Below are 70992 nucleotides of genomic sequence, written 5' to 3'. Positions count from 1 at the left end.
GCACTGGCGGACGGAGCTCGCACTGTCTGGATAGCGGACGCGGATCGGCCGAGTAAGTTTTTTTTTTATTTTTTATTTTTTTTATTATTCTGTTTCACGGATCGCCAGAGGACGGCAGCGCAGGGCCGCGGTTTTGTAAAGTAAAAAAAAAAAAAAAAAAAAAAAAAACTTTTTTATTTGATTTGATTTTGTTGTAATAACGCCTCGTACTAGAATAATGAAACGAACGCACCGCAACTCGGTTTCTGAGCGTCCGCGTTCCGTTTTTTTAAATTTTTTTTAATTCGCAGCAGAGATTTTTAAAAATTCGCAAGGTGCAGCGACCCGGTTACTAAACCCGCAGCCCGATTCCACACGATGGGCAGGGGGGTCTGGGGGTTCGGGGCAGAAACGTCAATTTGGGTCCAAACCGGGAAATCAGAGCATGAGTGTGTGTGTGTGTGTGTGTGTTAGAGAGAGAGAGGGAGAGAGAGAGAGAAGGAATGCCACAAATAAAGTGCGTGCGTGTGGGACAAAACTAGCCACTGAGGAACACTGTGTGTGTCCTTAAGTGTGTGTGTGGTGTGTGTGTGTGTGTGAGACTGAGGAAAGAAGTACAAGTGTGTGTAAAAGAGACGGAGAGGAAGTGTTTGTTAGTTGGAGAGGGAGATAGAGGGAGGAAAGAAGTGTGTGTGTGTGATAAGGAGATTGAGAATGTGTGTGTGTGTTTGAGATGTAGTTTGTATGTGTGTGTGCATTAGATACTGATGTAGGAAAGATTGGTGTGTGTGTGTTTGAGATGTATTTTGTGTGTGTGTGCATTAGATACTGATGTAGGGAAGATTGGTGTGTGTGACAGTTTGAGATGTAGTTTGTATGTATTTGTGTGTTTGAGATGTATTTTGTGTGTGTGTGTGTATGTGAGATGTAGTTTGTGTGTGTGTGTGTATGTGAGATGTAGTTTGTGTGTGTGTGTGCATTAGATACTGATGTAGGGAAGATTGGTGTGTGTGACACTTTGAGATGTATTTTGTATGTATGTGTGTGTTTGAGATGTATTTTGTGTGTGTGTGTGTGTGTGTGTGTGTGTGTATGTGAGATGTAGTTTGTGTGTGTGTGCATTAGATACTGATGTAGGGAAGATTGGTGTGTGTGACAGTTTGAGATTTAGTTTGTATGTATGTGTGTGTTTGAGATGTATTTTGTGTGTGTGTGTGTGTGTGTGTGTGTGTGTGTGAGGTGTATTTTGTGTGTGTGTGCATTAGATACTGATGTAGGGAAGATTTGTGTGTGTGACAGTTTGAGATGTATTTTGTGTGTGTGTGTGTGTGTGTGTGTGTGTGAGAGAGGTGTAGTTTGTGTGTGTGTGCATTAGATACTGATGTAGGGAAGATTGGTGTGTGTGACAGTTTGAGATGTATTTTGTATGTGTATGTGTGTGTGTGTGTGTGTGTCTGCACAGGGAGCTCTTTGTGGCGCGGTGCGTGCTCGTAGCCCCGGGCCATTGGATCAGGTGAAGGGGGCTGAGGGTGTTGGGGGGGGGTAGCAGTGTGTAAACACCACAGATTTACAATCTCCCTCCACCCCCTACCACCTCAAACAGGCCACCCGTCTTTACCGCACCTACGTCCATTCTGTCCTGGAGACCAGGGACGGCGAGAGGGAGACGGAGCGGAGGGGCTCCGGCTTTTGTTTCCCTGGGACGTCTGCGGGGACATCAGCAGGTCCCACGCCGCGCTTTTGTCTCTGCCGGTCGTGCGAAGGCAGCTGTCAGCTGTGCTCATGTTACCTACAACTGCGTTAAGTCTGGCCGCTAACTCTGTTCAGGGGTCAGAGCAGCCGTCTGATCCTGAAAAGACAGCAAACAAATGACTCGCACCCCTTCGCCCTAATTGCTCCGTCACTTCTTTTTTCTGCGGCGGTCGTAACGTGACGTGCTGAATGCGCTCAGAAGCACTCGAGCCGGCACAGCCCTCGCCGCTCTTTCATGTGTTGGAAAATTTCTTTGCAAAAGAATGCAACACACACAGGTGTGTGTCTGCTGCTCACACCCCTAACACACACACACACACACACACTTCCCTCCAGACACTGTGGTTAAAGATGGAGCGTGCGGTTTACAATCCGAAACACTCGTCCTTCCTCGGTTTCCTGTAACTGCTTCATACTTTCTGGGATTCTCACCACTGTTCGTGTACATGAGTCACGCTACCTGGCAGCCATCTTGGCCACACCCTGAGCTGTTATTTTGGGACCATTCACCCTTGTAAATGAATGGAAAGGGTGATAGCCACAGTTTCAATGGCCACCGCAACAATAAAAACCTGCATCGATATAACATGTGGACTCACCAGTCAAACCAGACAAACCCACGAGTGATACTATTGGACACTTGGCTTCACCTGATGCCATTTTTTACTACATGATTACTGTATTGGCAGCAGTGGTGAGAATGTGAATATAAGACGCCTTGGAGCACCATCTAGCGATACTGTGATTCTTTTTCCAGACCCCAAATGTTATACTCAGGCCTTCACAGTACATTGATTCCGATTCAATACATTTGACTGCACTGGAGCCTTCACTGGACTCCCATCAGTTCAAAGGCAGAACACGGGAGTCGTGTCCCTTTTGGAGGGTCTCGCCACTACAGAGGGGGACCTTTTTGACCTTCAGCGTGACAGAAACAACCCTGCCCCCACCCCCTTTCATGCCCACCGATCCACATCTTCATTGAAGTGCTTCTCCCTCTCTGGGCTCAGAGAGGAAACGCCAGTCGGCTGTCTGCGCCGTGCATTGAGCTGACACGTGGTGTCACGCGTGACGAAGACAGATGGAGTTCAGTACTTTTCATCACGTCACTCAACTTTTTAAACTACATCAGATGCCTTTCAACCATTCAGCATGGGGAAAAAGACCCTTGTCAAAAGCATTTAGTCCCGTCGGTACACCAGTAGCGCCTTCCGGATCAATTAACGGCTTTGTACAATTTAGGGAACTGTTTTAGTGTGGGACTTTTCGGATGATTAGATTTACATTTACATTTACATTTACAGCATTTATCAGACGCCCTTATCCAGAGCGACTTACAATCAGTATTACAGGGACAGTCTCCCTGGAGCAATTTAGGGTTAAGTGTCTTGCTCAGGGACACAATGGTAGTAAGTGGGGTTCGAACCCGGATCTTCTGGTTCATAGGCGAGTGTGTTACCCACTAGGCTACTACCACCAGATCAATGATCAATGAAGACGCGAATCCTCTGATCCTCCCAGCTCCCAGCATGCCTCAGCTGTGGTAGCGTCCGTCTGCCTCGTGACTGCAGATGCAACTCAGATGTGAAGAGCGGTCTCCCCCCCCCTCCTCCTGCCAGATTCTTAATATTTCTGCTCTTTGATCCCCCACCGGCCACGATAAGCAAACTCCCGCTTGTGTCGGGTAGATTACGGTGAGCGGGCGGAGCCTGGGAAATGTTCCCCTGTAAGGAGCAAGAAGGGAAAACATTCCTGGGAGATGCACGAGGTCCTGGCCCGAGATGCTCGACCTCGGCATGTTGGAAATGTTTCGGATTACGCGTGTTGTTTCAGCAAATAAACGTTCTTGTGTGTGTGTGTGTGTGTGTGTTGTTGTTGTCATTCTGTATCCAGTTTTAGTGCTGTGGTGTTGTTGGACTCAAGAGTTTTCAAAATTAGTATTGGAACCTGTGATTAATAATAAATTAAGCAAAATAACCATAACCATCCCACCATAATTCCGTAATGTGAAATGCAAGTGAAAAGCATTGTGGGTTGGCGGCTGGTCCATTATCATTCAAACGTTTCATTCTGCTTGTTACGATCTTGGGATGTCATTATAATGGAATTTTGTATTTTTGGTGACAGGTCACCTTGACAGCAACACTCGAGAGCAAAAGCAAGATGAGTCTGAGTGTGAGTGACTTGAATGACCTCATGGACATCCTGGAGAACTTCAACCTCTCTGACCACGACGACAACATGTCTCACGTGGAGGCCCTGAAGTGCTCTCCCAGCTTCAACCTGAGCATCCTGCTCTCCATCCTCTACATCTTCATCTTCCTCATTGGCCTGGCTGCCAATGCCGTGGTGGTGTGGGTGAACGTCCAAGCTGAGAGGAACCGTTACGAGACCCACCTCTACATCCTGAACCTGGCTGTGGCCGACCTGTGTGTGGTGGCCACCTTGCCGGTATGGGTCAGCTCTCTCCTCCAGCACGACCACTGGCCATTTGGTGAGGCCATGTGCAAGATCACCCACCTAGTCTTTAGTGTCAACCTCTTTGGCAGCATCTTCTTCCTCACCTGCATGAGTGTGGACCGCTACCTGTCAGTCACACTGTTTGGTGACGCCAACAGCCGCAGGAAGAAGGTGGTGAGGAGGATGATCTGCATCCTGGTCTGGATCCTGGCCCTTGCCGCATCCATCCCTGATACCTACTTCCTTGAGACGGTGAAGTCCACCACCTCAGACCAGGTTGTCTGCAAGTCAGTGTACCCTGGAGACAACTCCCGGGAGTGGATGGTGGGAATTCAGCTGAGCTTCACCATCCTGGGTTTTGTTATCCCATTCCCGATAATTGCTATCTTCTACATGCTTCTGGCTGGAGCTATTTCCACCACCAACGACCCAGAACGTCGTCTCAGCCGGAAAATCATCTTCACCTACATTGTGGTATTTGTGGTCTGCTGGCTGCCCTATCACGGAGTTCTGCTTGTGGACACGCTGGCTCTGCTCAACTTCCTAAATTTCAGCTGTGGCCTGGACAACTTCCTGTACGTGGCCGTGCCCCTCACCCAGTGCCTCTCCCTGGTCCACTGCTGCATCAACCCCATCATCTACAACTTCATCAACAAGAACTACCGCTATGATCTCATGAAGGCCTTCATCTTCAAGTACTCCACCAAGACCGGGCTGGCTAGGCTCATCGATGCCTCGAAAGTGTCCGAGACGGAGTACTCCGCTGTGGACGGCCACGTAATACTGTGACGCCTCAAAACGGGACATTAGATTGAATACCCACAGGCACCATGATGCAATAGTCTTCTCAAGAAGCTTCTACGGAGCATCGCCAGGAACCAGGATACTGTGGCTTATAGTATTTTTTGTATTTCTCTGTATAGATTTATGAGTGTAGGAGCAGATGCATATTTCAGCTGTGACTGTTTTGAAGGAGAAAAACGAAGCACTTGTAGAGAACCGTACAGGAAGGGCAGCGTTTGGTTGCAGTTTCGGCAGAACACACGTGTAAATGTCCCACCGCCTCCCCTCCTGACCCGGTCACACCCAATCAGTGGAGCCGCCAAGAAGACATTTGGTGTCTTTGTTTATGCCCAGCACTCAGGAGTCGGGACGATCAGTCACCAGGGCTCCATAATCCAGTCCGATTTACCCGCTCCCAAACTCTAGCAGACTTTGCGGACGTTGCTATTACTCACATCCACCCTGTTTACAGAAATTAGACTAGAATTGAGAACGGAAAGGATTTATATAAATAGTAGTTTTTAAAAAATCGTTTTAGTGCCTAGTTTCTTATATATACGTGTGATGCTGGTTGATTCTGTGCTGATGTTTGATTCACAAGGGATTTGGAACGGTGTAGGACCGGGACGTCTGTAAATCAGCTTGGGCTCTGCCAAGACCACAACACATCTGGAAGAGCTGTCAAAAATTTCACGCCACGCTTGTCTTAGACGATTAGACACGTTCAGAGCCATAAACCCTGGTCCATTTTTGTGATGTGTGAAATAACATGTACATTTTGTAAATACTATATATTTATATATTCAACCTGAAACAGTATGTTAATGTTGTTTTTTTTATTTTTTGTACAAGTAAACCATGAAATACTGAAATAAAAAATAAATTGTATCCCACAATCAGTGTAAGTGTTTATTGTTTTGCAGCATCTGGAAGGATTTCCTCTAACAACTCCTTAATGTATACAGAACTAACAATGCAGGGAAATATGAGAGAACATAACAAAGCAATGCATTTGTCCTCGTGTATTTTCTAGAGTATAACCTTTTTAAGCTTTTTTTTAAGAATCTTTTTGCTTTTAATTTTCATCATGAACATCTGTCCAATCTACTTCATAAATTTCCAGAACAAACTCATTTCTCTAGTTTTACTTTATTTGTGTGCTGTCAATATCTACACCCAGAAAAGACTTATTTCATTTCAATATCTGTGTCCACACACATACATAAATTGTTACTAAAACAGTCACCGTTTTAGTGTGAAGTGTCTAGATATAGAAGCATCACCATGCATCATTCATGCTATGGCAAATAGAGCTTCTTTTATTCATAGCAACTCTGCTCCGCTTGCACTCAATGTAGCATTTGTTGACACTGAATACATCCATCAGCTATTAAATATAATTGTTTTATTATTCACTTTAAGTGTACTAAAAAAGGTTCAATAAATACTTTCATTCTTTTTTTAACACAAGTTTCGAAATGAATATTTGTACATTCGCCACATCTGGTGATTTGTAGAATCGTTGAGTGTAAAAATTTTATTCAAGCCCAGGAAATGGCCAGATGGACCAGATGTCCAGGGGGGTTACAGATATTTTCAGTTCAGTACAGCTGGAAGTTTGTGTTGTGTCCATTCTCTTGGGGAGTTATTTTGCGTCTTTAATATGCCGAGTACAGAGTGGCACCGACCATGCCTCCCTTTGTGGTTTTAGAGACAGGCCCCGTCCAGGTGTCTCCTACAGGCGCTCGGACTTATTTCTCCCCTTCTTCGAAGTCACTACCTTTTCACTGAGCTCCCTGTACACAACTGGTGGTCTATTCGAATTCATCAAGTGGCTATGAGGCAGGGAAATAAAAAAAAAAAAACATATTAAATTCTTGCTAGGCCTGTTACAACCCTGTTCTTTCCAAGGCTGTGAGATAATTCCAGATAATTCCAGACTCAAGAACAGCGTGTTTCTTACTGACTCTTGAGTTGCAGCGAGAGTTGCAGAGCGGATTCCCTCCGCGGTGCCCCAACCTGTCCATGGCCTCGGGCAGGTGAGTCCCGTCTCCGGGTCAACTACCAACGCTGACGGTGGGCCTTCCGCAGACGTCTGAACCTCCAGGACAACAGACGAGCCTTGTAGGCCATTTCGCTTTCCCAGAGAGTACGGACGAGGTCCAAGAGCGGTGACAATCGAGACCGAGCTCAATGGCGGGATCGTGGGAGCGCCGCGGAGGTGTGAATGGCCGAGGCAAAGCTGCGCGGCAGAACAAATGGCCTTTCACCGAGTCCCTGTACTGATGGCCACAGGGCGAGAGAAAGGCTGCTGCTGCCGGGTGAGTGCTTTTGTCTGTGTGTGTGTGTGTGTGTGTGCGCCTGCGTTCTCCATAAGTGTGTGTTTTATCATGCATATGTGAAAGTGTTTTTGTGCGTTTTCTATATGTGTATTCCGGTGTTTGTGTGCTTTTTTCATATTCATGTGAGTGTCCGGGGTGTGTGCTGTCGAGTGTGTTTAATATGAGTACGATACCGGACCCCGGAACCGCTTCGCTTTTTCAGCGGGTCGGATTGGGCCGTCAGATTAAACACTTAGCTGGGTTGACATCAGCTCATTATTCCCTTCCTCCCGCCACAGGAATCGCTTGACATTCCCTCCTCACAGACCTCCTGTCGAAGGACCTACTGCTTCCCAGCAAGTAAGAATTCGGGAGGAGCGCCTGCTCCTGCTTGTGGGTGGATTAGCACATTGTGCTGTGTTGAGTACACAACAAAACCTAAATTACACCGAATTAGGAGCTTGTAAAAAGTAGTAGACAGCAATACAAATGGGCAAAAATATCCTCTGTGCTGCGTCTAATGGGATCTGAGGGAAGAAATTGGTACGACAGCTATCAGTGGATTTGCACTGGGCTGAAATTCTTAAGAAAAGTCTTACGAAACCTTGACCAGAGAACAATCACACACACACAAAATTTGGTTTACCAATTCCTTCATGGTTCTTTTTCAGATTACTTTTTACATTGTGGAACAATGTATTCTTCAGCATTGCTTCTCTTCATAAGATACTTATTAACCTGAGGGAATGAAGGTATGGGAAGGTACGCAGGACTGTTGGAAAACCATCACAATTTTACAACTTAAGGTGGTTGAGAGAAGCCAAGAGTGTGAAATCACAGCAAAGGTTCACCGCTTTTAAAGACACTAAAATATGAACCTTTTTTGTTTAATACATAACTTCATGTATTATTTAATAGTTTCCAGCCAGTTTTGTTCCACAATGTAAAAATATTCTGAAAAAGACCCACAAAGGAATTGTGTTTGACTGGTAGTGTAATAAGGAGACAGAGCATGAAAATATGCATTAAAAATCATCACACACATTTAACACTTCAAATAGATAACATTTTAATGCACTGCCAGTGGACAGTTACAATTATCTAAATATTGAGCAAAAACCATGCCTGCCGCTCCCGAATTAGCACCCTTCCGTAAAATCCGCCACCCTGGGTGGCTTCAGTAAAAAGGCCCTGCTAATGGGCCCCTCCGGAGAGTCCCATGACGGCGTGTCGCACTGCCAGAGTAAACTGACTTTCACTGTGCGCCCCCATTGTTTGGTAATTGGGTTGCAAATAGTGGCTCGCATGCTATGTGCTCCCCTGCACCACGCTCCCAGGGTACAGGAGGTGGGAGAGAAATTCCTCTAGCGTTGCTGAAATAGGCACAAGCACTGGGACAGACGCTGAGGGGGTGTCAAGAGTCGGCTGAAATGAGGTTACTGCAAATAAAGAGAGAAATAATGGTTCCCTGTATACCGTTTTACTTGACCTGTATACCTTCAGAAGTACAGAAAAGTCCATTTCATTATTCCGTACAAAGGTGCAATACATATCAGACAGTATGGCATGCGATATGTACGGTGTGTAATATCCATGAGCATATCTGGTTGGTAGGTTTGCTGTATTGTTCAGATATATAATATCATGTCAGTTGCAGATTAAATTGCATATTCATATCTAAATGAAAAAGTAATATTTTGTTCGTTCAATACATGTCTGCAATGCGAGACAAAATAAAGAGGTTCATTCTGTTTGCAACACAATTGACTTAATGTGGCGTAAGAGAGTAAAAGCATAAGAAGCTCACATGGTCTTTAACATGACCTTTAACCTTAGTTTTAACCTTTGATTTAATAACTCATCCACGGCAACAAAGATGAAGTGTGTTTATTAACACAGATCTCAGTGAAGTCGGACAAACCCCTGGATTCCCCTCTGCGGGAGATTGGGTTCCGAGCGCAGCAGTGTGCGCTGAGAGGTGGAACTCCCAAACCACCCGATGTCGGCAGCGGCGAGCGTAATCCCTGCTAATCCCGGCTCGGAAAGAGAAAAGCGCGATTCCGTGCATTAGGCAGGTGTGATAGCGGATGAAGGTATTTCAGCCGTTGGCGCGGGCGGGACTCCGACACCGCGCAGTGTCTGGAACAGGATCCTCATGTTGTCAGGATCATTAGCTGTAACTCAGTGTTCTAGTTCACCACTCCACTGCTTAGTAAAGATTTTGCTTTGCAGGGACATTGACAGAACGTCCCTACTAGTGTAGGTATTGAATTTGTGCAAAAGAAGAGCGTACATTCCTCATTTTCAGAACTCCTGTGTGCAGAGCAGAGAAAAAGTGGAGCTGTTTTGTTGTGGTGAAGACTCTTTATTATGTCTGTTTTACAGCAACTTTTATTATAGTCTCTTCCAGTGGTTTATGGGATCCTTTTTGATTCTTTAATTTTTACTGTAAAAACTAGACAGACAAGCAATAGCATCCCAGCAAACCAAAAAAACGTGTTTAGTTAGTATATTAGCAAATGTATCAATATGTATTGTTGTATTTGGAGGAAATAAAACTATAAATCGCACCTTTTCCCACCGCGTCCCCGGCTCTTCTGCAGTGTAAACATGTTTTGGATGGCACGGTGAGTGACGTGTGGTAGAGCCAACATTCAATATATTTTAGCCTCTTTTTGTGTGCTTGTGTGAGGGCCTGTCTCAACCCTCGGCACTGGGGCAGGAGCTGCCACCGGCGCGTTTTAGAGATGCTAAAAGGAGCACGGCCCGGTTCTTGGGGAATGGGCGGAGCTGAATCGAATGAGTGAAGGGCAGGGCAGGTCCCTTGTTGAATAAAAAGACAGGGTTCAAAGAAACCTCCGCCCCCTTGAGCTATAGCACTGACAAGAGGGGTGCCTTGAAATGATATAAAATAAAAAAGAACACACTTTTTGGGTGAAAGTTCTTCAGAAGCACGTTGAAAGCCGATGGCAGGGCACTTGAAAAGCATTTCTCCCCATGGCCTGAATGTAAATTTCCTTCGGTAACCTCCTTTTTTCGCTTTCTTGATTATTCATATTGAAATGATCCATCAAGGGTCCACAATAGAAGGGTTAAATTCACAGTCACAGCCAGAGAGATCCATTCTGGATCCAACAGAATTAGATTCTCAGTGTAGAAGCTAATGAGGAAAAATGCATATTGAAAGCCAAAGATGAAAATTTAGAACTACGAGGACATTTTCAAGGGGATATGTGACATAGTGCATTGGGTGTGTTCAAGAATGCTGGAATTAAAAAGCTATTTGTATGCAACATTATTACAGTGATCATGTTGGTCAGTCATCACTATGGGCTCTTCCCATACAATTGTCGACCAAACTACCACCTGTTGAACACCTATGTAGGCCCTCTGTGCGGGAAGGGCCAAAAGCATAACCAAGACCTCACTCATCCTGGACCTGATGTATTTAGACTCCTCCCATCAGGCAAAACCACAGATCAATCAGGCACATATCAACAAGGGTAAACAGGGCAACTGATATGAAGTCTGTGATCCTTCCTCACTAAACATGTACATGTGTTCAGGGATTGTGCACTAAATTGACAACAGATTTGAGCAATAATTTATGCTCATGTGTAATAAATCAGTGCAATAATAATTGTCAGAGTACCTGAACACTGTCATATTGCTAAAATGTGCTTAATGGGTGTTTGTTGAATTGTCAGAGCTCTCACTGCCCCGCCATCTTCAAAGACTGTGAGCGAGTACAAACTTTCAGCCGTACACATCTAAATCTTTCCAAAATCTTCTGCTCATTTTGCTTATGTCTCATTTGAAATGTATATTTGAACCAGTCCATTGCACAATGCACAGCCACAGCCGTGTCTTATATAATGTTTAGTGTACAGAAATGTTTAGATATTTTTAGTCTCTATATGTATTTACGTTTAGTTTCATTTCAGTGCATTTTTTTATTTCATATGATGTGTAATCTTTATATATATATATATATATATACACACACACACACACACACACTCTCACACAACACTGTTTAATGTCTATACTGTTGTATTGACAATAAACCTCTCTTGAATCTTGAATCAAAGGCATGTAGACTAGGTGGATCAGCGACTCTGAAATGCCTGTAGGTGTGAGAGTGTGTGCAGTAATGGTGTGTGTGTGAGTGTGTTTGGCCTGCGGTGGCTGGTGCCTCGCCCTGGGTGAGTCCCCGCCTTGCACCCAGTGTCCCGGGATGGGCTCCGGCAGCCACGATCGTGAGTATGACTAAGTGACTATGGAAAAATAGTGAGCGAGTGAGTGTCTATTTATTGTGCATTGCTGTCTGTATAAAGCTTGATATAGTACCATGAGAATTGGTCCGTAACCATCTCCACTTATATTAACTGCCATATTCTTCCCTTTATAAACCAAACCATACTGTGACATCAAACAAAAAGGAGACATATTTTTGGGCAGGGAAGGAATGAACTTTTGTGCCAAACACAATAACGTGAGCCAGGTGTCCTGCCCATACCACTTTTGTTAGGACTCTTTTTGTCTTGTTTCATCAGTCTTTCATTTGCCCTCTCTGTATTTCCTGCTCGACCGTGAGTCCCTCACCTGGCCTCCATGGCCTTTGTGCTGGACTCCTTTTCATACCGGCCTGAATGCACAGGAAGGACAAGACTATCGCTGTGCAGAGACCCACGGGCTGAAGGGCTTTCATTATGACAGGGCTTATCGGCCCCGCCGAAGCACTCAGCCCTGCTGGGAGCATTTGTGCTGCCGGGGGCGGGCTATGTGGCCGGGACTGTATGCAGTGTCAGTTGGGGCTGACGTGTCACGAATGCCACAGCACCACCCTATCTCAGCAAGAAGCTGCTAGATAAGACATGAGGAAGAGGAGCTGGAAAGAATGGGTGATAGAAGGGTGTCATTCAATGTAAAACAGGACTGTGCTGGTTTTATAAGTGTTCAAAGTCCTAAGATGTCTTTAGTAAATTGGCCAGCAAGCATGATACAGGATTTTTTTTTTTTTACCATATAGTCAACAGAGAGCCCCTTTTGAACTTGGTTTGTGGTCTCACGGTGGGTGGGTTCAGGCTCATTGTGTTCATGGTTAAAGGGTAAACAGTGTGAACAGTGTATCTGTCATATTTCCAGCCAAAACAAAAAGACCAGGATGGATCAAAAGGGATAGCAACAGTGGCATCCAACCTTTTTCTTATCACCAGAGGATCCATTATAGAGGTCTATTACTGTTATTTTTTAGGCACATGGGAGGAATACAACCTGAACAGGGTGGAGTGGGAATACACACACGGAACATGGCCTGTTTAGTATCATCAGTTTACCTCAATGTTGTTGGACTGGAGAAAAATCCAAGAAATGAATTGATTATGTTGCTTATGCAACCACATTGTAGTCAGTTTAACTGTCCTTGATAGATCACAGTAATCAACTGAAAATCTTCCCATTGAACAAACTATACATTTTTATGCTAAAATTGTGCTATGCTTTATACTTATGCTGCTATTTTTATCTTGCATTGTATTTTGTGGCTTCTTGACAATTATCCTTCAGTACATTTTTTTTTCATAGCACAAAATGATCTGAATAGTCCTGATGGAACAGACACTTGAGGACGACCTTGGAGATATAATGTGACCGATTTGGAAGTGTCTCCTTCTTTTTAAACTCCCTTCAGTCGGTATTGTGAGAGAAACAACACGGCAGTTCTTGACAATCGCCTTGAAAAGACGGTGAGTTGCGTCGCTGCATTGTCCTCAGCACCCAATACCCAATCCCAGGATCTGACCGCACACAGTTTGGTAAAGATCATGTTTCCGATCTCTCTTGGGATTTTGTTGTATAAGGAACTGTAGTGATAAGAATGATCTGTCTGTCATTTTAAAAATATTACCTTTCATTGCTCCTTTCATTTCTCCTTTCAGCCCCGAGCTGTGGAATACATACACTTCACAAAGATGACCTCACACAAGGGAACAATCTTTGACCTCAAGGAATATCTCTGTACATGAGAATCTCCCTTCAATAGCGCTTTCAAATCTCCCTTACTAGGCTGAAGATAGACACAAATGAAAGGAAACCTAAAGTGCTGAGGTCCCAATTCAGAAATCATAATCTGTCTGGATCCTGTCTGCCGCTGGACCTGTGCTCAGTTTTTCCGAACCTGGGCTGAATGACAGTCCATTATGGGTGGTGGGAAAGTACACAGAAATGCATACCTACTGTTAACATCAAAAGCCAACTGCTGCTTTATAGCTATGGCAGGAACTTTGGCGTAGATGCAGAAGAAATATAGTGGGCTGATAGCTATCTACAATATAATAAAGCAGCTCATTAAGCCAAGGGGAGCAAACAAGCACTGCTACCCTCTTTTCAGTGGAAATTAACTACAAAAACATTTGGTGAAACTTTATTTGGGGGAAATTCAAACAGCTCTTGCTCTACAAATCAATCTTATAATAACCTGGAGTAACTCCCAGAAAACATAGGAGGCTTTACCGCGTTACAGCTTGTGTCATTTACTATAATCAAATCACTGCAAAAGGTCTCCTGTCTGCAGATATGTTATGAAAACCAAGAAGCAACCCCTATTCTTTATAATTTTCAGAAGTCAGAATGATGGATTCGTTTTTTTTTTTTTTTTTTCAGAAACCACATTACTTCAGCTGAAAGCATGACTGAGCCATGCTGAGTATAAGCAGGGGTCTTTATTGGTTTTACACTGGAAACTTTTTGCCACCAAGCATCACTTTATATCTTTGTTCAACAGGGATGACCTTTAAATCTAAATACAGCCCGGGCCTTTAAGATCCCCTGGGTGAATGATCAAACTGTACACGTTGTTGATGGTGCCGATGAATCCACAGGATTAATGACATTTTTGTGTTGGAGGACACAGGTGCAACTTAAAACCAAGATAAGAAATTTGAGATAAAAAAGGGGAAAATTGAAACAGAATTTCCAAAACGGGTAAAGAATCAGGATAATATGGCATGTTGCAGATCATTGGAGATGAGGGAAAACATGCATTCTACTGCCTTGCATTCAATAGAAGCATCATGTTGTCAAATTTGGAACCCATTTGAATCCAACTTGGTTCAGCCAAAATTTCAATACACATATAATCAAACACAAGTGAACTGTTTGCATCAGACTCTGTAGACAATTTTAAAAAGTTTAAAAAAGCAACATTTGAAACACATGAGGGTGGGCGGAGCCAAATCTTCTACTGCAGCCAGCCAGCAGTGGGTCACTAAAATGATCTCAGCAGGTCCATTTGTGGCAGTGCTGAAATGCAGTGCAAATATTTTTTGAGGGATTAAGTGGCAAAGAGGGACTTTGCAATTCATCTGATCACTCTTCATTACATTCTGGAGTATACGAAAAATGCCATAATAAAAACAGAAACAACAAACTGTGAAAAACAGTAACCAGAAAACATTTGGCCACAACTGTACATGACCCTTGTTACCTATAGCATGTCCACAAAACACTTTAGGTAATGAGGTTAGAAACTTAAAATGAATGAAATATGAAAACAGCGTTTAATATTACTAGTTCTGTTTATTGTAAAAAAAAAAAGTTTTTTTCCCTGGGAACTAGAACTGGGCCGGTACCCTGCAACCCAGGCCTGTGACCTGTGACCACACAAGAGCAGGTGTCTGATCAGCAGGCCGCATTCCAGCAGTGGAGAGCGTGCTAAGGGTCAACCTGCTGACACGGTCCACTGGCAGCGTCTCCTGGTGGGCTTCGGCCAGACTAAATGTCTCCAGGGCGGAAGAGGCCAGATGTTTGCTAAAGCTCAATAAGGCTCTTCTGCATCATTAAGATGGCCTTCCCTTGTTTTATCACATGCACATCTGAGTATTTGAATTAGTATAAGACGCCTGAATTAATGAATGTGCTGGTGTGAGAAAGCATCTTTTTGTTGGCTTTTTTCGTGAATGTTGAGAAAATCTTGGATGAATAGTGGTCTGTTGATCTGAAAACGTTCTTGTCCAGAACTGGTGAGCATTTGCAAGGGATTCCCATTTTTCACCCTTCATCATTCGGAAACATTTGTGGAGGTTCCTTGCCTCACTTGCTCATTTTAAAGCATCGTGTTTGGAGTGATGGATGGTAGGGGGAGTGTGTGGGACTCATTGTTGGCAGGCACAACAAAACTAGCCCTAATGTGTCGCACGCACAAAGACCCTACCCAAGATCTGGATTAGCCCTGTTGCTTTCTTTTGGTCTCGGAGTCTTATAAATGGCTCTTAGTCTTTGCAGCAGTAAACCATCTATCATTCTCGGTGATGAAAGCGAACGACGGCCTTCCGCGGATGAGGGCCGCAGTAATGCGTTGGGAATGAGTTCAAAAACAAACTTCAGTGGTGCATCAACTGTGTCCAGGCGTCTGGTTGCCGCAGTAAAATGCACAACCACAGTGTCCAGCAAACAAACTGGCATTACAAGACCTCATTAGATGCAACATGGACTTTGATGTTGGAACCAACATGGAATCTGAGATTTGTGCATTCAGAATATTTTAATGAAGCTTTAAAAGATTTTGGGCCATTTTTTGCTATAACAAATCAAAAAGAGTTGGGGTTGTATAGGGTTGGATAGATAAAACCAACATTATGGATTGTTCATGCATATTGTGATTTTTGATATATTTGAAATCCATCATGAATTTTTGCTGGTGTGATACACTTTCAAGAATTGAAGAAAAAGCTTACATGGAATTTGTATTCTGTATGGCCCTACTATAAGTCATGATCACATATTTAGCAAATAATATTCAGAGATATTTGGATATTGTATGGGCGAATAAATGTTATTATGATAAATAAGTCAACCCAACATTAGACCATTCACATAATTCTATCCTGATGGGGATGCCATTTTCCAGGAGGATGCAGGCCCTCATCGACTTTATTTTGAGTATCAATGTATAGTTTCTGAGTATGAAATAATATTCCAGGTGTATCAACATTAAAAAAAAAAAATCATATCAGAACACCTTCTATAATCCCACCTAAACAGACAGTTTTGAAGCTGTTCTGGTGGCCTATGTAGCTCATCAAAATAAGCGTAGTTACTAAATACGAGGCAGACAGTACAAGGACTCCAGTGTGCCGCTGTCAGCTGTAACTGGGGTGGCAGCCTCTGAGCGCTGGGGGTGTGGGTGGCCTTCGTTTACTCAGCGGTGCGCGGTCTCGCAGATGTCCCTGAGGAATGCTGAGCCATCGTCTCATCGGCCAGTTTCGCCCCCTCCCCGGCTCATACGTGTCCCTTTGTGGGCTCCTGCATCAGCGGCTCTGTTGGCTTTGGGATTGCCAGGACCATTTGAGCTCGCAAGCCCAGCTGACAGAGGGGGCCGCGCTCAGATCCCCCACGGGGGGCCGAGGCCTGTCAGTCAACGCTCCTCACCGGGAGAGCGGCAGCGATATGAGTCTGGAATTGACCTCGGGTGCCGGCCCATTGTAAGGTGCTGTCACACCGAGACAAATGCGCAAACGTGATATGTGTTTTGTGCCGCTGTCATGCCGACTGACAAATGGCATCTCTATTTACTGAAATGGCCCCTGTGTTGACACTGCACCTTCGGGGATGTGTGTGTTTCCTGTATGATGGAAATGAAGTTAGCAAACATGTAGCATTCCATAGTAGTGACTTTAGGAGTTTAGGCAGCTTGAAATATGTAACCCAGGTGCCCGATATATACTCTGTTGTCCAAATACACACACACACACACACACACACACACCACCCCTCTGGTGACCCTTCATCCGCGGCTTAAACGAAATGCTGTTGGAAAGTATTTAATCATTTTCAAATGTCTGACGTAAATGAATCTATACTGAAACAAACCACAACACCGTGCCGGCTGCCAAAAACTGTGACGCCGTCATTTTGTGTTTTTGCTCCGTGCGCTTTCTCCCCATGCGCCCAACGTTCTCACCACCATGATCTAAGCGTGCTCTGTCTCTGTGATGGACGGCTGCAGATTGGACGTGACCACAATAACCCTCCGTGCCCCGGTGCCAACGGGAGGCGGCAGCCCTCTGGGGCCGTCATCAAAGCCTGGCGGCGGCACATGCCAAGAAACCGCCGGCAAAGGCGAATTTTAACCCCGCCAGCCCTGTACAAGAGGGGGAATGTGACCTGCCGTCAGTCTGCTTTTTAAGGGTCCTCACTGTGCTTACACAGTGATGCAGTGTTAGAACGAAGAACCCAAATCCAAAGCATCTTGTGTCCTGAATGGATCCAAAAATGTTTACAGGCGCTGGAAACGTAACGACTGAGGAACGAGGCGGGGGTTTGTTGAGGCCGCAGCCACAACCGGCATGCATTAAATTCTCTGATTTGAGGTGGCAACGATGAAACGCATGACATCTCGTTCAAACAGCGCCTACTGCCTGTCTGACGCACCCAGTGTTACTTCAGCCCGAGAGTTCCCGTCCGGTTTAAAAACTTCCTGCCATTGTTGAACTATCAGCTTCTCAAATGCTCCAGAAATCAGGAAGAGAGAGATATATATATATATATACAAGCCTGGTCCCATGAAATTCAGGGCAATTTGACAAACCGCCTGTAGCCAAAAGCAGGCAAAGCATTTGTGGAAACCAATTAGGTGTCATTTGAGACCAACATGTTCATCGGACCGTAGTTGACAGTGACACTAACTATTGTTTTTGGCATTAAACATGTAAACTGCTTAGAAGCCGAACAAGACATTGAGGTTCTGCACCGCTCTACGACATTATATTTAAAGACAGATTTTCATACCTGGGCAAAAAACGTTTCTGTATTTTTTTTTATTCCCCATGCAATTCCGCATGAATTCCGAGGCATCTGCAGAACTCCCTGGAAGTGAATGAGCATCGACTCTTCAGTGACCCATTCAATCATCCCTTCATTTTCTCTGAACTGTCCCCAAAAATCCCAGGAGAATGTCAGGGGCTCAGGATTCTGGAATGCACCGGGGCTGCCAGTAGCAATAAAACAAGATGATATAAACTATGTAGACGCTAAGCATGTTTATTTTCCTGTTTTTTCCCCATCTTTTCCTTGCTGTATTATTCATTTATTGCGCCGTAGTTAGGCATTCTTTGCAAGGGAGGTGCACGCAATTAAATGATCCATGTTGGGGAGGACTTTCATTCATCTTCCTCTTTCATTAGCCTTAACAATAGGTTCAGACCTTCTCAGGATTTCCTGATTTTTTTTTTTTAGCTGGACCCTCGTTTAAACATAATTTTTTTGAACATATCCATTTAAAAGAAATTGGACAGTGCTGATAGATCAGTGCTGTGGAAAGTTGTGAGTCGATGCACAGACTTCATAGAGTGCACTGTACCCAGTATAGAACAACATCACTGCTACTATTTGGAACAAATGGAAGGTGACTAACTTACGTTTACATAATGCATATATTATGAAGCGCTTCTCAAATGCAATGAAGCTATAATAAGCATCTTCGGGCCTCGGACTGTGTTAAGACCGGGATCAAGTTTCACCTTTGTTAGACGGAAGGGAAACATGTTCCACCTGGCTCAGGAATGTCTTTATCTTGTCTGTGCTCCCTTCAACCCATACATTTTAATACTGAGCTGTCAGGCCAGGCATCTACACAAAACGTCTGGACCGGCCGATCCAAATCCCCACCAGCCCTTTCTGCTGGTGGCGGAGTGTAGTTATTTCTCTGTGGCTGGCTGCTAAATGGGTCCCCAACCCCCCCTCGGTCATCAGTATCCCTGGCCCGTAATTAATAACACCACGCTAATGTGCTTTCACAAAGTCCCATCCATAACTGTCCATCAAGCACAATGGGGCCGAACACCTATAAAAAAAAACCTGCCTCCAGGCCATGCAAACCCCATTTGTCATACCACAGTGCTGTCCTGTCATTGTACCGTACGCCGTGGCGGAATGTGATATGGCAGAAGAACCCACAGTGCAATGCACATACAGAGTGCACCATGTCTGCCTCCATAAACACGTCCTCAGCAACGCTGGGGCTAAATGAATTCAATACCAAACATTACGGTGTACACCTGTGAGCATAAACACAATACAGAGAATAGAAAAATTATAAGGAATATGACTTCAGCAGCTTCTTCTGGGTATTTCGGGAGGGGGGAAGCCTGAAAATCACGAGAAATGACAGCTGTCAGAATAGTAGAGGGACATTGTTTTGCCCTAGAAATCTGAAAAGCTGTACCAGATACTACAAAATTTCATAATCCCTGAAGATCTCAGTATATTCAAAAAACTATTTTTTGTTTCATAAATGGATTATACTTTTACATTTCATTCTGTTTTTAATGATTACGTCAGACAATAGTTTCCAAGATATCGTAAAATTGTAAGAAGTATGTCTGATGAATTATGTTTTGGGTGGTCAGCTCACTCACATCAGTGGGATTCAGAGTGTTCATCATGAGGCTTTAAGTGTTGACTGCACCCATCATCTCTTATCGTCCTGGACGTCAGTGCGTCTACAGGCTACACTAAACGTGACCTTTCCACCTGCGTAAAGCATTATCCATACATAATAGTTTTGAATCTGCTCCAGATCGAGATATTTGGGAGAAAGGAAGTGGATCAGTGCAGTCTGCGCTTTCGCCATTATACAATTACAAAAATGTAACATTGTACTTGGGGCCAAAATTCTCTACAATATTGCTCAGGGAAATCAAAAAACATACTCCATCAAGTATGATTTAATACTGGCACAAGGCCTAAATGTCTGAAGGCCCACAATGAACCACAGCTATTGCTACAAAAGCCAATATTTCACTTCACAGTTTAACTCCACAAATCCTTTCCCTGGCTCTTGAAGGGCTGAAGTACTGAGGACCGCGAATGAACTCCTACCTCATTCCTCCATGGGATTAGCACATCCACCCATCCCATAGTTCCCTGTGGCACCAAAACACTCCAAGAGCATAAATTAACCTGAATATAATGCTGAGGAAACTCAAGACATCTTGCTTAGTTAGTCACAGTCACATATGGGAATATGTTTGTATGCATATTTAGCATTGTTTTTTTGCATGGCATAGAATGAAATGTAATGGCTCTTCGTTACATTTCATTTACATTTTCTATAAAATAGTGTATATTTCTGTAGATAAGATTTATAATGACCACAATAAATTATTTCTATATGTATATACCCTACACAAAATCAACAAAAATTCCAACAATAGGTAAATAATACCAAAAATTTAAGAAACATACAATAAGTGGCTAAATGAATGTGCACACCCTTAAACCTTAATTCACTTTAATTTAATGTAATTAATGTGACAAGTCAATTGTACACTTCAATTCCCAATGGCCATACAAATGGCGCTGCAATGAAATAATTATTATTTTTGTTGTATGTGTTCCTGAGGCAATACAATTACAAAAAAGGCCTTTTTGTGTTCAAAATCTCTTTTATGACTTCTAAAGGAAAATGTCATGCAAGAAACTGTATTTAAACTGTATTTATTATTCTGCTGATGGCAGGTTTATCCTCTGATGGAAACCCATTTGATGCCCATTATAACCATCACCGGGGGATCAGTTCTCTTATTTCCTTCCTCTCGTTAATGAAGTGATACTGGGTTGGCTCGTGTCTGTAATGTACGTACGTGCAGGGCGTGAGGTTTGCCTTCGCTGACCTGCTTTTGTTCAAAGGTGGCCATTAAAATTCGAGACGAGCATCTGCTCAACCCATCAGGTGCTGCCTTCCAGCTCATGTTTTTCTCCTGCTGGCGTCGGAGCTTTAAGATCCACAGTGTTGGAGACAACATCGAGATATGGACATGCCAAACGTCTATATTTTTACTTTGCCAATTGCCCTGGTTGCATCACAGGAAGTCTCCATCCAATGATGACATATGGGTTAAAGAGTACTGTGACAAAAGGGCAGGGAACTGAACACACCCGGTTTTGTGGGCCCTGTTCTGCATCCAAGCCCAAGTGAAGGGCTTACGCAAACTGCTTGTCCCACAGAATAAAGGGGACAAATAAATAAACCAGAACCGCCGTCCTGGCTGCATTTCCATGGTCGCTGGCTTGTGTTTTAGGGTCCCCTTGTGTGTTGAGAGGACCACCAGACCTTTATGCCTCTCGGGAGGGCTGCTTTGTTCAAACCAAAAGTGCACTTTACGCAATTAACCAGGAACTGGGCATATTACACGCATGGAAAAGCATTTGCATAAGAAAACAAGTTCTGTCATCGGGGCTGTCACAGGGAACTGAACTTCAGGTGGCCTTTGTTCCCGTCTCGTCATTTATTCTTCCGCAGACACCGCAACAGCCAACAACTGCTGCCGCCATCGCGGAGAAGGCGTAAAACTTCATCTGACAGTGCCGACACACACACACACACACACACACACACACCTCTGGCAGTTTGTGTCTGGCCAGGAATTAAAAAGGGGGCTTTGGATTGGCAGGTGAGATGATGGTCCAACCTGAGTCCTTTCATTCTACCCATCCCTGAGAATGCAGATTCCGAAATAGAAATGAAAAGTAAACAGAGCATTAATGAAATGTGGAGCCTTGCAGGGCGTAACTGTCTGGTCTCTCCTTCTGATGTCATTCAAGGACACAACGCAGACTGGAAGAAAACTCTCTGACAAATCAAATTCATCTTTGCTGGCTAACAACACACACACGTTATGGTTCCATGTCTGTTTTTGTGAGTTTATCTCATTTTCTGTTTTTCATTTAAGCCTTCCTGTCCTCACTGGTAACGTTTTAGTTCCTCCTTTACAGTTAATCTGTGGTCTAGACCAGAGAAAACCCCCAAAACACAACACCGGTTTTAATAAAACAATACAACAATAACATTTTACAGTAATTAGTCTTCCAAATATGATATTTGACTAGGCTCCCACTGAAATGTATTAAAACCCCAGTTTGACATTAAAACATCACAAATTCTTTTACATCAGATAGTCAGTAGATTGCACTTTGGGACCCATCGCACAGCTTTCTGTCTATTTGAAATAATTATGTTCATGATTTTTATTTAACATTTCTTAAAAAGTTTCACATTTGGCGTTTTGGTCATGCCATCTTGTAAATGGTTAAAATTCTGGTTTGCTCTCACCAAAATGAGTCGATCGTTCATCAAATTGTAATATTGACATATAATATAATGTTGTTATGACAGTTTAATGAAGGGAACATTTTTGTCCTTAAGAGAGGGTCAAATTCTATTTCTGTGGCCAACTCTAATTCAGCGTTTAAATTGGTGTAATTGCTGATTTGTTGCCCTTGTTGTGACCCGTGCAGGGAGCTGCGGTGTCTGGGGCTTCCAGTGGGAGACGGTTCAAAGATTTGTGGGGGATTCTCTTCTCAAAAGCAAACATCAAGTGACTCAAGGTTCTGCTGGACGATTCTTGGCTTGCGGTGTTCTGATAAGAGCCGAGCAATTACTCAAAATTCAGGACGTATTTTATTACTTTGGAGGAGGAAAAAAGAAAATGATACACATTTAATATAGTCTTTTATCCTCAGCAACTGAGTTTGAAATGCATCCAACCAAAAGTCTGTGTTGTTTTTTTGGCGGATTCCTCTAATTATAAGGATAGATGCATACTTCTCCCTGATTGGCTGGCGCGCCGCGTGCAAGTTCTCCCCATTAAAATGTTGTTTCCAGTTGATTTAAGAAACAACGGCCATAAATCAGGGGGGACAGGTTGAGGAAGCACAATTCTTTTCTTTTTTTTTTACTTTGAAGGCACTGCGGTCCTTCTCAACTCACCGTTTGATCTGCTGGCTCTGCTAATGAAAAGTATTTGTGTCGCCGCTGAATTAAAAGAGAGAGGGAAGGAGCTAAGAGCTCAGATCTTATCACTCACGTGAGGTCATTCATGGCTCAGACTTTCTTTTAAAACAATATCCTGCTGACAGTCCGTTTAAGACGGGAGCACAAAAATAACAGCCCTGCCTTTTAAATAGAATGGAGAGCAAATAAATAAATCAGTAAAATAAAAAAAAAAGTATTGCTTCCTTGGATGCCAAACAGACTCCATCATTGTGGAGTGGGGAGGGTCCACCCCTCTCTAATCCACCCCACCACGAGGGATGGACATGACCAGGGCAAAGCAACACGGCAGGTTAGCTAGCACGTTGGGTAATTTTATGGGTATTTGCTGAAAATTGGATCCTACTGCTGTCCCTCGGAGGGAGAAGCATGCTTGGGAAAGCCTGATCCGTGCACTAATTTCCGCCTCACAGCGAGGACTGCTTCCCGGTGGGGGTGGGCGTCTCCCAGCATGCTCTATTTTCTATGCAATGCCATTACTCCTAATGTTATTTTGATTACACCGCTCATAAGTTCCCACATTTTTAAGAACGGTAATGTTGGAATTCTAGCTCTTTTAAAGTCTTATCTTCATCCCAGGATCTGATGCTATCACAACTGAACTGAATCCAGGTTAAATAATATTCCATTAAGACTATTTTTGGATGGGTCTGGTTGCATTGGGGCACTGGGACTGATGAAAGCCCGTTGAGAAGTAAATGCAGGCAAACAAATTTTAAAAATCCATATTTTCCACTTGCTGTTTCCCACCACCATGCAAGGTGTATTCAGGATTCAAAATTTACTTTATTGTCCCACATGGCAGGAAATGTGGCTTGAGTTTTGTCTCCCATTTCATAGACAAAAGAAAGAAAAGAACAAATAGAAGAAGAGAAAGAAGAAGAAGGAGAAGAAAGAATGAATACCATTACTATTAATACTATTTGATGCAATAATGGCAATAATAAAAATGTGAAAAATATATGATTTTAAAAAAACAAAGTAGCATTTCGGTATTCTTTTCATCAAATTGTTATCTACAATGACTGTCTTTGAAATGACCCTGTTTTCAAAATCAAATGTTATCAGGTAACAATTTATTGAACTAAAACAAATAGTGAGAGAAAGAGAGCTGTATACATTACATCTTGGACTAAGTGCACCGTTGAGGGAACAGGGAACACTGGCCACAGAATTCTGACACTAAACCTCAACTCCCGAAAGGCTCACGTACAGATCGTGCATTGAGTGTGACAGCAACCTAACCCCGGTCTTAAAAAAACAGACAATAAAACCAACACAGAGACTGTCCAGCACGACAAACCACCTTGAGTCAACATTTAGTCCGGGATCGTAAAAAAAAAAAAAAAAATTAGATACTCCATCCGCACTATAAATGTCAGGAGTTCTTATCCCGTTGTATTTTTTTACGGGCTGCGGGCCGATCTGCGACGGCATCGACCACAAATTGAATTCTGATTCACAAGGCCAAATAAATCTCTGCAGATAAAAGGCGGCCCCACAGACGCCCGGCTGATCGTGTCGCAGTGAATCTTCGTGTTCGCGGGTTCACAACCGCCAGCCGCTTCGACTCAAAGAAGCGAAAGGCCGGATTCCATGAGAACAAGCGCCATCTTTATTTACAGCGCTGCGTGCTCGCCTTATAACACCATTAGCCCAGGATTAGCCCAAGCTCCACTAATCTTGTGTTTACCCCTCTGAGGCTCTCTCTGGTCATTTCGGCACGGCCTGTCTGCTACCCTTTATCTGTCTCCAATCCTCCCCATCCCACAACCCTTGTCCTAACATCATGAGAAGATGGACGTCAGTGTCTATCTCTGTCCATCATTTTAATGTGATGGCACTTCCGCAGATGGAATCGCTCTAAATGCCTTCATACATTTTTCTCATGTGGGAAAAAGAAAAATGACTCCCGTAATCCCCTGGACCTGTGAGAACAAAAACCCAGAGGACAAAACCCCAAATATCCAGGCCTGGACAGCAGCTGTAACCATTTCTGTCCCCTGATAAAGACAGGTTATAACAAAAATAGTTTAGAAATGTGGTGTCCGTGTTGGTCAGTTTCGGGATATGTAGTTCGGACGGAATGTTCCAGAAATCAGGGCGAACCTAAAGGATTAATGAACTGTCATACTCGCTTGGAAAGGCATGTTTTCTGCGACAAACCTTCCATGCCGGTCTCGGAGAACCCATTTAGCGCAGGGACACGCATTTATTCCACGGTCAGCCCCGAGCTCCTGCCAGTTTGCAGTTGAGGACATTTCACCTTCATTCCAACTTTATTAAAAAAACGTAGTCAGACGTACGCTCCTCGTGCCAGTTTGAGAGCCACCCGGTGCCAGTTAGTTACCCAGTGCTTTCGCCAGGAGCTTGAAGGGGAGGAGAACATCAAAGGGCAGAGGTGAAAGGTTAGGCACAAGGGACCACGGGAGGGAACAATGCAGAAGGAACTCTGGCATTCTCACGCTTTCCCCCGCGCAGTCAGGCGTCCATCCTTTATTAAATCCCTGGAAACCTTTTTGTTTGACTCGTTGCCTATCTGCGGCATGTTTAAAAGCAGCAGGCCGGGGAGGGTGGATTACTTTTACTCAGTTCACTGCACGCGTGAACTTTTTTAATATTCTTCGTCTTCGTGGATTCTTCCGTCCTGTGGATCTAGACCGGGCCGTCTCCTTCGGGAATCGTTTGGGGCGGGGGGGTCGGTGGTTTATCTCTGAATGGCTGTACGCCATAGTGGAGGGGAGTAGCGGGCTACATGTCTTGCGTTTGACCTCTGCTCTCTCTGAGACAATGATTTACCCAGCGTCTGATTTATAGAGTGTCCGGCAACGCCGACTGACGGGACCTCCAGCCCCCGTCCACATTCCTCCCTCCTTCATGGCTCTTTTAGGACAGGACACTCAGAGCAGGTACGAGCCGAAGGTGACTTCAGATGCTATTTTTTTCTATTAAATAAAATTTTTTATGTGGCCAGAGACAGACACATCTGTACACATGGTGCTACCGTAAAGTACGTTCTTTTGGTAATAACTCATCACGCCGCGCCAGAAAAAAAGGGTCTGTTTGAAGTTTGAACAATAAAAATTCACTCTTTTCAGCGGACAATCAGTTCTTTTGCACACAAATGACTTCAAAACCTATTCACAGAACACAACGTTCTGGAGACTTAAATGCCTGAAAGCAACAAATTTAATGCTGGACTTTGGAGTAACTTTTGTTAATGCACAGACTGAGTAGATCATTGTCCTTTTACACCACGCCATTCATATCATCCATTATGACCAGAAGACCATCATGCAAGTTCGGGTATAAAGAGAACACACGATTTCTGGCCATTGGAAGCTGACCTTTGTTGAACCAGTCTGAACATAAAGAGATAAGATTTAACCGCTTGGCCTCTGGAGAGGCACCTACCACTGCCCAGACACCCGTGGGAATGGTTATATGTGGAGGAAGACGCACACACACACACACACACACACACATACATACTCCACCACTCACACACACTCACTCGCACTCACTCACATAATCTTGTCCAGCAGTCGGACTGACACCCATCCTCCAACATGCTGGCACCAGCTGCTCTCCGCCAGTCCGCTGAGGAACATCAAAGATAACTATCTCCACGCTGGGGTCAGGGGATGGGAGGGAAATGTGAGGGTGGGGGGTGGGGGTTTGGTTTAATGTACACAGATCTGGAAAAAGTTCAGATGCTCTCGTAGTTGATGGTCTTGTTACTGTGGAAAATATAATGTTTTTGTAAATTCTCCAATAAAACAGCTGATCACATTTCAGAACTATAATGGTCATTTCACGGTGGCACGGCGAGACAAGGCAGGTGGAAAGATGGACGTAAACGCATGACTATCACAGAGGGGATTTACTACAAAAACACAAGATGATTTACTAAGACAGGTAGACAATCAAAGATCCTGCAAGTACAAGAAACAGCAGGCAAACCATTTATAACAACATTGCACATGCAAAGAGTCGGGAATCTTGGGACGACGACATTGACACAGAAACTCCGGCCCGGATTGCGGATAAGCCATCTAAAACTTTTATTAGCTGAAACTGATCAAATAATAGAAAAATGCAATAATGCTAAACAAATAAGTGAACAAGATTATACCCGCTATTGAGATAACAATAACACTTTAACTTAATAAGGTTTAAGCTAAAATTTGAGGGCTTAAACCATCCCTTGTTTGGCAAGATTTGATTGAAGAAGGTATGTTGGTGACATAATGTCATGGATATTAAAGGCTGCCATGGAAAATTTTTCTTTTTATGTCCCCCCCCCCTTTCCCCCCCGAGCTTTAGAACACATTGTCTGTTTCTTGTGTACTGCAAGACTTGGGTTGCAATGAGAAACAAATGGATGGTACAGTTCCCCATTTTTAGTAAAACAAACAAAAAAAAGATATAATTTGCTGAAGGTTCTAAGCAAAACCTTATGCACTCTTTAATACTGTAGACCTTGGTGCCAGTAGCAGAACGCTATGAGGAACAAAGGCTTTGGCATTTAGACATGTGGTTCTTCTTAAATCCTTTTTTAATATATGAGCTCAACATGCTTCTGAAGGATTGTCTCATATGTTTCATAGAGTCTCGTAATGACTCTTAAATATTTTAACTGGAGCACTGGAGACTTATAAGCAACTAATATAATACCACATAAAACACAGTGTTTTTTTTCAGCAGAACAGTGCTTCTCGGCATGTGCCAATATCATATTATAAAAATGTTAATCGTTGCGATTCAATTAAAAAAATGCAATTAATGGAGCTGTGTTTTGCCAATTCAGATGTCGCAACCCAGATGAACCTCAATTCCATAGGCTGAAATTTTAAGCACAAAAAAGTTTCCTGAATAAAGAGAAACAAAAGTAAGTTGCACTAAATTTCCTGAACATCTTCCCATCACTGAGCCTCTTTGCCACTGTTGTCTATGTCTTAGTTTTAAATATGCCTTATAACAGGATTAAGTAGTTTATTGTTTTAAACAAATGACAGCCCTAATTCTTAGTAATAAACTAAGTGAACAGCCTAATTAATAAGTAAAGCAACGTAATTTTTATACATGCATATTGTACGTACATTATGCATTATGTACATACATTACATACATACGTATTATGTATTTGCATACATATAATGCAGAATGAGGGGGCATTTCTTACAAGTGCAGAGGTTATGTGAATGGGTTCTGTTATTGTTACCCTGGGAACTGGAGTGTTGCACTGGAGTGTTTCCTCTGAACAGTCCCACTGGAAGTCACAATGCACAATGCCCTACCTCTGGTCTGAGATATCCTCAGCGGGATTGAAATTAAACCGTACGTCAAGCACACAAATTTAGCTGACGCTCTACGGCTGCGCCTGTATTCATATTCACGTGGTTTCTGGGTTCTCTCGTGTCATAACAACAGACTGCAGAGGACTTCCACTGCCACGTCTTTCACATCATTGTGGCTCTGTACACTAAACACAATGGTCATTATTGTAAGAGGGATTTGGGCACAGAGATGTTTCTATTGATAGGGGTCAAACTGGCACCAGTGAGGAAACAGACATTTTTATCATTAATCTTCCTGTATTTCAAGCAATCGTTCTGAATGCAGTAATCTGTTCAGGAAGTGTGCTTACTAACATCCGCTAAATGGCTTTTCTGTAAGGGCACATAAGGCTATTCTTCATGCCCACACTAGAATCTGAACACCCTCTGCCACTGAGATCCTGACCTAAAAAATATGATCTTAGACTCTCCATATTCACTTATCCATTCATATACACCCACATAATAACCAGGTCAGTCAGAGAGGTGAAGCAGTTTGGCTGTGATGAAGGTTTCAGATGATTCTGGATAAGACCGGTTCTCCATAAGGTGACTGCGCCCTTAAGAAACCAGGAAAAAATTGCTGTTGCCTGCCATCTAGTGTTTCAGACGTGGAATTACAAAAATAAAATGGGGGACGTGCTTGACTCTGGCTTCATAAAAGCAGATGATGAAAAGCAGTGCACTCCAATGGATCAGCAGCTGCTCCATTGGAGTACCAACTCCATTGGTACTCCAGACAAAAGTTACTTGTTGGACCAAGAAACGTTCTTTTGGACAATACCCTGAGCAGACAAAATACTTAATAGTTTATTTTTTAGATGATGATGCCGTTCATTCAGAAATTATTTCTTGCATGATTTTCAAATGGTCATTATTTGGTTTTGTGTTTTTTTTTTTTTAAACTTGGTTTCTTGTATACAAGAAAGCAAAAAGTTAAATAGATTTTGATGAGATGCCACTGGAACTACTGTAGCTGACCGGGCAGTGACATGTGACATGATCTGGCTTGTGACATGCAGACTCTGTTTGTCCGACTTGTTTTAGCACTCCAAGAAAGGTCTGTGGAACTAGGAGAAATGTGGCAATGGTGTCTTCCATTACACTGGTCCACTTGCTCAAGGCCCGAATGGGATGGAACAATGTCAAGTGGCTTTGAAATAAAACAGAACACGAAGCATCACGGCAATGACAGTCACAAGGCTGTTTATATTTACACCTGGGGTGGGCGCCAATAAAGATGCTTTATGTAATGTGTCAACGGTCACAAGTTCTACAACCTTTTTTTTTTCAATTGGATTATATCACAACTTCAATGGTACAGTGACATGTTATATGCCATGTAACACCATCTACTTACACTACTACTCAACGTGTGGATGTGTATTTTCACACTGAATGTAGTAAAATAATGCAGATAAAAATAGCTAAATGCTTCTCAAAGCAGTGAACCTTTGCTGTGATAGGGATGGTTGTAGCCTACTGGGTCACAACCAGAGGTCACAGGTTCAAACATCACGTACTACCATTGTGTTCCTGAGCAAGGCACTTAACCCTGAGTGTCTCCAGAGGGGGACTGTCCCTGTAACTACTGATTGTAAGTCACTCTGGATAAGGACGTCGGATAAATGCATAAATGTAAATAAAAGCGTACCTATTTTGAGCTTTTCTTTCACTTGTGTTACTGATCATCTCATGAAGCTTGATCTTGTGAAGATCAACATAGGTGGCATTTTAAATATGTATTCTGTATTAGACTATTTTAGTCACCATAGCCTCTACAGAGCCACCACGGGTGTGGGTGTGCCAACATTTTGGACTGGTAGTCTTCTACATGAGGGTCTGTGATGTTACATAGCATGTTAAAATGTTTAGAGCAGAGATCTTTAACTTGAATCCAAGAACAGGCCTTGTTTTCAGAGCCTACAAGGTAAATTATTGTCCACAGAAGCTTCACACCTTCACAGGTGGTCAAAGGCAGGAACATCTGTGGGATTTCCATTATTATTTAGTTGTACTATATTTATTTGCAACAACATCTATTTCTAGACCGTGACTTCACCAAAAGCTTATTTCACCTTCACATTCCTGTCACTCGTGCCACCAAACTGCTGTGTTTCCACCTGTTATTTTTTGGAATTTTTTCCAAGCGCTGCACACCCTGTGCAGCGTTGCACAAGCTGCTGTTGAGGGGTTGTGCTGTGCTTGGACATGTGTCACATGACTGAATGTTTACAGTTTGCACTTCTCCATGTTGTGCAACAGCAAAATGGCACCAATGAACCCTTCAGCCCCCCAATGGGCAAGAACTAGGTAAACAAAAACGAGTAACGCAGCCCCCGGCGAAGACATGGTGTTCGCAGGACGCTTCCCACCCTCTGTCACGTGGAGTCTGTTTAGCTGCTCTGATTTGTCCCCGAGCATGTGCGTCCTCGAAGAGGACCATAGGTGTGAGGGGGATGGGGTGTTGCTAAGTTAGGCATGTGACTTGCCTTGTGTGGCGTGGGAGGCACTGAGCCTTTTCTCCGAATTGAGCCGCACAAACAAGTGGTGGGTGGACTCATGCTGCAGCCGAGGCGACGGATCGGATGTCACAGCCGGCTGGCCGTTATAAATACGTGTGGCTTCCCACCAGCCTGGCAGATCAAAATAAACCCTTTGTGAAGCAAATGCAGCGAAGCATAGAGTCTTCCTGAGAAAGAACGCTTAAACGAAATCATGGACATTCAGACGGGTCAGATCGTCCGGGCCCCCAGTCCCATGGAGAGCCTGGAGAAACAGCTCAGCTGTCCCATCTGCCTGGACATGTTCACCAAGCCGGTGGTGATCCTTCCCTGCCAGCACAACCTGTGCCGCAGCTGCGCCAATGACCTCTACGACTCCCGCAACCCGTACCACTACTCCGGCGGTATCTTCCGCTGCCCCACCTGCCGCTTTGAGGTGGTGCTGGATCGACATGGTGTCTACGGCCTCCAGAGGAACCTGCTGGTCGAGAACATCATAGACATCTACAAACAGCAGCTGGAAAACAGCAGTCTGGAGCCACCACTGAAGGCTAAAGACACAAAAGAGCCCATGTGTAAGGAGCACGAAGATGAGCGGATCAACATCTACTGTGTCACCTGCCAGGTACCCACCTGCTCCATGTGCAAGGTCTTTGGCCAGCACAAGACCTGCGAGGTGTCTACTCTGGAGAGTATCTATCAGGCCCAGAAGGCAGAGCTGAAGAACTCAGTAGAGCTGCTGGTGGCTGGAAATAACTGTGTCCAGGCCGTGCTCACCCAGATGGAGGACACCTGCAAGACCATTGAGGAGAACGCCGAGCAGCAGAAGAAGAAGCTGGGCGAGAGGTTTGACATGCTCTACGCCATCATGGAAGAACGAAAGGCCCAGTTGCAGGACAAGATCAGCCAGGAGCAGGACGAAAGGGTGGCGGTGGTTCGGTCTTTGGTTGAGAAGTACACCAAGCAGTTGGAGGAGAGCACCAAGCTGATGGACAAGGCTTCACAGAGCCTGAGCAGCACCAGCGTGGCCGAGTTCCTGGTGATGGCTAAGCAGCTCATCAGTGAAACCAAAGAAGCCGCCAAGGGCTCCTATTTACAGAGGCCAGAACCAGGCTTCGAGAAGATGGACCATTTCACATTGTTCACTGAAGACGTTGAAGCAGTTCTAACCAATATGGATTTCGGAGGAGACGAGGAAGAGTTCGAAGAGACGGAGGAAGAGGAGGAAGAGGAGGAGGAGTAATGACAGATTATATACTTTGTTTGAAACAAAGACTTGAATTATCTATAGCAAATGAAAATGAGAACAAGGTGCTTTGGGACAATGGTGTTGTCCCAGGGATTGTGGGTTGTGCAATCTTTTCTAAAAACATACAAAATGCACCATTTTGTATTACCTTTTCATTTTATACTTTTTTATTGATATATAAGTACTGTAACTTTGTACTTTTTGATATCTCCAGTATCCATATGTTTACACTTGAATATAATATATTTGCCTGGTTAGATTAGAATAAGTCTAATAAATGCTGCAACATAGATTGTCATAGTCAAATTGTTTGAGTACTTGAAATATCACAGAATGCACTGGTTTGTAAATTGTGGTACAGCTGTTTGTTTTCATTGGATAATTCAGTGGAAATAAATGGGAAAAAAAGAGATAAAAACATGTCTCTTGTGTTCTTCAAAAAATGGTAAATTGAATGTGTTATTATTTGTATTATTTTCATTTAAATTCATTTATTAAATTAAATTTGTTACAGTAGCCCCACCCAGTACAGCCAAACTTCAGCGGCCGTTTCCTCTTGGAAAGGGCAGCTATTTTTACAGGGTGAGAATGAGAGAGGCAACGGGGCCCCCAGGAATAGATAAGTCCATGTTGAGAGCTTCATGTTTCCATGCCTGAACCAGCAGCTCCCCTTCACAATTACAGCTGCTGTCTGGCATGCAGAGCGACGTGGGGGGAGATCAGACCTGACAACACTGGTGGCTGCCAACCCGGGTGGAAAATACAATTGTCAGTCACCCCCAAAAGATAAAAATGACAAGATCCGTTACCACCGTGATTCAAACATATTATAAATAGCAGCATATTGGTGTCTGCATATTACATTTTGCTGCCTTTGTCACATATCCTTTGGAAGGAGAGCCTTTTTGGCCAGGCTGATGAAGGTAAGCACTGTAAGTCTGCCTGGTCAAAGCGGCCAAAGCTTAGTCAGCCCTTCTATATGTCACATGACAGTCTCCCAATGCTGCTATTTTATGACTGTTATGAAGGCTAACAAGCAAAATTCAGTGGCACATTAACGTTTATGCATGCTTTCCATGTATTAGGGAATGTGGGAGTGTTGTCCTCAACACGATTAAATGTTGTGAGTCAAAGAAAATGTTGCAGCATGATATAATTATGTGACCTTTCTACAATTCTATTGCTAAACCATTATAATTCATATTCATAATTCCAGGTTAACAATCAACACATATATTAGTGTATGCAGGTGAAATTGAAATAAAAAGGATTCGATTTCAGATCCTGGTTCAGTCTGCAGGTCACAACACGTGAAAGTTCATCCTGTTGAAATGTGTCATCAGCCCTGGTCCTCCCATACGTCCCAGATGCAGTGAGAGCTCCGGCTGGCATGTGGACCAGCTCTCAAATTTCCAACATGCTGCAGGAGACCATGTAATGTGTGACTATCAGTAATTATCCATTTACTGTGTATGTCTATGTAACACCAATGCATGACATACCATCACTTTTGAGTATTTTAGAGATCAAGGATGGTCTTCTGATTATGATCACTTCAAGGTGAAAAGGACTTCATTGACAAACACACAGCTCTGGGGAAATATATGATTATAATCTTATATTCACTATCTTTGGACAGTATGTGATTGAATGTTAACACTGGATCTTTTTTTAATGCATTAGTTACTTGACCTTGCACTGCAGCTCAACCTCAGCATGGGTGACATGGACAGGCAGATTGATTCATCAGAATAACTTTTTTATTCCTTTTTGTGGTTATTAATGTTGTCATTTTAATTTGGAACATATTGGCTCTTATACTTTTATAAAAGACCTTGCTTGCTGGATTGTCACTGAGCCGTGGCACTGTTTTACTAAATAGGAGCAGGACTTCCCCTGGCTGCCTTCCCAGAGCCCCGGTATCTGTGGGCTAATTTTGGAGCTGTGAATCAGCCATTCTTCAGCCAGCCATGCTTCACTGAAGGACACCGGCTCGGTGTTGGCCTGCAGCCCTCTGCCGGTGAATGAGGCCAAGGTTTGGGATAAATGACACCCAGATGAAAGAAGCCCTTCATTCATTCAGTTAAGGTGGAGAGCCCTCCATGCAAGAATCTGCAGGTCCTTTCAAAAACAGTGGTGCAATGTAAAAGAACACATGCTTGTCGCATTCCATGGCTTCTTGCTAACAGTGGGTTGTTGCTGCATTAGAGCCGGTTCATCCTCTGGTCTCCACGGCATGAATCTGCTGCGCAAACACATAAGGAAGGGAGAGAAGGTGTTTTAAAATAGCCTTACTTCAATTTTAGACACTGCCTGTAGATGGTGCTTACACTCAGTGGCCTCTGGTCATCCTGTCACCGTGCCATGGTGGAACAGTTCGGTAAAATGAACATTTAACTGCTTTCACTGTAAACTATATTTTTGCATATATAGTAGACGGTGTAGGATGCATTTTCCTGTGGTGTCTTTGTGGCAATGCTAAGCACGGGACCATATACATGTATTAAAAAGTACTATAATTACTATGAGTGGATTACCTAGATTATACCGCTGGTGCGAAGGCTAGAATCCCAGTTGCATTTATTGCTTGATGGTTATTAATGAATGTTTATTAATCAGTCTGCAAGCTTTATGGAAATCCCCTCTTTTTTCTGTCTGTCTAGTTATATTATACCATATTGCAATCACTTTTTATTTGTCTCGGTGAGTGTCTGTTTTATGGCAATTTATTGTTTACCAAAATGTAAAGGATTAACCCAACAAACACGCATATGTTCATTATCAAGGCAAGATTCTTGTGAGATGTTCTCGGACCGGGGGCTGGGCAGATCCTCTTCCTCAGAATGCATTAATCCCGGGCACAGAGGGAGGCGGGACATCCATCCCACAGCCCTTTCCCTTGTGAAATCCGAGCATGTGATTAACCCTGTGATTCACCAGTCCTGGCACAAACCCTTCTCCAGCTCCCAGCCAGAACGCAGGTTCGAGGGCCGGACAGGTAAGCACCGGGTTTTCTTGCCATCTCATTTCCGATTCGTTTCGTACCACAAGCAGTTGATGCATGGCAGCATATCAAATTCAGATCGGACTGGCTGATCAATTTGCGTAGACTTTCCGGGAGCGAGCGGACGGAATATGGATCATGGAGCGTCTCTGCGCCGCCTGCTAGATCTTCCATCAAACGCAGTCGCCACGGGATGCAACCGGTTTACAATCATTCCTCCATCATGAGTTTGGAAGGAATGACAAAAAAAAAAGTGTTGAATGAATTTGCAATTCACACTGCTGATTAGAATTATGGATTTGATTTTTTATTGACGAAGGCGCAGCAGTTTGTTTTTGCCTGGTTGCACTTTTTTTCAAAATCAATTAGTGACTTAAGAGTAATTAATTTTACTTGCACAGCATAAATGACTGGACCGACCGTGATTGAGTGCTCAGCAAGGAATAAAGTCATTTAAAATTATAGATTCGCAAAAATGGCAAATGATGCCCAAGGTTTTTTTATTGTCCCAGTTCTTCATCTAAAGTTCACGCCAATTGTATTTCAGACCAAGGTGTACAGGGAAGGAGGCCCAACACTGCTACCAACATGGACAAGACGCTGGACCTGTCCAAGTTGACAGACGACGAGGCCAAGCACGTGTGGGAGGTGATCCAGAGGGACTTTGACCTACGGAAGAAGGAGGAGGAGAGGCTGGGGTGAGCCAGGTTCTCCACGGTGTCCAAATCCCTGCTTTTGTGGGATATGCAGTCCCCTCCAAAAAGGCCAGAAAATTTAATACATTGTCTTTGTGATCAAAAGAGTTATGTTTCATGGTATTTCGTTGCCGATTCACTCAATATCTTAACTGGCTGTTCTCTTCAGGAGTTGAAATGCATGTTCAGTCAGGTTGAGACCCGGTGATTGACTTGTCCAGGCCTTAACCTTTCATTTTTGCTTAATGATGAAGCTCTTAGTATAGGTGGCAAGGTGTTTCGGATCCTCCTGTGTGGTTTGAATGAACTTCATTCTAGATATCCAGGGATCTTTAATGTCTTATATATACATATATAACATGTTCCAGAATAAATGGGTGGTTTGATATGAAATATCATGTCTTTTGTAGACATCTAGCCATAAATACCAGGGGTCTGATCTCTCTTTTCATATTCATCATTTCCATCTACAGCTGTCTGGACAATATTGTTCATCATTTTGAAAAATCTATTGCCTTCTATCAAAAAACAAGAACATTTGTGAGATTGAGGATGGTTGTCTTAGAATCATGCAAAGATGCCAGATACACCAACATGGACAAACGTGGACAAAAACTCAATGTACACTGGGCAAACAAGTTGGTCCATCAGCTTTATAAGGCCGGGGTTGTTTTTCAGAAGGGAGGTGGGGAAAAGCAATTTGTCATAGTTGTGACTTAGTGACCATTTATTCTGCATTTGGGATTGTCTTGGAGGGACAAAATCACTTGCCCCATAGTTATGGTAAATATATATACGTTGTTGAGCGTGTGAGTGGTGGGCTGTGGACAGCAAGTGTGAAAGCCTCTTGTTGTGAGACGGAACAGAATGATGATCATGGTTGAGTCACAAGGCCCAGCTGTATCCCTTGTGAGAACGGGATGCCGCGAGGGCTGTTCCCCCTCGATTTACAAAGGGCACTCTGTGTACGATCGAGCATTTTCGTGTGGGTCACGTCCACGCAGGATATTTATTTGTGACAGGGACTGGTGTTCCTCCACATGGCTGTGCTCTTTTGGATCTGTTTAAACAGAAGGCCCATAGATGACGTAGCCACCAAGATTCAGTAATTACTGATTTAGGGGGTCAGAGATGGCCTGGAGGTGCACAAGTTCCCAAACAGATCTGCCCTATCATAGTCACAAATAATATTTACACTAAACTTCATTTTACATTTATGTTATTTGGGTGTCTGCTCGTGGATGGACCTTGACATGGTCTAAAAACTCCTCAGCAGCTTCTCTTTGTCAGTATTATGAGCACTGTCAGATGACAAATCCTACATCCAGAGACAGAATAGGCTGACTCCGGCATTAACTCCAGCCCCCTCTCTCCTCTCTGGGAATGTTCGCGCTTGTCCATGGTTAACATGGGCATTCTGCAGGGAGCTCAAGACCAAGATCGAGAAAGAGGACACCAAGCGGGAGCTGCTGAGCTCGCAGTCCTGCCTGGCCGAGACCCACTGCATCCGCTGCTTGCAGCCGTTCAAGTTCCTAGTGAACAGCAAACGCCAGTGCCTCGACTGCCACCTGTACACGTGCAAGAGCTGCAGCCGCTACAACAAGAAGGAGCACGGCTGGGTGTGCGACCCCTGCCGCATGTCCAGGTGTGTTGCATTAAAAGCACCAAACTATTTTCATTTACTGAAGAGGCTAGTTTAATTGTCCTGAATTAAAATAAGGATCTGAATAAACTACATTAAACAAAACTTGAGTACGTGTATAATTGTGTTCATTACTATAAAATTCAATAAACTTTTTGATTATTTATGCTTACCTATAGGATTTTAAAAATTGGAACACTTGGTTGGTACCATGACAACGTCCGCAACCGCTTCAAACGCTTCGGCAGCGCGAAGGTGATGAAGTCGCTCTACAAGAGGCTTAACGGTGAGGGTGAGTTCAGCAACATGTTGCATCATCTTTGATCACAACAGTTATTATTAACCAGGTACACTGACTTTCAATTGCTAGCACCAACTACCAACTCTAAAATGATAAAACATTTAAAAGGGGTTCATCCGACATGTTTCTAGGAGAAATAAATGTTGAGAATGTTGAGAAATGAATAGGTCACTGAAGATGAAACTACTATAAGTAACGCATTGTTCTTAAATAGCACGTTTGTCCATCAGGTTATCAGTTGTCATTATCCTAAGGCTCACTCAAAGGTTACTTTTTATATCATATTATATTAATATTCTTTATGGCAGCCCTCAGGGGCCTGGAGAGCAACAAGGCTATTTTATGAGCCAGTCACATGCTGTGTCTGGAAATGAATGAGTTTTGTTTACTGCATGTGGGACATCACCCTTGATGTGAACAGGCACATACTGCAGAGCAGATTCTGGGTTATAATTAGATGCAAATGCAGACAGTACCGTCAAGACACCCGATATTTCCCCGTGGGCTCAGAGAACTCCCGGTAGCTATGTCTGCAGACAGTTCATAATCATAAACAAGCCGTCTTAAGGTTTGGACTGTTGAGTATATGATGATGAATTATAAACAGTGCATGCTGGGATGTGACAGTAAAAATGCCTGAATAAAGAGAAATTGTTGAAGCTGGTGGTGGGTGAAGGCAGGAGTGAGCAGCGTGATTGAATAGAATGTGAATGGTGAACTTCTCTCCCTGTTCTCGCAGGGCCACGTGAGGACGACACAATGAGCATGCCTGATGTCCGCTGTAAGTTAAGAACATCTGAATTCAAAAGAAAAGAGAACATTTCTGTTTTTATGCATTACAATGTTGTTTCAGATGTCCACAACGGCCACGATGATGACCCCATGGATGTAAATGAAGCTCAGCGTTATAAAGTGGTAATGCACCCAGACAAAGTAGCACTGAATATCACCAGTATGTGAACTGATTGGGTTCTGCTGGCAAAGCAAGGTTGTTGCTGCTGGTTCTAGAATGTAAAATGGGGGGACATCATTTTGAGATTTGAGCTGTTTCTTTTGAAGCGGGTAGAACGACCATCCATCTTATTATTATTATACAGGATATACTGCTCAAAAAAACAAAAGGAACACACAAAAAAATCCTAGATCTGAATGAAAGAAATATTCTTATTATACCACGGAGGTCTGGATTTGGAGTCATCCTTAAAATTAAAGTGGAAAAACACACTACAGGCTGATCCAACTTTGATGTAATGTCCTTAAAACAGGTCAAAATGAGGCTCACTAGTGTGTGTGGCCTCAACGTGCCTGTGTGACCTCCCTACAACATGAGGTGGTGGATGGTCTCCTGAGCAAAGCACCGTCCCCAAAAATTGCTCCCCGGACACCTGTCATAGCTGGTCACTGCTCACTAACGGTGATGGTTAAAAGCAGAGGACAGTTTTCGTTGTGTGCGCATGTGCTGCGCTGCAGTGTATCACAATGACATCCACTTCACTTTCACTTTCTACTTCTTGCCAATGCTTGCATTGATGTGAAATCCTGTATGATCTGCATTACCTGAGCCACTTGTGTGAGTTGTAGACTCAGTCTCATGCTACCACTAGAGTGAAAGTACCACCAGCATTTAAAAGTGACCAAACCATCAGCCAGAAAGCATGGGAACTGAGATGTGGTCTGTGGTCACCACCTGCAGAACCACGCCTTTATTGGGGATGTCTTGCTAATTGCCTATAATTTCAACCTGTTGTATATTCCATTTGTAAACCAGTGGTGCTTCCAAAGTCTATAGTTCACAAAAATATGATTGACTTGGAGTTACGTTGTATTTTTTTGAGCCGTGTCTATTCTACTAAAACTGTATGTGTTATTGTAATTGTATGTCCTGCTGTTTACTAGTTTTACTGTTTTGCTTATCTAGTAAGTAGGTACTATCAACCAAATAATAGTTTGGGTGCATGATTGTTTTTTTCACCCTGTGGGAATTTAGAAATCCCAAAGCAAATATACTATATTTTATACCTTGTACAATCATTCCATCACAGAAGAGCACAAAGGATTAGATGCAATGGCAAAACCATGAGCGTACGTAATCACGTGTTAGTCCACATGCTTGGTGTGTGTTTCTCAGATGCGAAAGACCAAACGACTTCTCTCCGTCCACCCTCTCGATTTTGACGTGGATGAATACGGGAGCCACTCGCGCCGCCAGTCTGTGCAGGTACGAGGAGGCAGGTACCATCTCCCCCACGCAGGTGCATGCACCTTCAGGCGGTCGGTAACTCCATTACTCACTCCGCCGTGCACTTGAAATGTCACGATGCATGTCGTTTCTTGCTTGATGCTCTTCATGATGCTATACTCTGCTGTTGTCCTCTATACTATACTGTACTCTATACTTTCTGACTGGCTGTGTGTTCCACAGTACATGCAGGAGGACCGTGGGCAGCGCAATGAACTGGAGTACAATGCTGAGATGTACCACCACTACCGCATGAACCGGAGGAAGAGCCTGGACAGGTACACGAGGCCAGGTAAAGAGGAAATGAGAGAATCTCATTTGTAGCCTTTTTTTTCTAGACTCTTTACTCTATTGGTTCTGTTTCTGTGCTGTGTTTGTCCTAAGATCCTTCTAAAGGATGTAGACTGTTGAAAGAAATTGACTAACGCGTCTGATGTTTTAATTTCAACATTTAATTTCTGTGACTGGCTGGTTAACCAGTTGGGAATACATGTGAATGGACGTTCAGCAGTTATGTTCACTTCTCTCACTTTTTCTCCATGAAACAGACTTTAAAATTGAACATATTGCCTGTCAGTGACATGTTTACCAGTGAAAGCGTGAAAAATGTCCCTCTAATGAATGTGACTTGGTTTGAACTCATAATGTGTATGGTAGTGGCCTAGTGGGTTAGACACTCGGGTATGAACCTGAAGACCACCAAGTCACACATTCAAAACCAACTTGCAACCACTGTGTCCCTGAGCAAGACACTTAACCCTGAGTGTCTCCAGGGGGGACTGTCCCTGTCACTACTGATTGTGAGTCGCTCTGGATAAGGGTATATTTGTGCTTAAAATCTTCTATATCCGGTAAATTCTGTGATGTGAAGATAAGCTAATTAAGATTTTTCTGATAGCAGATGTAACATTAGACATGTCTGCGAGGTCATTTTCCGCGTAGGTTTTTTGTACATTGCCAGGAATTAAAGCAACTGATCAACTTTTAACAACTGTGGAACATAGACCTTGCGGCCCTGTACAGCATGAAACGAGGTGTCATGTTTTTTGCCCAGACGACGGACTATATCCGGAGCACAGGATGGTGCGCACCCGCTCCCTGTCCAAAATCAACATGCCCATGTCCCAGCGCCCGCACTACCAAGACACATCGGAGGAGGAAGACGCGTTCCGCTTCCCCGTCTACCAGCTGCCACCGCGCAGGCGCAGCCGGGCATCCTCTCAGGAGAACGTCAGTCAGGCTCCTCCGGTGTGTGTGTGTGTGTGTGTGTGTGTGTGTGTGTTGAGTACATGAGTCCCTTCGCTCTGAGTTCACCGCCGTGTGTATCATTTCCTGTGAAGTGAGACACAGTGTTGTACAAATTTGCTAAATGTGATGCAGATTACTGAGCTGAACAAGCGCATGTCTGCCATCGAGAGCCTCCTGAATCGCCTGGAGGAAAAGATCACCATCCCTCCCGAACAAGTACACACATATTTTCACGTCTAATTTTTGTCTTGGGTGAATAAACTTTTGAATAATCGCGTTCTTTCATTGTGTTCCTCCACATAGGTGCCGCCGTCCTCTTCACATCAGCAGGATGCTGAAGCTGAGAAGCTGAGGAGGAAACTGGACGAGCTGATGAGTGACAGAGCCCTGACATCCGATGAAGACGTCCCCAAGAAAGCCACCCAGGGAAGGGGCACTCCTGGGAAGAATGGCCCTCCAACCACGCCCAAACTGGATCAAGCAGCAATGAGCTCCTCCAGCGATGAAATGCCCACAGAGACACAGAAGGTTTGAAACGGTGCACCGGTTAATGTTCATGTCTCATATTTATGGTAATTTTCACACTCAAAAATCGGGTGATTTAAAGCAACACTGTCTTAGATTAATTAACTTTAGTTTCAGCTGTAATTTACATTTACATTTACGGCATTTATCAGACGCCCTTATCCAGAGCGACTTACAATCAGTAGTTACAGGGACAGTCCCCCTGGAGCAACTTAGGGTTAAGTGTCTTGCTCAGGGACACAATGGTAGTAAGTGGGATTCGAACCCGGGTCTTCTGGTTCATAGGCGAGTGTGTTACCCACTAGGCTACTACCACCCTAATTGCAAAAGAATTCATTACAAAATTCATTTTTGCCATATCGACCTATGACAAAAAGAAAATAACTTTTTAACGTTTAAAATAGTGTTGCTTTAAATGTTTCATTTTTGAGTCCTTTTAGGATGCTGCGCCTGTGCATTTGAAGACATTTATTTTTGTGGCATGTTTGCCTCCAGATGAAAAAAACTGAACAATCTTTGAATGTGGCCGTTTTAAGAAGATTTGAGAAATCCAGTAGACTTAGTAAATTTAGTAATGAAGGCCGATAGATTTTTAAATATCACCCCCTTGTGGTCTCCAAAAGCTATTACTCGACGCAACCTCAAATAGGTCAGCTGAAGGAACTAGAAAGCGCACATATTAGGCATCAGTTAATGTCAATTTATAGATCCCTCAAAGACACATCAATAAAACATAATGCCAATTACTCAGTGATATATAAAAATAAATTATGGCCTCCATACTAATTACTGTTCCCTTTACATGGCTTTCAGAGATCTACTGCTGCGGCCCTCTGTGACATCACTACCGAGGTTCTAAGAACCATTAATGCAACCGAAAGCGCAATGACCGAGTTGACCCACTCAAAGCCTATTGACAGACCTCAGTTAGTGGGCACAGAAGTCAGGCAAGCAGATGATGCTTACAGAGAACTTGAGGAAAATGTAAGCTTAAATTCACATTTAAGTTACAGCCATTTTGTGGCCCTTTTGAAGCAGGTGGTGTTTGGAGACACAGGAAATCAGCCATAATACAAAGGATTATAGGTTCACAAAGATCATGTAGGACTATGCCAGGTTTTTGAATCTTTAATCTTTGGAAACCCATGGAGTGTTTCCAAAAGCCAGCTGGTACAGCTAAGAGGCTGTGTGATGATGTTATAAAGCAAGCACATTTTTCAGGGATGTTCAATATCCTTAGTGGAACTGGTTGTAGTCCCAGAAGAGAGCTTGGTGTGTTTTTATTGGTGCAAGGAGCCTGGGAGTTTATGTAAATTTTACCCCAGGAAACACCCACCCCAAGAAAGCTAACATACAGAAGTTAGTAGACTTTGACTGGAGTCATGTGCCCCCGATCTGCTGAATTTCCATTTGATGTATTTGCCTTAAGCTGTGTGCTCCGTATCCAAAACGTCCTTAACCTGTCACCCTCCTTCAGGTGTACCTGGCAGCGGGTAGGTCCTACAACATGGAGAAGAAGCTGCTAGTGCTGGAGAAGAACACCAACAACAGCTACAGTTGCCTGACGGACTCCGAACTGTCCGAACTGGAGGGCAAGTTGGCTAAAGCTGTGATTGAGGTTCAGAACACGGAGAGTGAGGTACGTCAGAATGGACCAGGCCATAGGGGTTCTTGGAGCTAGCCCTAACTGACCAGGCTAACGCCAGATCGAGTATATTTGAGGTAGCTTGAACCAGTTAAGTGCAGATCATAATTTAATGTGACTTTAGACCAGTCACATTTCTTTGGCTCCCCCCTTTTTTAATTCAAAAAGTTATAATTCATTCAAAACTGCAGCTTCTAATGAAACAAAATCTAAATGAATAAATTGACAAACCACCTTTGCAATGGCATTATTAAAAGTCACATCCACCATACATGTACACTGATAAAAACTGGACACTGGCTAAATGAAAAAAAAAAATTATTAATCTCTCACTCCTCATATTTTAGCTTATGTGTTTTTTCTCATTATAGTAGTTTACAAATCTTAGTTTGTTCTTTTAAACTAAGCTATCCAATTTATGCTTATTTTTATTTATGCTTTATTTTATGCTTATTTAGTATTTTTCTTTTACTTTACTACAACGCTTCTGACAGCAGGTTTGTTTGGTTTATTCACATTATGGCAATTCTAAAATATTAGGTGTGATAGATTCATAACATTTTTTTTTGGCTTAGCCAGTGTTAACTTTTTTCAGTGCATGTTTGACACGTCCAAAAGTGGTCTGAAACCTTAGTGCTGATTAGTTTCTTCTTGCCAAAGGGCAGGGTTTAAAAAGTTTTTAAAAGTACATTTTTGGTTACACAACATATTTTTGCGACCCAGCATTCAGTGTCAGCCACCCACCACAAAAAAGAAAAAATTGAAACTGTGTTTCCAACTGTGATATCTAGACCAATATTTCATTGACGAATCAGCTTTCTTTCTCTTTTACCTGTTACGGTGTACTTATTCTTATTCAGGTTTCAGATATAGAAAGTAAGATAGCCGCTCTGAGTACTTCAGCTTCGGTGCGCGACAAATTCAAGAAAAAGGTAGGCCAATTTAGCCTTGACTTATTTGTGGTATTTTAGATGTTATATAAATGACTTTTTTTATTCTCGCAGTCAGTGAATGTACCACAAAGAAGAAAGTTTTCTCAAGACATGAACACAAGTAAGACCAAACCTAGATATTACACATGCTGATTAAGCTCCATGTTCCTTTTGACATTATATCAACCTAATATAACATAAAATTAGCCTTTGCACACATACATTTACATTTGGATATTTTTGAGCAATGCAGTTATATTTTATCCTACTTTGATACCTTTTTCTATGTTTCTTTGTTTCAATCAGAACCAAAAATGGGCTCAGGATTTCAGAGAAAAGGGTCCATTAACATTTAAGGGAGCAGATGTCGCCTGTCTTGGATCTGACGATGCATCATGTATTTATTAGTTTCTAAATGCCTAATGCTTCGGCAGGGTTGCCCCATACGTACTGATACACTAATGGAGGCCTTGAGATTTCACTGCTATAGGTTACAGGGCACCATTATCGGCTACATAAGCACATTAACTTACAAAAAGAAGGTTGTATCTAATGAATGATTCCATCATTCCATGTTAATAATTATGTGATTAATAACGGTTTTAAAAAACTGTAGTATGCAAGCTTATGCAAAGTGTTTCAACTGATGAAAATGAAATTGAAGGTTGAAGGTTGACCAAATAGTTAATTATATGTGCCAATGTTGCTTTCTTGCATTTCCTTACATTTTTATTACAATAGACGGAACAAATTGCTTTAAAGGGGGTTCAGCTATGACCAGTGATAATAAATAAAGATGCCTGTGTTATAATATTCCACTGCCAGTTGAGATGTAGTTATGAAATAAATGACTTGTTAAATCTGCAGTAGTGTGTTGTTTGTATTTGGATGTCCCCTATCCATAGCTCACAGAGACCATCACCCTGTAATTTACATTTACATTTAAGGCATTTGGCAGACGCCCTTATCCAGAGCGACTTACAACATGCTTTCACATTATCATCGATGAAGTGATCAGTTCCAGTTCACTAGGACCCCAACTATGAATACATCTATTTTATTCACTCTGTTGTAGATTCTGTACACAAAGTTCGACAACAAGAAAATTACAATTTAATCTAAATATTCTTTAAAGAGGAAGGTCTTGAGCTGCCGTTTGAAGGTGCTCAGTGACTGAGCTGTTCTGACCTCGAGGGGAAGTTCATTCCACCACCGAGGGGCCAAGACGGAGAAGAGTCTAGATGAATGTTTTCCTTTTACCTTCAGAGATGGAGGGACCAGGCGAGCAGTACTGGAGGCTCGGAGTATACGAGGTGCAGTGCGGGGTGTAATAAGGGCTGTGAGGTAGGATGGTGCTACTCCATGTTTGGCTTTGTAGGCCAGCATCAGTATTTTGAACCTGATGCGTGCAGCTACTGGGAGCCAGTGGAGGGAACGTAGCAGAGGGGTGGTGTGGGAGAACTTGGGAAGGTTGAAGATCAGTCATGCTGCTGCATTTTGTACGAGTTGTAGAGGTCGGATGGTACATAGTGGTAGACCAGCTAGAAGGGAGTTACAGTAGTCCAGTCGTGAGATTACTAAGGACTGAACAAGTATCTAGTGACCTGTGTTGACAGATAAGGACGGATTTGTCTGATATATAATGGGCAAATAATCTTCAGCGTATTCAGCATTGTGTTATGGATGACATCTCATTTTTCACAGGTTGACCTTATTCCAAATATAGCTATTTATTAAAATTAAAACAAATTGTTGCACAGCATAATTTACAAGCAATGCCAGACCAATTCTGTTATCATGTCATATCTTGTTACAACAAAGAAATATAATTATATGTGCTGGTTCAGTATTCAGTATAGTATTATAGATAACAAGTTAAAATCCCACTTACTACCATTGTGTCCCTGATCAAGACCCTTAACCCTGAGTGTCTCCAGGGGGGGACTGTCCCTGTAACTACTGATTGTAAGTCGCTTTGTATAAGGGCGTCTCAAAAATTGACTTGCAACACTCTAAAATGGACACGAGGGGACGCTAATCAAACATAAATTCACCTGCGTTTCACGGCAAAGTCGAAAACAATTAAACCGGGAGTGATTGATAAAAATCCAAGCCAAATATGAAACAGCCTGATCTTTCATAACATTAAGCAGATGCCCTTTATTATACTTAAACGGCAAATTCTTCTTCAGCTTTAGAAACGTTTGCAGGTGAGGAGCCAGACATGACATTCTATTTCAATAAACAAACCTACACTCATGAGATTATTCCGATTTAATATAATGTTATAATGTAACCCTATTATGACATGGATTATAGTTTTATAGTTTTTGTTTATAGAAAGAATGAAATGAAGACATTTTTTTCAATGTAATGGGTTTATGTTGTTGTTTTTGGGTTAGTTATTATCATCATGAGAACGTCGTGATAGTGTCAGGCTCCGCCTCGGTTAGGCCAGCCCCGCCCCCGGTCCGCACGCCCCGCCCACCCCCGGGATCGGCGTTCCCGTATCCATTCATCCCGATGCCTGCTGCTCCCAGCGTCGGGTACGGGTCGGGATGGGCGACCCGCCTCTGCGGGTCCCGAGGGAGACGTGAAATGACGCCCTTTTCTCTCGGATGGAACCAGGTGACGCTCAAGTAAGCAGCAACAGGCGCTTCTCTTTTCTTGGGGTGACGCGTGAGCCCAGAAGACTCGCCATGACCCAGTGCGACTGGACGCGCGTCGCATCCCCCGATCGCGACACCGCTCCTCTCGACGCGACTTCTGCCCCCCGCGCCTGGACGCTTCCTCTGCATTGCTGAGTCTGTCCAGATCGTCGAAATTACCGCAGCTCGGCCACAGACAGAATAATAAGGCTGCCGAGGATGGGGACCCAAGTGACGGGGAGGAAAAGAATCCCGAACCGGGAGAAGATGGCTGCGGAGGATGATGCGCTGGGTCAGATCGCTCGGGAGGTGAGTGTGTCGTGATTTTACGTGCTGTCACGTCCATGCATATCCGGCGGCCGCTGCTGTCATATTGCGCAAAACCACGCACGCCGCGACGTGCTGCTGCGTGGCTCCTCTCTTCGCTCCACGCACAGAAACGAGCAGGCGCTTTTTTTTACGACTGGTAAAGAGTGGGATTTTTTTCCTCGTTTTTCACATCATTCCCACAGTCAGGAAGCCGAGGCAGCGTGGAAACGGTGACGCGTTAAACGCAAAGCCGATTTCACTTTCCCGCACAAAGACGCATTATTACGGGGGGGCAGGGACGCCGAGGCACGGTGCGACGTGACCTACTTGGGTGGGCACGTTAGGAGGGGAAGAATGTGGCGATTGTTGGTTACGGACTGCGCGGGCCATTTCCTGTAGGCCACAGGCAGAACAGAACCAGAACGCTCCCATGGTGCTGTGACGTCAGAGGGAGAGCCGTGTGACGTCACGCCTTGCTCTGTAGGCTTTTGTGTGTAGCGTGGAGACGCCTCCGAGGCTGTAGTCATGTCTACGGAGACTGGACGGTGAGTTCATTTGACACAAACTCTTTCCAGACAGTCACTGGATTGGTTTAGGTTGTCCAGATGTTACAGGCTACAGTCCCCCTTCAAACCAGTCCGTGATGACGTCAGCATATTTCAGCCTCTGCAGGATTTTTGGGTTCCATTTGCTTTAATTTACTAAAAATGAAAAGTTGTTCCAGCGAGAATAAAACATTGCTAATCTTTAGTGGTAACTGTTATTGGTAAATGCTTTTTTTTTTTTTTTTTTACAAATGATGTCTCTGCCACGACTTCCTGCAGCTTCACGGCCAGAAACAAGGAAATGGGCTTTGGTTGCATACATGGGTTTTAAATGGCTAAATGCAGTGATTGGTTAAGACATGAAGCCTATTGGTCACATTTGCAAGGCCGTGCAGAACTCACTGGGGTTGGATGAATTCGCATTCATTGTTGCGATGATGAGAGAATCAGACAAAATGCACTTTTTCCACAATTAAGGCTCTTTGTATAATTCTCCTTCAAGGAACATTTAATGAGCCGACGATAAGCCCCTGGCACCACAACTGGTCCACTGACCACACATCTGGAAAGGATTTCCTCTCAGCAAACCTTCACATGTCCACTTTTCCATCCAAAGTCCCCCCGAAGTTCCACAAGGCCCACTTAAGTCCCCCCCCTATTTTATTACAGGAGCGGTTATCGCCTTGTAAGTCCAATTTCTTTCATCGACAGGACAGCTGCAGGCTGTGAGAAGTCTGCTGTTACCGCGTGTTTGTTGAGTTCGATGGTGTGCAGAAATCATTAATCAGACAGACCTGGTGATTGTTAAAAAAGCGTGTGAAAAAACAATCACTTCCTTCATTTTTACGCGCAAGTGGGGAATGTTTGGAGCTGGTATCGGAAAATTCTTCAGACTCATCAGTTCTCGTGTGAACGTTCTTTATGCCAGTCTCCACCCACTGGGAAAACACAAAGTTCTTCTGATCCTTCGAAACAATACACATTCCTTCCACAAACCTGTACTATCTCGGATGTATAGGGCCAGTAGGTCTATCTGGTTATTTCTGTCTGTTTGGCTATGAGGGGAACTTTGCACATTGCAATAATGACCTTTAAAAGTTTAATGTCTGTCAAGCTACTTTCCACTAGGCCTTGTTATGGTAGGAGGGGCCTGTTTCACTGCTCCCTGGCCAGTAGGATGCCAGGACATTTTCCTCACCTCAAACATACAGACTTTTCCTTTTTTTCCTTGTTTACTTGGGGCCTGATCTTCCTCATATGCTTCTCGTCTTGCCACCCTTGCTTCACGGCGCAGATTCGAGTCCGGTTTCAAATTGTCCAAAGCAAGAGTCTACATATGCAAAGAAGGCCCAAATGCATGAAGAATTGTGGGTACAGAAAGGATCACATGGATCAAAAGTCCTTTTGCTTTTTTGAAGATTTTACTTGCCATTCCCGTAAGCTTGGGGACATAAAACGCTACAATGATTTAAACATTAAATAATACAAACATTAAAGAAATGCCTTCTGTCTTCTACCGAGTCTGGGAGCTGGGGGTGGTGACTCTCATCTACATGTCACATATTTGCCGATATGACTGTCTTTATTTGCACCAAGAGTCACAGCTATGGGCTAAAGATCAGTCTGCTGATAGGACTGAGTAATAAAATCCAATTACAGACTTATAGCATCTCTATGAATAGTAATTAGCATCTGGTAGTGGATATAGCCCAAACCTGCCCAAACCCGGATGGTTGCAGTACCTTTGTGTTATATTAGGGGACTGAGCTCTGCTCCAAAGGCATCTGAGTTTTAATAAACGAACTCAACGTTACCATTTTGCCATGCAGAAGCTGTTACTGCATCATGTAGCCATTTACCATTTTTTTACTTGCTGGGCCCACATTTAGCATGTGAAACTCATCTACAGAGTGCTGAGTTAGCCGACGTAACGCTTTCCTGCTGCTTGACACTTCTTCCAAGCGTATTGCTCTGCTCCATACTCCAATGGCCTCACATGACCAGCTTTGAACGTCAGCTAGTTGCCCAAGAGAGGAGGCGGGCTTGGTGTGGAAGTGGGCGTGGCTTATAATTGACCGGGGATCAGGATGACCTACTGGCGGACTGACAGCTGGCTGTCTGAAACGGGGCTGCGGAAAAGCCAGCCTTCCCCCCCGATAAACTACCCGCCCCCAATTCAAACAGATTTGGATGCCTCTGTCCCAGTGACCTGCATCCTTTAAGCCCCTCAGCAGCATCAGCAGCGTCCATCAAAAATGTTGCGCATCAAGCTCTACTTCTGCTGCATGAGGGTTGCGATAATGTCTTTTCCATCTTCTCACATCCAAAAGATCTCATAGATTCTTCCTTCCAGTGATCGTAATAGATGAACAGCAGAGCAGAACCAAAGCCAGGAAAATAAATACAGGCTTCCAAGTAAATCACACAGGGACAGTTTTTATGATTACATTTTTTTCGTGTGCGTGTGTGTCTTTCTTGGCCATCGGCCCAACGTGAAGGGCAGCCTGAGTTAATAGGACGGTTGGATTGCTGCCGCCATAAGCTCCTGATTAAAGCCACTGGGTAGACTGAGGTGACAGGCTGGGCGGAAGTGGTGCGTAATGGGGGAATGGCAGCTTTTAAAGGCGGATTAGTCTGGGCTCCCTGGCCTGGGAGGCGCGGCTCTCCCTGTGACTCCCTAATCTTGCCACGTCAGTCTCCGTCTTTATTTATTGGTGATACAGTCGTTGGTAAAAGCATTTCTTTTCTTCCCTTTTCTACAGATGAGTTCGTCCAGGTTCCGCTCAGATCGCTCATCCAACATGCCAAGGAACGCAGACGCACGGTTTTGCGTGGCGTGCCGGGCTAGCACAGGCTTCCTCTGGGTCCTGTGGTTTACTCCAGCTGCCCGAAGGCACTACGGTAGATTGGCGACTCTAAATTGGCCATAGGTGTGAGTGTGTGAATGGTGTGTTCCTCACACCTCCAGGACTGGGTTCACATCAGGCTCTCGGTTTGGTTTGGTGTGGCTAAAAACAGACCCGGGGTTTGGTCCGTCGATTCTGTCATGTTCTTCACTCTACCCGCGGGCGTCCTTGTGCTGACTGGTCAACCATGTTTGGATGGCAGGGAGAAGGCGCCAGCTCTGGACCACACAGTCAGGATGTGGTTAGAGATGTTTGGAGCGCTATTTACCGTGGGCTAAAGAATCCTTCCTGACATAAGCAGTTTACCTTGAATTTACCAAAAAAATGTACTTCTTTACTGATTCTGCCTTTGGATGCAACGTCCACATACTGGGAGGTGATTGGGTTAGAGAGAAGGATAGAATGCAACAAAAGAGCTAAAGGCTGGGACACATTAACATTAACAGGTCGCAATGAAAACACGCAGAAATCCAACCTGAACCCTCCCCCTACCATCTTCGAGGCCTTGAAATGAATCTGGCAGCGAAAAGATGGTTCCTTACGGCTCCTCTGGGGAGGCTGGTGGGGTCCTGACTGGGTGTAAAGGGAAGAGCAGCTGGAGGACGAGGCAGCTCTGCTTTTAGCCCGGCGCAGTTGGCTCTGGAAATGGGTGAGATTTTTCTGCCAGCTCCTCTAGGCTCCCAACTCCCCGGAGGCCAACAAACAGTGGCTTGTTTTCACAGGGCGGTGTTTAAAGAAAACCAAAGAGTGGAACTTCTGAACTGAAAATATAGCCTTGGCGGTCCGGGCAAAGCAACAGCGCATCACTGAATTTTTAAGTCGAGAACATCCCTGGGGTCAGAAATAATGATTCTTCCTCACATCTGCCACATTGAATTCTCACTTGTCAGATGCTAATTATAAGTCAAGGTTTCTGATGTCATTACTGATTCTCACTCAGTCAAACGTCATCCACTAACGCAACATTCACTTTCAACGGCTCTTTTTGTTGAGACGATCTTCTCGAGTGGCGGTGCAGTGAGACATATGCTCTTATTTATGTATAAAAACCTCTTTTGTTTGAAATCTTTGCTACCAATGCCATAAGGTAATCCTATAAAATCCCTGCCTCTGTGCACGTGTACCTGTTGTTTCAAATTGTATATACTTAGAAACATGAATTCGCATCATCTTTAAACATGGACACGTAGATGTAATTATAATCAGAGGGGATGTTCATTAATGCTCCAACATGTTGTTCTGCGTCTCCCTTTGAGAACGCAGGAAGTTTGCTGGCCTGAGCCAGCGGTTTGTTTTGGAGCAGGGCTGGATTTAATATGTTTTTGCACAGCTGCAGTGTGTTTGCCTGTCCGGTGTTTCAGCGGAGGAGTCAGGAGTCTCAGATGCTCATTTGTTCCATTCACTGCATGGGTTCTATTGAATACCTGGAAGCCATTTGGGGTACGTTATCCTATTGTTGGGGTCATATGATACTGTTTTCCTATTTTACATCTACAACAACTTAGCATTCCATCTAGTATATATTCCTGCTGGTCTGTATCTGGCCCTCCACTACAGTCCTGGTTTTCTCTGTGCTTCCAACTGCTTAATTGAACAATTAGTGCTATTGATTGGCCTGTGCGTCTCTTAGACAACATGGTGGAGGAACAACACCGTGCCCACTATAAATCAATCAGTCAATATAATGATAAACTGGTATCAGCATTATTGCATAATGTTGGCCACCAAATGATTTTCAAATGAATTCAGGGTTACAGAGAAGTCGTGGCGCACTTCTGTCACCTCATTTATTGTGGGGCATGAAACATGTTTCACATTATCGGAAGTCTTTTAGTCTTGGCTTATGCAAATAGTGGCGTGTGCTGTCAGCAACCAACAGAAGAGCTCTGGCTCTAACAGAGAAGAACTGGCAAATGGGAAACCGAATAGTCGTCTTGTAAATAGTGACTATGCAATGTCCACAGTCTTGGCAAAAATATGTCTTGTCTTTAGATGTGAGCTGGTGTAAAAAAGTTGTTGTGTGAGACTGTTAACAAAAAATTATACGGCACATATTTAAATTTAAATTACATGGCACAATACATTGAGCATTGCTGAATTGGCATTTCATTATTATGAATCCTGCTATTTGTAGACAGAGACTCGTAGATATACTGCTAGGCTGTGAGTAGCCAGCGATGGATTTCAGTTTGGTTTGGAGCAGAGATTTTATAGCAAACCCCAGCTGGTGGATCAGCCAGTCATTAGACTACCGTACTCTATCACACCACCATACTTTCCCCAAGCCGCCTTTGATCTGAGGCCCTTGGCAACAGCGTGGATCCCATCACATGCATTTGTACTTAGTTAGTAATGGAATTCCTGGATGGAGACTTGTGTGATTATTGAATTACCCTTCATGATTTGATGCTGTTATCTCCAGTGATTGTCATTGTGAAACACTGCAGCACAGCACACGGTGCACACAATGTGTTCCCATGGTGCCCGGCGAGCAGTGTGCGGGTACGAGACTTTACTCAGTGGCACCTCAGTGGCACCTTCTGATTACGGGGCCACTTCCTTACCGCTAAGCCATTATTGCCCCCACAATTCTACAAATAAGTATTTTGGGATGAACAGTAATTTTTTCGTGGCAGCTATTTAAGTGCTTCCTGTGTTGTTCTGGACCAACCGCCTTTCTATTGTTCTGTGCCTCGGTTTATAGTCTCAATTAAAGATCTCATTTCAGCATCAAAATTAGTCAAGACCTCTCGTAAAAACAGAGTGCTGCTTTGGGAATCTCTCTGGCTGGGTCTGGTAATGTTGAAAAGTATCAGAACTGCCGGCAGCATTAGGCAGCAGTTTTTTTAATTATTTTGGCTCGGCACGCACCTCTGTTCTGTGTGAAGGGAGATAAGAGTTTTCAATTCACCGCCTGCTGACAGGGCAACTGATTGTCTGTGACTGGTTGAATGTAGGCCAGTGGCCCTTTCACAGCCCCTCACAGGAATGAGATGTGACGGACTTTACACAAAGGGACACTAGCAGGGACCCAACGGCCCCACGAGCCGCCACATAGTGATGCGGTTTAAAGAAAAAGACTGCAGGCCGTGAGGACTGTCAGGCGTGTTCAACCTGTGGTACTCAGCAGCAGAAAATAACAGCGGTTGGCCTTGTGTGTGGTCAGTACCTCGTGGGCACGCCTGCTGTCTGTGGGTTAAGAATCGCTGGCTCATTCCGGCCCCGTTTCCTGTGTGCTCTTGTGCCCTTTCACAGAAAATGTTGCCCCCTAGTGGCTAGTGACCAGGTCTCAAGGGGCATTGAGGTGCCTAATGGCTGCAGACGTGCTTGTCATTAGGGCTGAGCAGATAATCTATATAGACAATTGCCAAGACAATTTATATAGATTTTTTTTACAATAATGATCAATTTGGTTTTTTTAAAGGTCCCATGACAAAGTTGCTTTTATATCAATCTTAGTGTCCCCTAATACTGTATCTGAAGTCTCTTTCCGAAATTCAGCCTTGGTGCAGAATTACAGCGACTTTGATCCAGTCCAACAATGAGATTTCCCAGGACGCGCCGTTTCAGTGTCTGTAGCTTTAACTGCTAATGAGGAGGAGAGGGGGGGGGACAAGGAGGTGAGCGGCCTATAGAAGTAAAGCATCAGCAAGAAAACAATTAAACGAGTCCACTGAGTCCACATTTTTACATCCAATCACCAAGCAACTGCAATGTGGTGAAAAAAAAGTAACTTTTTTTTAGGGGAGGTGTGGGAAATTCTGGACGAGAGGTAACTTTTCCCCTTATGGCGACATAGGGGAGAAATTCCAGCTCTCTGAACGGTGAAGCAGAATGGCTCTTTACACCTATCACCATTTCTAACCACTGCAGGACCACAGACAGGCCAGGGGAACCCGTATTAATGTTAAATAATCTCACAAAGTGACATTTTCATGTCATGGGACCTTTAATAGGGTCACAGTGTTTTTTAGGAGACTGATGGCTCATTGCATGCAATAATGGAAAATAGTGACATGCTAACATAGCTGTGAAACTGCGTTTCATTGCCTTTGTACTGGAACTCTGTGTAATGAAACTGAAGTTGAATCTACTAGAATTATTCTAATAGTGCTTCTATAATTTAATGTTAGATAATCAGTACTAAACATTCCACTTGGATACTGTCTGCTCCAGATGTTTCATGAGAAGTGACATTTCCTTCTGTATGGTTGGAGAGAGTGAGGTGCAGTGTGAGATACTTTAGTAGTGATGTCACCGGGACCATGTGACACTTCCAAAGCCAGCAGCATGTCAGGTTCAGATCTAGACTCAGGGTGGTAGTAGTGGGTAAGACACTCACCTGTGAACCAGAAGTATTGTCACAGGTTCAGACCCCACTTACTTCCATGGTGTCCCCGAGCAAGACACTTAACCCTGAGTGCCTCCAGGGGAACTGTTCCTGTCACTACAGAAAATGGCGTCTGATAAAATGGCATAAATGTATCAACCCTTATTTTAAAACATGAAAATGGAATGACATGAATGGTTGCCATTAAATTCCTTAAGAACCAATTAAAAACCATAACGCATAAGCCAGTAGACCTCACCGGTTTAAAAGTTCTGAAAGCCGCTGGAGTTGTTTACCACAGGGTGGATGGCGCGCTTAAACAATGGCCCCAATGACGAGATCACGGTGACGTTGTAAGGAATATTCACAGAGCCATTCCGTGGCAGATCTGAAGAAGGTCTAATTGAATTTACATCAAAAGCTTCTTTCATCCCTCCTGGCTTCTTGTGCTTTATTAGCTGCTGCCGGAGCAGGCTTGCAACCTTCGGCAGTCAGATGAAATCTCTCTTGCCAGTGGTAACCTTCCCATCCGTCTCTCAGATTTAAAACAGGTCCATAATTCCGACATGGGATTCTGGAATAATCTGTTTTAATGGTTAATTTTTTGGAGTACTTGGATTTACCTTGTTTTCCTTCTCTCTCTGTCTCCGTCTCCGTGTGTTTCTTGTAGGCTGAGGCCCGCTTGGCGGCTAAGCGTGCAGCAAGGGCTGAAGCCAGGGAAATCCGAATGAGGGAACTGGAGAGGCAACAAAAAGAGGTAAAAACTTCTGCTTTCTTCGTAATTGCCATTAAAACTAAGAACGGCTGCATTGCTTGTCTGCTGTTACCCATAGTTTGGTCTCTAAAGTCTGCGTTGTTCCTAAATCAGCTAAAATGGTGATCTCAGATCACACGTATGAGGCCACATGCACTCACAATCACATGGTTATAATTTATGCAACGCTGGGTATTTTAAAGCTACTACAGAAACCCCAAAGTGGATTATGTGATTTTTCTTTAAGTACAGCCAGGAACAACAGTACAGTAAAAGTTCATGAGCACTATGTTCTCCCTTTTGTAACCAACCGTTTCGTTCCATTCCTTTTTTTCTGCCCTTTCCGTATCTCTGTCTCCTCTCTTTCATCGTGGCCCTTGTTTTCTTCTGCCACGTTAAGATCGATCAGGCCCATAAGGTAGGCCCTCTTGCATTCTTTTGCAGATTTTCTCTTTCCTGCTCTCTCTGTGTATCTAAACGGTACACCAACACGGATGTGTGTTTTAGATGAGATGCAGGGGTTTTGATCTACATTACTTATGTTAAAGCTTTATGATGGCGGCCTGCATGCTTGCTTTGCTTTAGATACTGGGGTTAACATTCTGCATATGATCCTAAGTAAATAATGTAATGTGTTTGGTTGGTTGGTTTATATTAAGAGAGAGCTTTTCAAGTTAATTCCTTCCTAACTGAACAAGTGTTAACTAAGGATGTGATGAAACCCTTCAGCAAAGAGAAGAGAATTCCCTTTTTAATGCATGTGTCAGGTAAGCAGGATAATCCTTCGGCCAGCAGAGCGAACAATACTGATCTGAGTCAGCCAACCATTTCTGAACCATTCTGGGAGAACGTGAGAGAGTTCATCTCTTTATGAGTGGATGGAAGTGGATGGAATAGGCCTACGTTTTAATTAACCCGCCTTCCCCCGAGTCGTCTGGCCTTAATTGACACTCTGCTTAGCCTAGCTGGTGGACTACGATGCTAAGCTAACAGAGTTTGAGGGAAAGCTCACTCGACTTCAGCAAGCCGAATGTGGACGAGAGGAAATCATCTTAACTCACTCCACTGCCTCTCTCTATCTCACACTGCTAATGTCTTCCTTCCTCCTGGTGTCCTCTTCCTCTGCTCTCTTCCCTCAGAAATACTATGGGCCGGACAGCAAATGGGGCCATATTGAACAGTGGATGGTAGGACCATTAGTCATCCACGTACTCTGGCATGTGCCTGAAACCATATCCACAGCTATTAGATATGATGTCATATGATAGGATATGATGTTAGCATGACCCCGCATGGCGTTTTTTAGGAGAGAAACAAATACTTACAGAATTGACAGTATCTCAGGGCGTCTTTTTCCAGCAGTAGGTAGGAGATACCACCAAATTGGCTAACAAAAGCTATGGACTTTATTTTAACAGTGTTAACAATGAAACAAATAGTTGCACCAGAAATGTGTGGTCTGTTTTGAGCATTTAATATTCTTGCAGGCAAACAGCGAAAGAAATTGAAAAAACGTCTTTCTTTTATATATGCTCCCCAATCTGTGCTACAAACTATACAAACTGTGTGTATAGAGCATGTACATACATGCAGACATTTGAATAAAATTTTTATAATATTATTATTATTATATTTTTGTTATTATTATTTGGGTGGTAGTAGCCTAGTGGGTAAGACACTTGCCTGTAAACCAGGAAACCCAGGTTCAAATCCCACTTACTACCATTGTGTCCCTGAGAAAGACACTTAACCTTAAGTTGCTCCAGGGAGACTGTCCCTGTAACTACTGATTGTAAGTCGCTCTGGATAAGGGTGTCTGATATATGCGGTAAATGTATAAAAGGATATTAAATCATGGTTAATTAGATTGACCGGAAAGTGGTTGGACAAAATTACAATGTTGTGCATTCACAGGGATCGGTCAAATGTGCATAATCGTTTTTCATCAAAACATTGCAAAATCCTGGAGGGCAAATTAGGCCTTCTGCGGGATTTTTTTCTGACAACTTAGTTCACGTAATTCAACATGTTAAGTCTTATTTGTGCATGTCTTAGTTCTGTTGAAATAAATGAGAATGATGTGAAAGTGAGCCTGTAGATTGATATTTTTGGACATTGTATTTGATTCAATGTATTGCTTAACCAAAAATTTGCAGCGTAAAAAAATCTTATAAATGAGCAAATCTGCTCTGAGGTTCAGTCACATAACTCACATCACACATCACATAAGTGAATCTTCTTGATTTCTAACTTTGCTGCATGGCACATATTAGCACGTGTTTTCCGTGTTCAACAGACCTGGCTAGTCTAGCCTTCACAGAAAGTCGAGAGCTCAGCCTATGAGGGACTTCTGGATAAGAGCACCAGATAAATTCATGAGTGTATTTTTTTTTCTTTTAATCTATGTCTGCTTCTTCAGATCTCTTCTTTTGCTGGTTGAAATGTCTGCTGGACTTTATGTATAACCTGGGAGAGTTATTAAATGGTGGATGCTTGCCTGCATGACTGTGGTGTTCCTGTGGTGGTCACTACAACCAAAAGGCACTGTGGTGTTCTTTGGTTGGTTGTTCATTCGTTGCTGGCTCCTTTGTTGGGCACCAGAACCTCTCTGGCCATTCGATCTGTAACCCCCCCTGTTTTTTCTCCTCCTCTTTCCTCATTTCTCCCCCCGGCCTTCCAGGAAGAGAGTGAGAGGTATTCCCGCCACTCACGGAAAAACACCTCGGTTTGTATCTCTCTTATCAGCCACCCTTTCATCTCTGCTACTTTCTCTGTCATCTGCTTCTGTTTCCCTTATCGCACTCTCACGGCCACATCATGAGCACTAGTGTAGTTCGTGCTGGATCAGAAACAAAGGTCAAGGTCTCAAGCTCTCTGTCTGTCTGACTTGCAGATATCAGATGATGAAGAACGGATGTCGGTGGGCAGTCGTGGGAGTTTGAGGGTTAGTATTCCTGTCTTTCACTCCCCTCCCCTTCCCCACGGCCGCACCAGATGACCCTAACAAACTTCTGATCCACGAGCTCGCCAAGCCCCGCACACTAAGGTCACTGATGGCTTCTGAGGGACGTGGTTGTGTTATGGTTACAAGATTTGACATTTCTGCCCAGATGGGTGGCCGTTAACACAAAAGCACGTGCTCAAAATTGCTTCAGCGCTGGGTCCAATATTGGAAAACAGCCTTGTGACTGTGGGCTTGTTTTTCTGCCCTTTATAACTTTTTCGAGCTAATGTTGTTATTGCTCGCCCCAATGCCAAACTTGCACCTTCTTGAGAAAAGCAGCATATAGAGCAGCATGTTATGCTTTTAGTGCACACAAAAATGATGACATAAATCACTTGTGATATGTGTAATTGTCTCATGAATGAATGCCGCCGTCATATTTCGTTTGTTTTCTCTCTGCCAGGAAGGATGCATTGTTTTTTTAGCTCAGTGATTATATCGACGAGTATACCGTCCCACGTACGGACCCGCTACCTGTCAGTGGTGTTGGTGTATCGCCGTTTCATAGCTCAGCGTCTGATGAGCTGGTGCACTGTGGGCATACGTTGTTTTTGTCCTGAGATAAATAGCCGATGACAGAGTGTCACAGCAAGGTGTGACAATGTATATTCGACAGTAAGATGTTTTGCATGTATTAATGCATATACACCCCCTGTAAGTTGCACTGATGAACTAGTTTGTGTTGCATTTTAAGTTTTTCTTTTTACGGGCAGGCAGTAGTAATGTCATCACACTGTTCTGTGGGTGATTTCACATCTGGCCTCCTGGCCTGAGGGAAAAGGAACAACCGTGGCGTTAGAGAGTTTGGAGTTCAGGATGAGTTATAGTTTGGTGTGCAGTTGTAAATCCTTTAGGGATACCAGCTTGAATACCGAGAGTGCGTTGCATAAGTAAACTTTTTTTGTAGACTATTTCCTCATGTTCCATAGTTTAATACTTAGAATCATTGTGTTATTGTTTATGTCACTAAAGATAATTATTTGTAGGTGATGCTGGACATGTTATAGACATGTTAACTCTTATTTTTACATAATGTTCTTATCAAATTCACAGCAAAAGGAAGCAGCCAGTACCCAGATTTGAAACGACTCGAAATGATCCCGTCAGTGTCCAGTCTGCAGTCAGAAGAGTAACCCTCGTATTTCTTTTTCATCCCCTCCTTCTTCCCTCTCATACTTTTTTCTTCTTCACCCTCTTGCTTGCTGTTGCTTTCCCCTCTCTCTGCCTCTGTCTGTCTCTGGGCATCTTCTAGGCTAATCCCACATCCTCAGATCTGTGCAGCAGCACCAGCAGTCTGCCGTCATCCAGACCGCAAAATGGCCGGGTCCGTGCCCGTTCTCGTCTTAAATCTCCTTCTTCTCTCCTGCAGCCCCCCTCCTGCCCGCTCTGATGCTTGCTCCACCTCCCCCCGTCACATGTCTCTGTCCTGGAGGAGTCCTGGCAAATTTTGGAATCTGGCTACATTGTTTTCTCCTCTCTGCCCCTGTCCCTAGCCCTCCACGCTTTGTAGCGAAGCGCCCCGCCCTCGAAGCCAAAGGGTCCGTTCGTATGAGTCGTCCCACCCCGTCCCACCCCAGCCTACGCCTGGCCTTGTTTATCTCCATGTCTTACCTTCTGCATGCAACATGAATGAGAGGACACCTCCATATACATTCGCATGTGTCCCAGTGTCCGAAAACGGCATGCGTCAGGCCGTTTGGGTCAGGAACAAGAGATCATTTTTCATTTTTATTTACCAGTTTATGCTTGTTATAGCTTCTGCTGTAATTCTACTGAGAGCACAACTGAGAGGAAACTAAACCGAAACTATTTTTCATGCTTTTATTTTAGTTTTCATGTAGTTTTCTGTTTATCAGGAATATTACAAATGCCAGCATTGTAGTTGAAGTTGTTTGAGGTTAGGAGCTTTAAGAGTGATGGTGAATTGTGGTGGGCAGAGTTAGTATAGGATTAGATATTGGGAACTTAATGTGACATCTTGTTTGCATGTTCACAGTCATGGTGTTGTGCCTTTATGGAATAAATAACTGTTTTTCCGTTATTGTATATAAGTTTATAAAATGCATTGATCGCAAGCCCATCCTGGATGTATTTCGACTTTTCTCTTCTCTCAGATGATCGAAATACATCTGTATGGCATGTCTTGGCATGAATATGGACCCAGACTGTGGCAGAATGTTTAAAATGTCTGCTGTGAGGCGTGTGAACCTGCATAATACCCTGGCTTGTCTAAAAGAGGAGTGTGTGTATACATATGCGAGTGAGAGTGTGTGTTGTAACACAAGTGTACATGGTCTCCTGTCTGCAGGGCTCAGTGTATGAGGACAGTCTTTACACTGGCGCACGCCGCTTTAGTGGCTCCAGCTATCGCGTCGTAAGCTGCAACTCCTTCCTCTCTCCTCCGTCCTGCCCGCCCCCTCCGACTCTGGGCGAGCCTGGCATGCCCTCTGCGGCACTGTGGCACGGCTCTGCCCAGACTGGCATCCCAGTTGCATGGCTCTCTGTTGAGACCCTGCTGTTCAACTGATGGGTTTTCGTACAGAAATCCGATAAAACCGCTCAAACACTTCGACAAGTGTTACTCGCAAGTGGCCTTGTCTGTTGTGCTATATTCTGTAGCATGTTTTCTACAGGTTGTCTCTTAAACATGCCTGCTTATATGTTTAATAGCCAATATTGTTTAGTGTTGAGTGTTACAAGGTCCTGGATTCTGTCCTATTTCTCCCTTCCATTTTCCAGTCCTGTCTTCCCTGCCTGCTGGTTATCTCGTGTCTTTAATATTAAATAGTCGCCTTAACAGCAACTTTCCTTCTCTCTCTTCCTGCCTGCACGTATGCTGGACAGCCCTCAGACTACAGTGGCTTTCTGGGCTCCAGCTCCCGAGCATCTTCCAGGGCCAGTTCTGCCCGTGCCAGCCCAGTGGTGAGCTGTCTTCATCAGTCACTTATTCCAACCCGCAGCCCAGGCCTCTCCCTACTGCTATTTTAATGTATGAAAAGGACCGTGGGGGTAGCTTTTCGTGTTTCGTATTGCTGGCAGGAACGTACGCAGTTTTTTCTTTTGCACCCTCTGCTGGCCGTGTTGGGTAATTGCACACTCAGGTGCTTGCGCATTGCACCCAATGGCGCCAGGCAGGCACTTGGCAGCCCGATTAAAATTCATCTCGCACATTCTTCTCCTGTGACCTTCTGTCGATTTACTTCCTCTCTCTCCCGTGCAGGTTGAGGAGAGACCGGATCGAGATTTTTTGGAAAAGGTGAGCTTCTTAGTCTTTTGTCCTAATAATTTTTTTCATATAAAAGCCTATTGTTGGCCTTGTGCAGAACTCAAGTGCTGATTGGTTGTGTCCGCAGGGATCTAGAACGGCTTCTACCCTGTCAGCTGCAACTCTAGCCTCGCTGGGCGGGGCTTCCTCCAGGAGAGGAAGCTGTGCTACCTCAATCTCGGGCGACACAGAGGCATCCATAAGAGAGATGAAGGTAAATGTTGTTTGTGTATCATAAGATATCTGAGGGCTTCATGGAAACCATCTGGTTTTTGTCAGTTTGAGATCTTTGATTCCAGCTGGATAAATAATTTTTCTTATTTGTGACTTAATATATTGCATCAACACTGAATAATATTAATAATAACTGGATTATTTAGGGGGATTCATGGGCAAAAATATAATGAAATGCAGTGTCATTGAATGCACATTAGCATTAAACAAATATTTTTTTCACCATCACCATTTCCAACAATCAACATTTCAACTCTGAATTACATCGTAGGACTCGTTGGTGGAGGTGGAGGAGAAATATCGCAGGGCCATGGTGTCCAATGCGCAGCTGGACAATGAGAAGAGCAACCTGATGTACCAGGTGGACACGTTGAAGGACACACTGCTGGAGCTGGAGGAACAGCTGTGTGAACTTAGACGCGAGTATGAGGATAAGTCCAAGGTTAGTGTAAAGTGTGTGTGTGTGTGTGTGTGTGTGTGCACGTGACTAGTGCCAATGCATCAATGGTATCTACTAGTGGTAAAGCCTAATCTGAATATGGGATAAAGCACAAATAGTGCCACAAATCATTCCCAAATTGTTCAAAAAATCTACCAGTTATTGCTATTGAAATATTCAAACCCATGGCAACAATGAGCCTAGAGACAACAGCTCAGTCAATGACAATTCTTGCTGGGTATAAGTCTGGGTGAAGTCAAGATGAATGAAACACTTTAACAAAATAATTATATTAGACAATTGTAAACCTGTTGCCTATAAATCGAATAAAATCACTTTACGTTACTTTTACGTAATCACGTTAAAAAGAGTCCTCAGTGTAATCAATTTCAGCGCATACTCAGATGATCACAACTCACCAGTGATAGAGGTCACATTAGCACCAGGACTCCATGCAAAGCTTTTCTTTAGCAAACGTCAGAGAAGTCACAGTTGACACAAATCTAGCAGATAAGGACTCATGAAGGAACACATCTACCGAGAGCTGCGGACTTTTTAGGTGGCACAGCATCGTGATGAGATGTCTGGTGTTGTGCGTATTTCACAATAGATTTAACTACGTATGTTCCTATGCTGATCTACTCAATACAGTCCACATTATACTTTATATTTGACGTAATTGACTGGTTTTGTTCATTAGTGCTTACCGCTAAACGATGAGTTCCAATTCCAGAGTTTAGGGGCTTTTTGCAGTCTAGCGATGATATTTTGCACTTTAAATTGGTGTGTTTTGGCAGGAGTTGGACCGGGAGCGGCACGCTCACACTATCCTGCAGTTCCAGTTTGTTGAGGTGAAGGAGACGCTGAAGCAAAGCGAGGACGTGCTGATGGTGAGAGCGCAAGGCGTGCGCGCGCAATGCCGGCCACCAACCGCCGTTCGTGTATTAGTTAAATGCTGACAGCTCTCTGCACCACCCTGCTTCCCCTTTCGATCCCTTCACTGCTCACCCATCTTCTCTCTTCTTCTCCCCACCTTCCTGGCTTCCAGGACGCTCGCCAGCTTCGTCTGAAACAGGATGGATATGTTAGGGAGATCTCCGACCTGCAGGAGACTCTGGAGTGGAGGGAGAAAAAGATAGCGGTATGCTGTGCAGAAAAAAAGAACATGAAAAAACATCATGAAAGCAGAGTATATACTGCCTAAGTGAGAATGGAGGGAATCTTTAATATTTCCATCAACATCTTCTTCTGTTTCTCTCTCTTCCTCAATTCTCCTTCCCACGTCTTCCTTCTCTTCGCTGCTGTTTTGCTGCATGGCTGTGTGCGTGTGGGGGGGTTGTTCCTGTGCACCAGGCACTAGAAAGACAGAAGCAATTCTCTGACTCGGTCCAGGATGAGAGAAAAGACCTCACGGACGAGGTGCTGAGACTCAGAGATGTGATAAAGGTACCAGCACCAGCTGCAGCGAGCGCCGGAGATCCTGTTACCAGGGCAGTCGAACCTGCTTTAACCCTTCCTGTGCACCAAAACACTGTCAAAGAGCTCATTCTGCTCATTATTTATCGCAAAAATCCTCCAGTTACTGGCTGCCACAGGAAAAGGCCGGAAAAGACCAGTCTTGAGTATAAGGATTTTGTAAGCACGGGATTGGCAACTTTCTCTTTTTTATTCTGTACCTGAAAATCTATGAAGTAAAGACAAATAAAGCTGCTAAAGAACAAGCGTGTCTAAGGCATCGGCTGAAAATTTTGCGTTAGCAGAAACGTCTTTGTTTTCATGGCTCAGAAACATGGCATAGTCCTCGGATCTGAAGTTACTACCAACGGCGAAGCAGGAGAGGGTGTGATGGATGGACCAATCAGCACAGAAACTGCTACCCGATCGGCTCAGGAACCCCACTCACTAAGTGACGGCTTGTTAGGTAAGACCCCGCCCCTCTTCCAACAAATGATCTAGTTTCAATGATGACCTCTTGTTTGTGACTCGTCTTCTGAACTCATTCCATAACACGCCTTCATAATTACAAAAGTGCTCTATGTGCATTTACAGCATTTACCAGACGCCCTTATCCAGAGCGACTTACAATCAGTAGTTACAGGGACAGTCCCCCCCTGGACACACTCGGGGTTGAGTGTCTTGCTCAGGGACACGATGGTAGTAAGCGGGGTTTGAACCTGGGTCTTCTGGTTCATAGGCGAGTGTGTTACCCACTAGGCTACTACCACTATGTAAACCTTATTTAAGAAAAATTTAACAACAAATTTAGACAACATATTTCCATACCATCTTCAAATGCAATCTCCCCCATCTTAAGACAACCAGGCCCGTTTTTCAAAACTATTTTTTTGGTCGAATTACACTAGCTGCTGTAAAAACTTGACAATTAAACTGATATAGTGCGAAGTAGAGTTCTGTGTGTTTGACCTTTAACGGTTAGAGGTCAGAGGTAATAACTTTCAATACTAACCTATGAGCATAAAACCTTTGCTGAAAGGCTCTCTGATGTGGATCATTTACTCACCAAATCAAGTCTTTTAACCCTCCTGGGCTCTTTCACTGATCCCTGCAGCAACCTAATCCAAGTCCAACTTATTCTGAGTCGTCCTGGATTCTTCAAACTCCCCCCCCCCAAACCCCCCCCCCCCCCACCCCCCCCCGCGTTGTTTTGCAGGTAAAGGTCCAGACTTGCTGGCCTGCTCATGGCGAGAAGGCTGGGATATGGACTGGTGCGTTGGTGTTGGTTCAGATGATCTTCATATGAGTCTTCCGGCTGGGCCAGGAGTAGCAGGGAGCAGAGGAACCCGGGTGACAGGTTCTACCCCTGAAGGGCCCAGGCCAACTGCTGAATGTCTGTTACCAAACCCAAATGCTGAAAAAGACCTCTCTCCGAGTGAAGAGGATGAAGAGGAAAAGAAGGAAAGAAGTTTTACGAGGGCGGCCCCAATGGACGCACCGCAAAAGGATGGCCTTTCTGCAGACCTCAAGCGAAACCGAGCTGAACTGGTCCCTGAAGAGATAATACCTAAAAAGGGACGGAAGTATTACATCCTGGTCAATATAAGTAATGATAAAGAAGTACAGCTAGAGCAGACTGGGCGGAACGGCCGTGCTGAACCTGTGGCGTGTCATGCGGGCGGTGGAGAGAGCAGGAGGTCAGGGGGGGATGAGGTCATAATTACCCCTGCCAGAGGACGCCCGGGGGAGGCTGGAGTGCAATTCTGGATGAGCGCGGCGTTGACAGGGACGTCTGTCATCCAGGAGCTTCGGCCCGAAGCTTCACGCCCCGGGGAGCAGCCGACCTCAGACGATCGGCAGGCGGCAGCTGCACTCGACTCAACCTCCGAGGCCATTCCCCCAGACGCCGGAGCAAACCTGCAGACTGGACCCTGTGAACCTGAGCAGCAGGTGCCAGCTGGTGCCAGCGAGGGCTTCCATGCCGCAACCAGGGGAATGGAGCAACTGGGGGAGGCTGAAGGGCCTTCAGCAGCAGAAAGAGGGACCGTGAATATGGTGGTGTTCACCAGAACGTTGGAGGAAACTGGGGTTGAGGAGTTGCTTGACAGCTGCGAGGAGGCCAGCCTATTGGTGCATCAGATTGTAGGAAAAATGTCTCCAGAAACGTCAGATCAGCACCAAGGAAAAAGGACTAACGTTACATTTCAGGCCAAAGGCAAACAGGAATGTTCCATTTCATAACTAACATTTTTTATGGCTGGTTACAAATGATATGAAAGAATTGTGGCCAAATGATTTATAGTGACTGTGTTCATAATTCTCAGATTTGGGTTCAGGTGCATCGGGTTAAAGTGCCAAATAGTTTCTGTCGTGCTTAGACTTGCTCACCTCCCCTTAGGAAACTCTGGTGAAATTCTTATATGCAGATGTAACTGTAATAAATATGTATTACACAGAACCTCACATTTCACTGTTCACCCCGTACTCCAGTTTTATATTTATGCATGCAAATAAATGAGCCAAATACATTTTCAGTGTCTTTCCACAGGCTTGATGAATACATATTTCAGATTGAACTGTGAGCTTCTTTCTAAGCGGCCGACATGCTGTGCGATTTAGAAAAGAAATGATCGATTTGATTGTCATCCATTACAATCCACTATTAGTATTAGTCAACTGATTATGTATTGATTATAACACTGATTATGTATGTAACTGTGCAAGTTAATAAAATCTACCTGCAAAATGACATGAGGAAGATGTTTCTGTAAGTCTGTAAAATGTAGTATCCATCATGTTACAAGAATAAGGACATCTAATCATTTACTTTAATTAAGATAATGTATCAAAGTGCATCTTAATACATATTTTCTTGCTATGTTTCAGAAATTCACATATATGATACTGTACATATATGATAGCCCCAACAAAGCCAAATTTGATCTTGTAGCAGATCATTGGTTTTGAAATGTAAATTATTGGCTTCAACCAGTAATTCATCTCTAGATGCTTCTTTTGGTGAAAGCTAATAGCAGAATGGGCATGTGTCCATATACTGCATGTTCAGACTGTGCTGCTGTCTATAAAAAGATTATATTGTACCACATTCCTCTGTCCTGAAAATCAATATCAGTGCTTCAGAAAGAGGTATTAAAACACTGTTCAGAATTAATCCTCATTACGTTTTTATGTTAGAATTATGTGGGAAAGTGACAACTGAATGTTCTATTTCTTTTTGCAGAGATAAGACTAAGAAAGCTGGTTGATGAGAGGGAGAATCTAGTGGATCAGGTGAGCATCTCTAAATGAATTCACAATACAGTTTAATCCTGTTTAAATTGTATAAAAACAGGTTGAATTCAAATGTGTTTAAATTGTAAGTGGTGCATTGACACAATTCATACAGTAGGGGGCAACACTCAACCTTTTAATTACAATAACTCAGCTGTAAGTTGTTATGTCATGTTTTACATGATGTATAGCTGCTGTTGATATGGTGCGCGTGGTGACTTGTTTTCCTGAAGGTGAGAAAGCTGAGAGCGCAGCTAGAGCAGAAACAGAAGAACGGGAAGGAAGAAGACACAAGTCCAGATGAGGACACCTTACAGAACGGCACGGACCCACACATCATCGACCTACAGAGTGAGCCACCAGCAGAATTCAACCATAGCGTACTATTATTTATGACGTGCTTTATGTGCTACGTGAGTGTGTGTCTTCTGCAGGGGATTCCAACAGGCAGATAAGTGACCTCAAATTCAAGCTCGTCAAATCGGAGCAAGAAGTTGCAGCACTTGAGCAAAATGTATGTGATGCATTTTAGCAACCTCAGTACTCACAGGTCCTGTCCAAACTCAAATTCGATGAAGTTAATACACAAGTAAATTATAATGACTGAATAATAAATGGATCTATGGTCCTGCAGTATTCAATGATTAAGAGACGTGAATTACCCGTTCATTGTAGATCCTACGGCTGGAGGGTCAGGTGACCCGCTACAAGTCTGCCATGGAGAATGCGGAGAAAGTGGAAGATGAGCTGAAAGTGGAGAAGCGCAAGCTGCAGCGAGAGGTGGACACAACATTCCTTTTGTCCCTCTCTCCTTCTTGCCTTGGCATGGTCCTCACGTCTCATTGCTCCTGTTTTTTGTTCTCTCCTTCTCGTAGTTACGGTCCGCCCTGGACCGCACCGACGAGCTGGAGGCCAGCAACAGCCACCTGTCCAAGCGGCTGGAGAAGATGAAGGCGAATCGCAGTGCCCTGCTGGCACAGCAGTGATGCCCCCTGACCCCTCGTTCCTATGTGCTCTTCTCTGTGCCGCCCGGGGGGACCAGGCCTGACCATCAAAATCAAAGCACCGGAAAGGACCGGTTTAAAGTTATCGTGCTAAACCCGCTAAGCCAGACGTGTGCCATTCAAACTTGACAAAAATAACGCTTAATTCTGCCCCCTTTTACAAGAAAACTCGCTGCCTGTGTCCCGAACGCTGGTAGCTAGAAGGCGTCGACTGGCCGCGACAGCACTGGACATGGCTGGGCCATGAGTCACTAAATGCTCAATTCTTCCTGTTGCCACGCGGCATGGTTAGAACTTCATGTATCTCCAAAGCTGGATTTTTTTTTTTTTTTGGGTTCCCTTTCTGTTTACTCATCTGTGTGTGTGTGTTTTTTTTAAATGTATGATGTATATATCTCCTGACACGTGGTCGATGCTGGACAGTAGCAGTACTAGGCACACTTCAGGACTTCAGCAGCACCTGGATTATCACCAGCTTTTAAACGTCTGCACACGTTCTCGTTTTCCTCTCTGGAGGAACAAACCGTACTTTTGTATTTGTGTCTGGCGATAATGCTGATTGTTTTTGAATGTAATGGCCCTCGCTGTCGATCAGAAACAGGAGGACTGCAATCCACATCTCGTCCAACGGCATTGTTCCCGTTCTAATATAATCAACCATACTGCAATCTGCAATCACGGTGCAGAGCTTTAAAAAAGGAACCCAGACAATACGGCCATCATGCACAGTTCCCAAAATGTGTACAGCGGTGCTGCTCTGAACCTGACAAACAGGATTAAGCATTAAATTACGCCCACGCTAGACTATATGCGTGTATGTCTGTGATGTCGTCTGGTCTACGGTTTCCAGAAGAGGCAGAGGGGAATGACAAGCGCACAACACCTCATGGGAACCGGAATAAAAGATCCAGGCAGGACCAGACATGAGACAGGATTTTTACAAGCGGCAGTCACTATCATTTATTCCTAAACTTTGGAATTATGTGAACTCCTACAAGGTGATTATGTAAAGCTTGGGAAGGACCCATAATTTATTCGCTGCATTAGATTTTTGATGCATCAGGGTTTCTGTGGCCTCTTGAATATCTTATTTTAAGGCCTTAAAAGTCTCAAGATTTAACTAGCAGTTCTTGCTTACATCTATGTCTTAAATGACACCATACATTTAAGGCATTTCTGTTCTCTGTTCCATTCTTTGATGGCAGAGTGGGTATTGGTTCCATGTTGTAGGCCCAGGTTTGGGTGTTCCTTGTCTAAAAAAAAGTAATGTAAAAAAATAATTAAGCCCACAACACATTAAAATTTAACACATTTGGTGCTAAGGCACTGGAGTGACCACAGCAAAAAAAAAAAAACATAGCTGTCAAGCTATTTCTCAATACATTAAAAAAATATTAGTCAGATTTATGTTTATGAGTAAATATATATGCCAGCAGGTTTGTTTGGTTTATTCACATTGCAGCAATGATACATTTTTACATGTTACAGAGTACTTCCATTTTTTTTTTGGTTGAGCCAGTGTTTTTTTTTTCAGTGCAGAAAACCTCTCTGACCCACTCTGCACAATCCCTGCAGGGATTCTGGTGCATTTCTGATAACGACCTTGGTTAAGATAGACATCAAAATAAATAAGTACAAATTCTGGATTTTGTACACTGTAGCAAAGATACCATATAATATCGAATGAAAACGTTTGGCAAACATGAGAAAATATATTTCTTCTACAAGCAATTGTATGAATCTAGGATCTCATAGGATTTTCTTTTTGAAATTGGTCTTAATTCGCATTCATATTGGTCTGAATTAGAATTAGAATAGTTTTTTTACTTCGAACACAAGAGGGCAGTATAATCCATATGTCTGAGTGGTCAGCTGGTCATCTTATTTCGGCCAAAATTCTTAAGATGTTTACTGCACGTTACCTCACTACGAGATTTGACGTTAGAAAGAAAGCGTGGCTCGGAGTGATATTTCTAATCTAAATCAGAATTTGTCCCAGCTCTTTGACTCGGCCTCCAGCGCGAACCCCGGGACATGAAGCGCCTGTCCGCCATCAAAGCAAAGCGTGACAGCGTGAGCGAATCGGAATCGCTCAGGAAGCCTGTTCATCTGATCAACTTCATCACAGGTGATTTTCGCGGGCATGGGAATTTTTTTTCATGACTGCATGGGTGCTGATCGGTTTTCTATTCGCCGTTTGCGGGGAGTAAGGGCCGCAGATAAAAGGCCAAAATAATGGCCATATGTTTAGAATCTGTTCTGCCTGTAGAAATATAATCTCAGATGACAGGGCTTTAAGGGCAAACCTGTAATATTCCAATTTATACCCGCTAAGACCAGACCTTCACAAACAGAATG

At 43.8% G+C, this 70992-nt stretch overlaps 4 protein-coding genes across 26 annotated transcripts in view; all 4 read left to right on the top strand.

Moving 5' to 3' along the window:
* ackr3b (atypical chemokine receptor 3b) overlaps window positions 1–6049 on the top strand; it is a 6107-nt gene extending 58 nt beyond the window's left edge. The window contains exons 1-2 of the mRNA XM_028955555.1: window positions 1–52; window positions 3859–6049. The exon at window positions 1–52 is cut by the window's left edge and continues 58 nt beyond it. Of these exons, the coding sequence (XP_028811388.1) occupies window positions 3895–4980 (1086 nt within the window). The 5' untranslated portion in view covers window positions 1–52; window positions 3859–3894 and the 3' untranslated portion in view covers window positions 4981–6049. The remainder of the gene's footprint in view (window positions 53–3858) is intronic.
* Window positions 6050–31010: 24961 nt separating this feature from the next.
* On the top strand, window positions 31011–32637 carry trim63a (tripartite motif containing 63a). The gene has a single exon (XM_028954891.1). The coding sequence runs from the start codon at window positions 31185–31187 to the stop codon at window positions 32211–32213; it is 1029 nt and encodes a 342-aa protein (XP_028810724.1). The 5' UTR covers window positions 31011–31184; the 3' UTR covers window positions 32214–32637.
* A 2449-nt stretch (window positions 32638–35086) lies between these two features.
* Window positions 35087–45245, top strand: mlpha (melanophilin a). 5 transcript variants are annotated; one of them, XM_028954762.1, is made up of 16 exons: window positions 35087–35217; window positions 35771–35921; window positions 37342–37563; window positions 37740–37846; window positions 38601–38642; window positions 38715–38776; window positions 39990–40079; window positions 40284–40392; window positions 41155–41348; window positions 41481–41564; window positions 41652–41876; window positions 42687–42857; window positions 43351–43512; window positions 44379–44450; window positions 44523–44571; window positions 44757–45245. In XM_028954762.1, the coding sequence occupies exons 2-16, from the start codon at window positions 35812–35814 to the stop codon at window positions 44804–44806; spliced, it is 1749 nt and encodes a 582-aa protein (XP_028810595.1). In that variant the 5' UTR covers window positions 35087–35217; window positions 35771–35811; the 3' UTR covers window positions 44807–45245. The 5 variants fall into 5 exon arrangements, with proteins under 5 accessions (XP_028810595.1, XP_028810596.1, XP_028810594.1 ...); XM_028954763.1 differs by having other exon boundaries at window positions 37740–37852; window positions 41155–41330; XM_028954761.1 differs by having other exon boundaries at window positions 37740–37852.
* Window positions 45246–46945: 1700 nt separating this feature from the next.
* On the top strand, window positions 46946–69438 carry lrrfip1b (leucine rich repeat (in FLII) interacting protein 1b). 19 transcript variants are annotated; one of them, XM_028954381.1, is made up of 21 exons: window positions 46946–47407; window positions 55859–55945; window positions 56343–56360; window positions 57082–57129; window positions 58623–58667; window positions 58836–58886; window positions 60440–60484; window positions 61255–61320; window positions 61791–61868; window positions 62167–62202; window positions 62300–62425; window positions 62717–62887; window positions 63682–63774; window positions 63933–64025; window positions 64238–64330; window positions 64670–64805; window positions 67581–67630; window positions 67864–67981; window positions 68065–68144; window positions 68306–68410; window positions 68506–69438. In XM_028954381.1, exons 1-21 carry the CDS (start codon window positions 47318–47320, stop codon window positions 68614–68616), a joined length of 1740 nt encoding a protein of 579 aa, XP_028810214.1. In that variant the 5' UTR covers window positions 46946–47317; the 3' UTR covers window positions 68617–69438. The 19 variants fall into 19 exon arrangements, with proteins under 19 accessions (XP_028810214.1, XP_028810212.1, XP_028810213.1 ...); XM_028954379.1 differs by lacking the exon at window positions 60440–60484 and adding an exon at window positions 60199–60270; XM_028954380.1 differs by lacking the exons at window positions 56343–56360; window positions 60440–60484 and adding an exon at window positions 60199–60270.
* Window positions 69439–70992: the final 1554 nt, after the last annotated feature.

This window comes from Denticeps clupeoides, chromosome 15 (genome assembly GCF_900700375.1).
Source record: "Denticeps clupeoides chromosome 15, fDenClu1.1, whole genome shotgun sequence".
In the NCBI taxonomy this organism is placed as follows: Eukaryota; Metazoa; Chordata; class Actinopteri; order Clupeiformes; family Denticipitidae; genus Denticeps; species Denticeps clupeoides.
The sequence above is the reverse complement of the archived record's forward strand: the minus strand, read 5'-3'. Positions and strand labels throughout refer to the sequence as shown.

What these genes read in the sequence shown, in the direction of transcription:
- trim63a (XM_028954891.1), top strand. Translation starts at nt 31,185, where the DNA reads ATGGACATTCAGACGGGTCAGATCGTCCGGGCCCCCAGTCCCATGGAG.
- mlpha (XM_028954761.1), top strand. Translation starts at nt 35,812, where the DNA reads ATGGACAAGACGCTGGACCTGTCCAAGTTGACAGACGACGAGGCCAAG. An exon ending in GAGCATGCCTGATGTCCGCT is followed by an intron (nt 38,643 to 38,714) that starts GTAAGTTAAGAA and finishes ATGTTGTTTCAG; the next exon opens with ATGTCCACAACGGCCACGAT. An exon ending in TCACCATCCCTCCCGAACAA is followed by an intron (nt 41,565 to 41,651) that starts GTACACACATAT and finishes TCCTCCACATAG; the next exon opens with GTGCCGCCGTCCTCTTCACA.
- lrrfip1b (XM_028954379.1), top strand. Translation starts at nt 47,318, where the DNA reads ATGGGGACCCAAGTGACGGGGAGGAAAAGAATCCCGAACCGGGAGAAG. An exon ending in GACTCAGAGATGTGATAAAG is followed by an intron (nt 64,331 to 64,669) that starts GTACCAGCACCA and finishes TTCATGGCTCAG; the next exon opens with AAACATGGCATAGTCCTCGG. An exon ending in ACACATCATCGACCTACAGA is followed by an intron (nt 67,982 to 68,064) that starts GTGAGCCACCAG and finishes TGTCTTCTGCAG; the next exon opens with GGGATTCCAACAGGCAGATA.